We start from the raw sequence: 72,089 nt of genomic DNA on the forward strand, positions 1-72,089 counted from the left end.
AGTCTTGAATTAAGATCTGACAGAAGTGTTGCTGAAAGAAAATGGATCCCACCTATTGTTCAACAGGTATAATGGGGCTTCTTAAACAGCACATTTTGGGAATAACCCAACTCCTTAATTAACTCACTTTCTATGCCAAACCCAAGCTGTTCAGGCAGTTTTATACTTTTCCCATGTCTGGGAGGCAGACAGTGTTTAAAGACTACAGTAAAGCTACATGTTGATTTTTAATAATACCTGGCTCTTGAGGCCGATTGAGGGGGATTGCTGTCTGTCATTAGTCAGTTATCTTGTTTAAGCTTACTAGCCAGTTTGTTGTCAAAAAATATCTCTGTTTTGGAAGAAATCTGACACCTTTTTGCTCTATTTCTTTAACAGTTTAGTTTGCTTTTCCTCGGTTTCTGTGCAAAAGGAGGAACCAAGCTCCTGTTTGAAGTAACTAGTGCATACCTATGAAGTATTCATGAAAGGATTCAGGCTTTTTGTTTGTTCTTTAATTATTCCTAATTAAACATCAGAGGATCACTCAAGATAGCTGGAAGTTAAAATTGCTCAAGTTTGTCTCCTATGTAGCAGAAAAACAAAAGCACTTTCAAATGCTTGGTTTCTGTGGGTGAATGTAGGCTCTGGCTAATAGTCATGCATACATGCTGTGGTGGCAGCAGCCATCAGACTGGTCCTATGCCCCTGTGTTCTGCCCTGGTCCTTCCACATCTGTCTCTGCAGCCGGGCTCCACCTGAGATGGAGGGTGCTGCCACATGATGGGCATCTTTGTTCCAGGAGTGGGAAAAGGCAGGAGGTGAACAGCCTTTTTCTGCCTTCTCACCAGTGATGCTCCTCCATTCCCCTAGGGAAGTGCTGAAGGTTAACCAGGCAGACCCCAAGTGGAGGTAGTGTTAGCCCCTGCTGTGTCATGATGAATGTTCACCCCATCTCCATGGACTGTCTGGGGACAGGAGATTTAGCAGTTGGTACCTCTAATCCCCTAAAGCCCCACTGTCAACTCGTGATGTTATAGGTGAAATGTGAAGGACTTAAAGCTTCTGTTGTAGCCTGGGATGTATTGTAGCAGGAGTGTATTTCTCATGTTTGGTTTATGGCTTTAAGAGGGAATGGGTTGCCTGGATTTTGCCTATAGATGCATTATGCTTTGAATGGGAGCCATCCTTTTCCCAGATTTAAACCATGGTGCTGTGCTTGTGCTGTCATCATGTTACAGGCTAAAAAAGATAACCTTACCACCACTCTATTTCCGTGCCTTTTTATGGGTATATCCAGCATCTTTCAGATATATCTGAACCAGGGTTGAACCTTATCTATTCATGCTGAGCAGGTCTAGTGACACCCATAGTAACCTTGATGTTAAAGCTGGAGTGCTCTGTGACCTCCTAATGCTGCAATGTACTTGTCACTTGTTTAACAGATGGTCTGGGCAGCTATTTAGGCATTTAGAAGATCAGAAATAAGCCTTTCTCTGATTACTATTATATACTGTGACTGCTACTTTGCTTTCCACAGCAAGGGTGGGATAGAGGTTTGTATGTGATACTAAACAAAAAGAATACTCAAGAAATTAGCAAATTCAAGCTGAGACTGTTTTGAGATTACGATTTCAGTTTTATCAGAGTTGTGTGAGGGCTGACAGTGTCGCCTTTTGTGACTGTGTCCCATAATTGCATGTATTCCCTTGTAAGTCTCTTTGTGTGTGTCTCTGTACTCCTATTGACTCGTGACAAAAAGCTCCGAGGAGCACTGGCAGGTTTGTGTTGCAGCCTGAAACGGCTCTGTAATGAATCCCTGAGTGGGAATTTCCATCTCTGCTTCTGTCTCCTGCCATGGATTATCTGTATACGTGTGATTTATGGTTTAGATGAGCTAACGAAGCAGGAAGGTCCCAGCCCCTACGAAGGCCCTAGACACGCTGTACCCAAGCGCGGAGGGAATAGACTCCTCCATGCGGGAGCATGGTCAGCGCAGCACAAACTCCTTGCTGCCTGCAGAGAGACATTTGCTCACTGGACCGTCTTAAGCCACCAATTTGTCACATATGGAACATATTTGTGACCCTACCAAAGCAGTTAATAAGATTTTATTTTCATTTAAGCATGTTCACAAAGTGGAAGGCTCTATGACTCCCTTACATCAATATACAGCCTGAGCTTTTGTAAATTATAGGGGACATTGTAATAAGATGGCTTTCTGCCTTTAAGGTTTAGCAGAAAAATTCTGTAATGCCATTTTTTTTTTTCTATTAATTGCGAACAAGAATTGAATAAGCAAAGAAAGACCTTTATAGCTGTGGTTTCAGAGGCTGTTCAGCTTGAAACAAAGGGATTTCTTCACATTCAACCTCATTAGTCTGATTAGTGGGCTTGTAAAATGAAGCATGAAAATGAAACATGACATAGACATGAATTGATTGTACTGAAATCTACACAAACTGCTGCTTGGAAATGAGAGGATGACAGCCAACTTCTCTGAGCTGTTTAAAAAGTTAAGTTTTCAAAGTAGCTTATTTTAGAGCCTGTAAACTACATTTCTGTAGCTGCTAAGGGGAGACACTAAGAATCTAAAAAGTTCAAATGACTTGAGTGATTTTTGTTGTTGTTTTTAAACAGAGGAGAAAAATCTGAAAAGATAACAAATTAGCAGTAGAAAGAAATGTTGAACAGGAACACGTTATGATTGGGTAGAAATGAATGACAGTCTACTCGTTTCTATTTTAAAGATGGAGAGAACAGTCGGCATCATTTTCAAAAAGGCCTCTTTGTATCCTGCTGACTTCTGCCTTTAAATGCACTCTGTCCTGTTTCCTTGGTTATTGCAAAATACTTGTTTGGTTGGATCTTGACTGGAGATCCTGAAGGAGAGCAAGTTTACTCTTTCAGCATTAGTTCAGTTACAGGCACTACGTGGTGCGGGTGCAATGTAGTGTTCTATATCTAGCGTTAGCTGTACAGCTACAAGATACTACCTTTAAAATTCAATTTTTAATCCTAATTTTCTTAACGGAGTTTAGTCCCACAAGCCCTTATCTCTTTAGGTATGGATTTAGTTCTGTGATTTAGTTCTATGTACACCTTGTACTGTCAAAACTAGGCCTGTCCAACTGCAGTGTGTGCTGCACATAACTGCGCAACTGTCTGTGTCCTTTTTCTTCTGTAGCTCACTTAAAATAAAACCAAACAATGAGCAACTAAATAATTTGAATGTATGTTTCAGTGCTGCTGCAATACTACTTTCAAAGATGAGTCATGGTGGTACAGATAAGATCCCAGAACTCCTTTTGTAACTGTGTGGTCTGCATTTCCAATAAGAGCATCTGGAAAACAATTTCTAAATGCCATTGGATGTTGTGAAAAAGCAAGCTGGAGGTGTTCACTCAGGGGAAGAATTTGACATCTTGGTAGCGAGGAAAGGGAGGGTATGGCTGGGGGATGCAGCAAATTGAGGAAGTACCGATTGCTGTGAAATTCGCTGTTGCGAGTGAGCACCGCTGAGCACAAGTGTGCTTGGAGGACCCTGCAATGCTGCTTTTGGTCCTAGAAAACTGCTGCCATTATGGTTTGGCTCACTGGAAAGAGCAGGGTTGGACACCATCATAGCGGGTGCGCTATGCTGTTGCCCTTTAGGCAGAGAAGCTTGGGGGTGTAGTGTCAAAGTGGAAAGTATGGTTTTTGGAAAGCTTCCTGGGGCAATTTCCTGTTAAGCAGCTTTTGCTATGCATGATGTTGCTCCATTATGCACAGCCACAAAGTATTTCCATGAGCCATAGAAGTAATGCATTGCCAGGCTCACTTTTTTTTTGCTCCATATGTAAGTGAATGCACGTTATCTACGTTAAACCTAAGTAGATGGGTTTTGATTAAGTGACCTATGTTGGGGGCAGCATATGAAATGAACAGCTTGTTCAGCCACTGCACTTCTGGCCCACGACTAGAGGAACAGCAGTGTCTGCTGGATGCTCCCATGCTGGGCTCAGGAGCACCCAATGGAGAGCATGAATTCCTGCCATAGGCTGCAGAAGACCCTGTTTTTCAAGGACTTGGGAATGGTTGCCCCTCAGCAACTGGTTTGTAGTGTAGGCTTTGTAGACATTTGGGCTTTATTTCCTTGGTGTGAGTCAGGACATGATTTTGCCCATAAGAATCAAAATACTCTTCATTTAAGAAATTTCCATGGAAGGAAGGAACAATGAGGGGAAAAGGGAAGGGGTGGAGTGAGGATCACTTCTATTTTCTTGGAAATATCCGGGGGAATGTTTCAGGAGGAGACAGAGGGAGCATTTCCTGCTCTCTAGGGTGGCTCATTTGGGATTCAGTCTCAATGTACCCACCAGGGAAAACATTCTCTTGGTAGGTTTTGAAGAGGATGGCCTTTGAGAAGGTTTCAGGTCTATTGAGTATGCCCGGCATGGCGGTCTGACGTTCAGAGGCACCTGTTGTGGTTCCTGAGTGCTGGGCACAGGCACTTTTCACCCTCTTTATTATTTTCAGCACAGGTTTGTGGAATTTGTGCACTGAACAGGACAGAAAAAAATCCTGGATAAACAAAATAATATTTAGTTAAGTGTGTGTGTTTCTAATACAAAACCTCAGCACAAATAAACCCTGCCCAGCAGGGACTGTGTTGTAGGAAGAAAAGAATGAGTGCACTTGTTGACTTGAATGTTCCCTGTCTTTCCAATGAACTTAAATGAGTTCCAGGTATTTCATTGGTTCCTGGTTCCTCTGCTGGTTATCCAGACAAGTATTTCACTGACTTTCATTTTTTTCTAAAGATACTTTCTTCTTGGTTTTGCATGGGGAGAGGGAGAATGTGTAAAGGGGTACATTGGAGAAGTCACTTTAAAAATTAAAGCACAAGTTAAAGTGTTTATTTGGTATATTAAATATAATTGACGGTTACAAAGGCAGGGTTTTGTCCACTTTTCAGAGTGCTTGGGTGGCTTTGCAGAGACGGTGCTTACTGTGGATCCAGGGACGGCAGAAAGAGGGGTTGCTCGATAAGAGCAAACCCAGCACATAGTTGTTCAAGATGTTGCCTATCATTAAGCAGAATCTCTTCTACAGAAGAGGTTTTAAGGGGGGAGAGGGAGTTTGACCAAAAATTAAAGTATATGGTGTTGGTGTCTCCATTATCTTTGAGATTTCTGCAGTGATCAGATGGCCCTGAAAGAGATGGTACTGTGCACTCCAAGAACTGACTAAAGATTAAAGAAATTTGAAGTTGTGAACAGCAAGCTATGCTAAAAACTACAAACATCTCTAGTTGAGCAAGGCACAGGAAAACTCATCTTGATGTTTGCAGCTGAAGTTAAAATAGTGAACAACCTGTTTTCCCAGTAAACTTATATTGGTTTGCTTTCAGTGAACTCCAGTGTGTTTTCAGGGCTACAGTTAAGGACAGCACTATCCATGTTAGCAGTAAGGCGATAGACACAATTAGTATTGCCTGCTCTTCCAGGAAAAAAGCCAATAGATGCTATGCGATGTATCTAAAAATGGATGCTGACGACATCCATTTTATGCTTCACTTGATCCAGTGTAATACTGTTGTGGTGCCGCTGTGTGGAGGAGGGGCTGAATTAAAATGACATATATTTGTATTGATCGTAAGGCTCATCATATGAGGCAACTTTTTGTAGTTTGCCATTTAGAAGTTCATGCAACTTCTACTACATTATAATGCCAGGGAGCTGTGGGCTTCAGTCTGTGTTTTTACCAGTTGTGGGTTTTTTTGTATTTGTGCTTTCCTCTTCTGTCTCAGATTTGGCCTTTAACAACATCTTGAGAAAAAGAGAGCAAGACTTTCAAACTCCTGCTTTTTTTTCACTAGAAAATCTAAAGTAAAATTCAGCAGCATAAATAGGAAATGTAAATAGGAAAAAGGGTCCCTGTCAATGTCTTTAGAAAGAGCGTTATTCTGGAAAACTGCTCAAGTGACATTGTGATCACTTTACTGTCACTCTCTTTGGTGGACATACCAGTAGGTTTAAGTTGCCTGCGGGAGTGTTATTCTGACTTATGGGTTATAACTGGACAGAGAGATCCCTGTGGGTCACTCTCCTCCAGGGCACCCTGCAGTTCTCCAAGTTCTGAACAGCCAAGCTCTGGAGTGAGCGCATAAAAATTGCCCAGGGCTGAAAATACTGAGGGATAAGCTGGACTTGGAAATTGCACCTTAAGTGAACTTGGTGTCCATCAAGCCTGTAGCAGCCTTAACAAAGCGCCTTAACAAGTGTATGCCGTCATAGAAGGCGCATACACTTGTCAGTCATGATTTGCCCTTAGTGGCCTTCTATGTCGGGATTACAGTGTTGGTGGATAGGGGAGAAGCAAGTGACGTCATCTACCTGAACTTGTGCAAAGCATCTGATGCTGTCCCACATGACAAACTTGTCTCTAAATTGGAGAGAAATGCATTTGATGGATGGGCCACTAGGTAGATAAAGAATTGGCTGGATGGTCGCACTCAAAATGTTGCAGTCAATGGCTCTGTATCAGGGTAGAGAGCAGTGACACACATGGTGTTCCTCAAGGGTTGGTGTTAGGACCAGTACTGTTTAACATCTTTGTTGGTGACACAGACAGTGGGATTGAGCGCACCCTCAGCAAGTTTGTCAAGGACACCAAGGTGTGTGGTGCGGTTGATGCGCTGGAGGGAAGGGATGTGCCATCCAGAGGGACCTGGACAGGCTGGAGAGGTGAGACCGTGCAAACCTCATGAAGTTTAACAAGGCCAAGTTCAAGGTCCTGCACATGGGTCAGGGCAATCCCAAGCACAAACACAGGCTGGGAAAGGAGTAGATTGAGAGCAGCCCTGCGGAGAAGGGCTTGAGGGTGTTGGTTGACAAGAAGCTCAACGTGACCCTGCAATGTGCACTCAAAGCCCAGAAAGCCAACTGTATCCTGGGCTACACCAAGAGAAGTGTGGCCAGCAGGTCAAGGGAGGGGATTCTTCCCCTTTACTCTGCTCTTGTGAGACCCCACCTGCAGTGCTGTGTCCAGCTCTGGGGCCCCCAACATCAGAAGGATGTGAACCTGCTTGAGCGAGTCCAGAGGAGAATCATGAAGGTTATCGGGGGCTGGAGCACCTCCCTTATGAGGACAGGCTGAGAAAGTTGGGGTTGTTCAGCCTGGAGAAGAGAAGGCTTTGGGGAGACCTTATAGCAGCCTTCCAGTACTTTAAAGGGGCTACAGGAAAGATGGGGAGGGACTTTTTACAAGGGCATGTAGCAGTAGGACCAAGGGGTAATGGCTTTAAACTGAGGGTAGATTTAGGTTAGATGTAAGGAAGAAATTCTTTACTGTGAGGTTGGTGAGACACTGGAACAGGTTGCCCAGAGAGGCTGTGCCTGCCCCCTCCCTGGCAGTGTTCAAGGCCAGGTTGGACGGGGCTTTGAGCAACCTGGTCTAGTGGAAGGTGTCCCTGCCCATGGCAGGGGGGTTGGAACTAGATGATGTTTAGGGTCCCTTCCAACCCAAATCATTCTATGATTTTATGACTAGGAGCTAGGGGAAAAAGTGGAATTGGGGTTAGAGGAAAGACCAGGAATCAAAACTAAAGGTAGCTTCCTGCAGCCAAGATGCATGTTCAGCTGTTAAGAGACTAAAGGACTTTCCATGTTGTATGGATGAACAAGCTGTCAGGCTGCTGGTCCTGTGTTGCTGTGGTTTATCTAGGACCTTTGGTCCTTCTGGAACTACATGCTGGAGGGTGACACCAGTATGCCTTGAGGAGGCAACGCTTGAGGTGGGTTTCTTCTGCCACAAGAGTTTGCTGTCTGTTGGCCTTTGCTAGCGCTGTGGGGAGACAGCTTCAGTCACTAGAGCTGCTGACATAACACACTTTCTTGCAAAATCCAGCTAGTGCCAGTGCTTCAATGACCACCAGTTAGACCCTGAATCATTAGTTTAAAAATCATATAATTTTAAAAAGTATACCTGGAGGGGAGTTCACTCTTGTTTTCTGGTGCTGGTGGCTTTGAGGATCTGTCTTGCCAGATTTGTCTGTAATTCTAAGATCTAAACACAGGCTTTTAAAGTGGGGAGTTTAGGGAGTTGCCTATTTTTATTTTTTTAATGAAGCTAAGGGGAGTTGGGTTTTTTGAGATGTGACCCAAGTCTAAGAAGTCCTTTCTACCACTGTCAAAGGCAGTAGTAACTGGTGCCGGCTGGCTTGCAGGTAGTCTTTGCAAGCCAGGTTCATGCATGTGCTTCAGTTCCCTAATTGGACATCTCAAGCATGTTAGTAACTTAGAGGTGTGACTAAAGAGAATTAAGTAACTCCTTGATTACAGGAATTTAGGACTTCTTCAGGGAAAATGTTCCATGTGAGACGTACAGTGCATCACAAGCTGCCAAAGCTTGCAGGCTGGATTTCAGATGAAATGTCAGTGGTGTTACCAAACTGAGTAGCTAAGGCTTTTGTTTTTTCTTGTTTTTTCTTTTTTTTTTTTTTTTTTAATTTCAAACCATTTTTAATGTGAACACCCAAAAATGGGGTACATACCAGTTGCTACAGCCTTCCTATGGTGCTTTTGTAGCTTCAGTTGTCTAAGAAAAAGCAACAACAAGGAATTGGACTCCACACCTGCCTTCCCTGTCGGTGAGGGTGAGCTCACGTGCAGCCCCAGATAATGGAAAAGCCACTGTTGTGCTGTACTGGCTTGCGCTAAGGGAGCAGAACAGGGACAGGTGACAGATTCTGTTGTCCTAAGAAAATATTGTAAAGGATTGTCTTTTTTCTTAGAAATTGCTTCTTTCTCTCTTGAGAAGTCTATAATAAGAGTTGGAAAGAAGAAAATAAAATAATGCTGTTTATTTAAATGTAGGTGGATATTTCTAGTTTTCTGCTGTAGCTCTTGAAAGAAACATTTTAAAAAAAAAAATCTGGCATGTCTGTAAATAGCTTTATGAAGCTCCTCGGAGAAGTAGCAGATGAAACCTTCACTATCTAGAACTGGAGCAGCTGTGTGTTTAGAGCAAGTGTTTTCCTGTGCTCTGCCTACTGCTGTAAGCAAGCATGATGAATCACCTACAGTCCGAAGATCTCAGTATAACCTAGGAGCTGGTGCCTCAGCTGAGGTATTTAGACTTTTCTCCAAGTTATATGGGCTTTTTTGTAGTTTTATTAGTAATCACAATATATATACCAGGATGTTGAGACTTTCCTATAGTAGTTTGTTATTGCTATTTGTTCGATAAACAGTGTGAAACTTACATGCATGAAATCTATGGTCTAGGAGAAATGCTGGCTTGATCATTTAAAAAATATGACAGACTTGAAAATCAGCCAAGGACTGAGACCAGTACAAGTCATGAGAGCCTGGCAAAACTGCCCAATTTTTCAGTAGTACGTGGTGAGTGCTGAAGAACATAGTTGGGATGAGCACTATGTTGTTAGTGATACAAGATCTGATGCCAAGAAATGGTGCTTTTAGGCAGTGAAAGATGTAAATACATGTAAGATGTGAAAGATGTAAGTACACTTAATTTTAAGCACTGCTTCTGGCCTACTGGGGGGGGGGGGGGGAATCAAAGTTTTTAAAACACTGTAATAAATTCCTGTTCAGCAGGACAGAACTTTGTTACTGATGCAATCTACGTATTATGTTTCTGGCCAGGGCTTGGGTTTTTCAGGTATGTAAATGTCAGAGCTTAGCTGTCCAGGACATTCATTATACGCAAGGGAAAAACACTAAAACACTACTAGTATGTTCCTTAAACTACTTTAATAGGAGACTGTTGAATGCTGAAAGCTCTTCAGAAGGGGAGTGCTAACAATAAGCTGTGTTTGGACACCTGAAAAAATAATGCCTGGCAGCACTATTTTGTATTAGCAGTTACTGATTACAACCATTAAACGTTAGAAATTGATCTGAACAGGTTAATCTCTATTTAAGAGATGATTGGCTTTTTTTTAACCCTGAGTTGGATTAGGATCTGACATGCTGTTAGTCTTTGTCCAAGTGCCCTGAAGATCAATGGGTGGGTAACGGGGCGGGTACCACCGTTGGCTCTTCACTGCTGGGTGTTGTGTGGTTACTCTTAATTACAACAGGTTTAGAAGGAAGGAGTTACTTTCTACACCTGCAAAGGTGATGATAGCCCACTTAAGCAGGTTCTTCAGAGGGAGTGTCTGTGTGGACACTGCACATTTCAAAGGCAGTTATCAGAGGGGTTAAACTCCAACAGGTTCATTTAAGTACTTGTTTGGAAATGAATTTCTTAATGTGTCTGTCCTCCTACAGCGTGATCAATGTTATTACATAGGTAAAACTGGCAATTTCTGTATGGAAAAGGATTGGCACGTTTAAGAGCAGCATTGGGGTAAAGGACTGGATGGGTGAGGCAGAGGCTTGGCTCAGGGAAAGCCCATTTATTTATGGGCTTGTCAGGACTGCTAGAATATGATGGCTTATACTACTGCCACAAAAAAAAAAATAGGGAGCTGTGGAAATTCAGCCTCTATCATGTCATTTTTGTCAATTTAATTTTGTTTTCTCTCTCCTTTTTCTCTCTCTCTCTTTTTTTTTTTTTTTTAAAAAAAAAAGACTGGCATGACAAGAGGCACCCTCAGCTCCCCGGACATAAAGACACTTTTGAAATGGAAGCAACAGTCTGAACACCAGGACATGTTTCACAAGGGTGGTCTGCAGGGCATTAATTCTCCATTTGAGGAAAGCTGGGTAAACTCTACAAAGAGGTTGGTGGTAGAGACCTTTGGCAGGCTAATTCTGAGCTCTCAAATATGGATAACTTCTTTCTTTGTTCTTTCATTCTTCAAAGATCAATGCAAACCTTTATTTTCTATAAATAATTTAATAAATACTTTTGTTTTACAATGATACAACAAATAACAAATTCATAGCAAATGAGTCACAAAGAATTTAGGATCAGTATACTTTAATAAGGTATCAGTGTCAAAATACATTTCCTTATCAAGTTAAAGTTCCCATACAGTTATAATATTGTCAATAAGAATTCAGCAATATAGATTATAAAATAATTATAATAAAAAGTATGATTAATATTAAGACATGGAATATTTTTTCAGAGTGTTTTTAGTAAACTGTTAGGGTATAACATTTTTAATGCTGAAACTACACAAATAAGAAACAGAAGAGCAGTATTCAAGTGTCTTTAATCCTTGAAGCCTTTAAGTCCTTGCTACTGCAAATTTGTCAAATCTGGATTGCCAGTTGTCGTCAGATTTTGATGCTTACAATATATTTTTTTCACACAGTAATAACTTCACTGTAGTTGCAGATTATTTTTGGTAATAAACTCTTGAAAGATAGGACTATCATATTTTTTTACATTATGTACCAATAACAAAAGATCTTCAGCTTTTCTAAGTATGTGTGGTTAAGACTCACTTAACACAGGGAAATCTGAAGTGCTCTGTGAATCCAAGGCTCCCTCTCTGCAAGTGTCAGTGCATGGTATATAGCAATTTTATAAACCAGGCTTCAGCAGAATCAGAAGTCTCAAAAGATGATATCTTTGTTATCTTTTGTACATTGCCACAGTTGCATTTTCTTCAATGAAGCTGTGATGATGATTTATACCAGTGGAGGAAACAAGATTATATATCCCAACATATATCTAGGTCTGTATGTATTTTAAGGTCAGAACTGCTTACCTGCCTTTTATTACTTACTACACAATCCTTAATTCTTTTTGTCTACTTATAACTGAGTTAGCCTAATATAGTGGGAAATATAACTTTTAGTTTTAACAATTCAATTTTGCAATTATATTGCTAGCTAGCATATGAAATGAAAAAGGGTAACATTAGTCAGAGGTGTTAGTGCTGGATGCTGGTCAGATTCCTGAAGTATCAGCAACACCATAACAAATATTACTAGTTCTAGCAGAAACGGCTCTTAAAGTTGTTGTGTCCTAGATATAGCAAAAGTACCAAGAGATGATTAACTGACCCAGAGAGAAATTAAAAAAAAATATCTGTTTTGTGTAAAAAATAAAGGAAACTACAAAGAACAAAACAAGAAACCTCAACACAAGCAAAAACACAGGTCTAAATCCTCCACTGGGGTAAATCTGTAGGACTCCCTTGACAGTAGAGCTAAGCCAGGTTAAGGCAGCTGAGAACATGGCTTGCTTCTGAGGAAAAAAATCTTACAGCGTGCAACTTTCACAGATACCCACAAACACTGCAGTTCACCATTCACATTTCTTTCAACAAAGTCTGTAAAAATGAAAGGGGGGGGGAGGCAGAAGGCTGGGATTTTTCTTTACTATGCTTTTCCAAAAGTTATTAAAGTTACAATACAATAAATGCTGGAAAACAGAAAGACTTAAAGGATTTCAATTTGGCAGATTGACAAAAAACTGTGGTTGGAGATCTAATTTGTTTCATTCATCTTTGGCAATAAAAATAAATCTTTGCAGTACTGCAGCCAAAGTATCACATGATGAGGCATTTATACCACAGCTTTTTATTAGCATGAAATTTGAAGCAAATTTCAGTGTATAAATTATAGGTAATGAGATAAGGGGAGGGTAATCAAACTCTCTAAGCAACACTTTAATTGCAATACAGAAAATACAGTAGATGTATTTCTTTAGTAAGAATAATAAAGTGAGTAACTTCAAAAGGCCACTATTTGGTAACGTGGACAGGTTCAATATCTAAGTAAAATCCTGTAAAAGTGTACTGGTATTAGAAATTGTCTACTTGCAAAAATATATTTAAAAACTGAAGCTGTTTTGAACAGTATAGGCCACGGAATATTGCAGGATTGCTCAGGTTGCCTGGTCTAGTGCTCTGAGCAGTTCGCTGCCCTGCAGAAGTGTAGAACTGCCCAAAACAGGGACGTTCACCTCACAGTCATATCTCGTCAATTCTGGTAACAAGTAGGGTTCAAAGGAGGGCCCCAGCAGGCGACTGGTCATACCTGGAAGAAATTAGCGAAGTCAGTCATGGTGCTGAGACCAGAGAGTCAGAGGACTCTTCTCCTCTCCTCCCTCTTCTGTTTATACCAGTTACAATTTCATTTTGTGTTTACATCAACATGCCTCAAACCACCAGCAGTTACGGGTTTCAGAGCAAGCCTATGCATCACTCTCCCTTAACTGTTGTGTCACATGGACACATGCAGTTTTTCACCTCCACCCTCCACTTTAAATTGTTCTGAGAAAAATTATATTGGTGCAGATGAAGAAAGCTGTAGTAGACAACAGTTTCTAAATTGACACCCACTCCCCTTATATATTAAAGGGGACATATAGATGTATACACGTCCCCTTTTAATTACTTATTTTAACATTTAGAAGGCACATGTTAAGACTCTAACCTGCAAACCTCCCATATCAATGATGCAGTGAAGCTGTTTAGTACAATTTAATCAAATCCATCACAAGAGTATGGATGGAGGATGACTGGACCTCTAAGGTAAAAAGGTATTAAGTTTAATTGAAACGAAGAGCAAAAATATTTTTTCCTCATGTATTATAAATGTAAACATTAAAGTTTCACACTAAACAAGAGAACTAATTTTCTTCTTTCATGGAATTAGTACTGGAAGCAAATACCACATTTTCCACTTTGTGTATTTGGCAGCTCTTACCTGATGCTTTATAAGCTGGCTGGACAGTATAGGCCTGATGATGGGAACTGTAAAATGGGGGGGGAAAGGCTCCTGCTTTCAAATTCTCACCAGGACTGCCACAGGGGGATTGTTGCTGCTGCTGTTGATTCATTGGTTGGCTCAGACCTCTCGAGTTACAGACAAATTCATCTAATTTACATAGTAGGAAAAATAGTTTAATTAATCCAGTGTAATAATTATAATAGATAATACTAATTCAAAGCAAAGTTGCTCCTCAGCATGACAATCACATGGCATAGGCATCTTGTCACAAAGGAAGTCCACAAACAGCACTAGCTCTAGAAGTAGTATTGCACCCAAAATATGCTTGTATAAAGAAACACAATGTCGTAGAGAGAAGGTATCAGTTCTAGCTCTGAGATGTCTACACCCTGGACCAGCATGAGGTAAACGCATCCCCATTAAGCTGATCTCTGTTACCTCCAAAGCAAGAGTGTGAACATACATGAAACCAACTATCTGGTAGTTATCAAATGTACCTTAAATTGTTCAGCTCTTGGTGATACAACCTGATCTTTTCACTTCTAGCTTAGTGTAGTATTTACAGACCTTATTTACATTTCATATTAAAAGAGTCTGTTTCTATTTAACCTGTCTTAAAATTCTGTTTCAATATGTAACATTGCAAAACCTCTTTCTTTTGTCTTACCGTTAAGAACACTTGTGCTGAGAGACTTCTTTTCTGTCATCAAGGAACAGTTGTCCCCTTTGAGAAATTTCATTCTCTTCCACATTAGGTGAGATGGGTTAATGACAGATGGATCTCCCTAGAATGTAAAGAAAAGCAAAACAAATAATTACACTGCCCATGGTGAGTCCAAAGTTGTGAAGGGGATGCATTTCTTATGATTACCCCACTCGGCTGTCGCAACGCTTGTTCTTCATAGTCCAGTTGTCGCTTCAGTTTCAAACTGTTAGACAGAGCAAGTCTTGCTGGGTTTACATCTATGCCTCGTTGCCCAAAAGCATCCAGGGACCTGTAGAGAAAAGATCTCTGGATGAGTGAGCAGGGAGGCAAACAGAAACCATTTTGTTCTTTTATACAGATTCTTCTTTCATTTAAAAACATTTAAGGTGTCTTTGACACACGACAGTGGGCAGACCTCAAACGTCAAATGTTTCTATTTCCTTTTGTTAGTCATACCACAAGGTTTGGAAACTTCTGACTTTTGGGATCAAAGAGTAATGGAAGTCTAGCATAAACAGCCTCTAGGGATCTCCAGACAGACATAAAAATGTCATGAGATTTTTAAGGATAGGATGTTGAGAGCCACACCGGTCCCCTTCCTTTGCATACTAAACATGAACACACAGGTTACTGTCTGGGGACAAACCTCTCTTTCCAGATGCATATGCAGACACTGGTATTTCTGCGACCAAGAAAGCAAAATGCAGGAAAACTGCACAGCTTCATATTTTAAAATGACCATTGCTATTTTGTGCGCTTCCTGAATGTTTTAGCATGACCAACACTGAAGACCCAGGAGCTACAGAGAAACTTCTAGCTATGATAGGCAACTTCTAGGACTGTAGACTCTGATCTACATCTCATCACATACTGTTCACATGTGTAAGAAAGTGAACAAGGTGAGGAAGGGTTGTAGAAGAAAAGCCTGTAATTTTAAATCTTAGTTGTAGTATTTACATATGACAACAATAAATGTACTGTCATCTCTCCCTCTCCCCTATTTTCTGTTGTGCAAAAAATGTATGTGAGGTAAGAAAGTATGCATGGGTCCCAGCTTACTGCTGGGCCAGTAAGCCTTTTCAGTATTTTTCTGAAACTGCATAAAGTCAAGCAGGCTTTGCAAAATTACTGGGGTATAATTTTTACCTGACCATCAGGAAATCCATTCATGCATTCTTACAGGCAATGACAAATTAGCCCACTTCTGCTTCCACCAGACTGACTGCCACTGGGAGAGCACCACACTAATTTCCCCAGAGATGCAGTCTGATGCTTATCAAAACAACCATTCCAGCTGAACTGGGAAAAATAATTTTTCAAGATTATGACTCCCCTCATCCCCCAAAATATTTTTTTGAGTAAAATACATAGTTATACCTCAAAAACTCTTACCTTTTTTTATATATGGACATGTTTGGAGAATGTACTGGTGGCCCTGAGGGGGAACTTGATAGGGATCCTGAGTATTTATCCATGAGTCTCCATTTAGCAGGAACATATTCTAATGGGGGATCAGGTGGCCACTGGGTGTTTGGTCTTCCTCCCATTGAAGACAGGGGAGTACTGGCTTGGTCATGGTATGGTGGCAGCGATGACCTACTCACATTTTTGAAGAACACTGATGACAGGGACCCATGACCAGGGTTAATGTTTTTATTTGATAGCTGTGGGCAATATTTCTCTGGGAGGAACTGATTCTGTGAAGCAGAAGCGAGGGGTTGGAAGATGGTACTCATGCTACTTAGACTCTGCTGGGTATTTTGTGCACTTTCAGAGAGAGGATGTTCTTCCTGGCAGATTGGGCTGAGCTGGAAATCTTCTCCATCCATAGGAATGTAAGGAGCCAAGGTTTCAAGGTCCAGTTCATTGAAGTCAGTCTACATAAAGTAAGTTCATAAAGAAACTAGAAGTTAATCAGTGTTGTGGGAGTTAGTGTGATACGGAATACCAGTAGATGTGAAGCTAAAAAAAATCACTGTATGCCAAATTTACCTACATGAAACTGGCCAGCTCCTATTTAAGTATGTCTTATTTCTATGACTAGCACACATGTTCATTATATCATCATCAGCAAAGAAAGACAATAAACATAAGAAAAAAACCTCTCAGATAAGCAGTATTTGCTAAATCCACTTCCACACAGCCTGCAGTATCAGTGTGGTCTGAAGTAGATCTTGTGTTTTATTACACTTTGAATAACTTGTCTGCCAAGACTACAACATGTGGCATGTAGTTCAACTTCAGGCTTTTTCATGCTAAAATAGAAAACTCAGCTTTCTCATAATCCAGCTACATGAAAAAAATGTGTCAAAAAATGCAAAATGTTTTAAAAATGTAGTTGGAAGGATACTACTGCACTTTTTGGGTTTTTTTTTCCCCCTTTAGAGGACTAATCATATTTAAATTTTTTCTTTTGGAGTTTAATCAGAGCTGAACAGAGAGGGAAATCAGTGTTTGCCCACCAGTCAGCTCATGACAGGGACACTTTTCTAACACTCATTTTCCCCACCAAAGCTGTTGATGTGGTGGGACACACCTGACCAAGCAAATGCTGAATCTGGCAAATCTGGTTTGCACGTGTCAAATCCTGCACTGAGTTTGATCTTGATCCACATTTTCCTCCTACCTGTTCACTCTTTCTATTTCTTTCATTGCTGTTTCTATATCCAGACTTAGATGAAATTTCTTCAGGACATGGACTACAGCCTACAGACCCCAGTCTGAAAATTGCACTGGCAAACTGAGGCACCTCATTTGGACCCCAGTCACCCTAAACTTTCTGTAGGATTAATAGAAGGAAATGAGTGTAAGGTCTGAGCTGCCAGCCAGCAATTCCTGTTCCTTTCTCTTAACTATAAAGAAGTATAAGTTCTTAACAAAGGCATTTCAATTAAGTCTCTCAAGTGAGGTGGGTTCAATCAGGCCTACACCTTTTATTCACTAGCTCACTTGATGCAGTGTTATAATAGTGGAGGAATAAGAGAGTTAGTTATAAAGGGAATTCCCACACTTACACCCTGATTAGAATGCAGGAGATGGAGACTGTATGTTACTTTATGTGCAAGCAACTGTCACATCTCTCTGAAATATTCCAAGAAGTAAGACAAGAAGAATATATCCAAAATGACAGTTTTAATTTTGTAGTTAAAGGAGATATGTGCTATGAGGGGCATTCCTTTCTCATTTTGACATTTTCCAAGAATTAGTTTGTTTATATTTTGTTCTAGAAAGGATGTTTACTTGCTAGTCATCAGATCAGATTAAAAAAAAAAATTGCTGCTGCCTGTATTCCTTATCCAGTCTACAGAAGCTTCCAAATTCTGAAAGCTATCTGCTGATTTCTTTTTAGCAGTGCTGCCACAGTGACACCCTAAAGCACTTGCTTCAGAGAGTTAGAGATAGAAATTTGCACCCTAGCTTTTGAAAGCGTGTGTTTTTGTTAGTGTTGTGCATCAAAACTTTGGTGTATATGTGCAAACGCGGTCTGCATGTTCTATCACGGTATCTGCACCTACAGCATGCATCTGTACTACCTACTAGCAGTGGCTTTTGAAAGAGATACTAGATCCTTACCTGGGAGGTACACTGACTTTTTGATTCTGTGTCCATGGCAAAAAGTTTTTCAATCACCTCAATCTTAAAATCTTCATCCACAGAACTGTAATAATCTTCTGGGCTGCTTGGCTGCACAGAAATAAGAATTTGCTATAAGCAGCAAGACAACCATAGTATTGGCTTAGCATTGTGCCATTTATACTGTACTATTCAGTTCAATTCTTTCCTATGAAAAGCAAATGGTCAGACTGTATATATAGTGCCCTCAGAACCAAAACTGTCTGCTTCTATCATGTTTTTCTCCAACACAAGATTACTTGTCACTGCAAAACATAGGCACCCAATACAGGAACCTAAATGTCATCTTGGTTTAAATGTTTTTTTGTCATCTTTAGACCAGGAACATGAAATGTACACTATGACAGACTTTTTTCAAAAAGGGAGATGCTTAGCAATACCTCAAAGCCTTTCTTAGGGTTGGACATCCTCTATTAAAGGCCAGCTAAGAGTGGCTCTAGGTCTTGGGGACAACACCCTGAAAACATGTTCATTCTTTCAGCAGGGAACTCCATGGAGCTGCTCTCAAAAGCCTGAGTCTAAAGGCTATAGTTTCCAGTCAACGAACAGAAAGAGGATGGGGCTGGGGCAATGTTGCTAGCCACTGCGCTGTTTTACATTGGCTTCTTATTAAGGCTAAATCTATGAATGGTGGTAGCATCTTCTTCTAGTAGTTGTTTTATAGGTTATAGTAATTACTGAGGGACAGCTGGGAGAAAATTAGGAGTGCAATGTAAAGGCAGGCTATAGTTTCCATTTGACGTTTTTGCCACTGATGCTTAATATTGATGCTTATTGGGCCTTGTTAATAAACAATGATACAGGACTGCTAACATAAAAACATCATGCACATATATATTGATGGGGCTTACATACAAAACATAACATACATTTTTCTTAAAGCCTTTCTTACCGTAGAACAGCTACTGTTGCTGCTTGCACTTGGAGTGCTGCTGCCAGGTGCAATCTGAGGCATCGTAAAGGATGGTATTGTCAGTGTTTCGCCTTGGGCAGCGTGGCTTTTCATTTCTACTGGCCATGCTTTGTTTGGTGTCAAAACAGCACCGGTGAAGGCAGGGGCTTCCTCAAACTTCTGTGTCCCTGGATGGAGTTTTAACAATATTAATAAATGCTTTTAGCTTGTGCTGTGTTATGATATAATTGCAGCTATTCATTAAAAGTAAACACTGCTCCTAGTTGCCATGACAATAAGTTGGCACAGACTTTATGTTGTTTAGTCAGCAAGAAAGCCTGATTCTGCTCTCATTCACAGAAATTTTCCACTGGTGTGAGCACATGGGCTCTTACAGCCATTACTCCCAAATTGTACACACAGCAAACAGACCTTGTCTATTAAGTTTCTAAATGTAGGCTCACACATGGTTCTTTGTTGCACAAAAATTATTTATACAAACACTAACCAAAATCCAGGGAAATAATAGCATCGCCAGGTGTTGGTGCCAGCTGAGCAAGTTCCTCTGGTTCCTCCTTTAACTTAGTAAACAAGAAGTTGCTCTTCTCTGTCCCGGGGATGCTGCTCTCATAGGCAGTGCTCATTGTCAGCAGGTGAGGCTTGAAGAGCGATTCTGTTTGGTCCATGGAGAACACAACATCGTTCTTCTCAATTTCACTAACAAGAAAATAGGTTTTAGGCATTTTGCACTCTAAAAAAAAAAAGATGCAGGTAATGTAGGCAGTATAAACTCTCTAACTCTGGGGCCCGTACAAGCATTTTGGACTCTCTGGGTTGCACGCCAGGCTCTCGACAGGCGAGGCATGGTTCCAGCGTTGCTGAGCACCACCATCTCAGATGACGCAGAGAGTGTGGTCAGGACTTCTGTGGGAATGCTCAGGCCTTTGTTGCTCTGCTTTTTAAAGGGATGTAGTCGAGGCTATAATGACCCAGACTATCACTCAAATGAGTATTTCCTACTTTGGCCCCATCTCGGACCAAAAATACTTGAGTTTTGCCAAACAGCGGCAAAACTCCTGATTGGAGTTTTGAGGTGGTAAACAGCTTATCCTAGCAACATAAAGTACAATTACTACTTAATTTTATCTGTCTGTCACAGCATTAGAAAACCAAAACACATTAGCAGTTGTGTTACACAATAAAATCTTCAGTGCAGGCTTTATACTCTGTTGTATCAGCACGGCAGCCACTCTGCAGAAGAGAAAGGCTGTGGTGTATTTCAACAGCATGTATGGGAACGGGCATGTCACATTTTTCATTGATGTCTAACATTAATAAACAAGACTGAACAAACATGACTAAACTGATTTCAGAATAACAACACTGAATAAATAGACCCTTCAAAAGTTCCTCTGATTATTGCATTTCTTCCAGCACATGAATCCAGACGTGTTTTTTCTGTCCTGTACAACTTACCTCAGCACATAGTTGACACAGACGATACACTGAGGCTGTAGGTTGCGCGTATTGTAAATCACCGTTCCCTGAGTCTCCAGCCATACGTATCCACCGTGCTTGGCAAGCATACGGTACTGGCCCGTCACTACTTGACCTTTTGTACACACTGAGAAAAGAGGGCAGAGAGATATAAATAATGCAGCAGGACATGAACACACAATACGTAACATTTGTTTTAAATAAACCTGCTCCTGAGTTTTCATTACAAAAAAAACTGCACTAAGACATTTGTTAGCAAGGTTGTTTAACTTTGGGAAAATTCAGCCATTTTAAATATAAAAGTGGGTGTTCATTTGAAGTTTCCGCTCAAGACTGGAATTTTGAGTTCTGGCATTTGAGCTCTTAAGATGGTCTGTGGTCTGAATATTCAGATCAGAGTGTGGGATTTTAAAAATTTAATAGAAGATCCCATCTGCCCCCAAAATAATGCCTGCTGGCTACATGTTTTTTGAGAGTCCCTGTTCTAGAAGCGCCTCAGTTTGGGTTCCCAAGCTGATCTGTAGAAAAGTGAATTTATCTAGGAAACTATTTAATGGTTTCCTTATTTAGGTGATGGATAAGCCCAACAGTCAGATATACTCACAAAAAATTTAAAAAATCTTAAAGTATAAAAATAGTTATAGATTTAAACCGTAAGAGTTAGGGGCTTCAGACATCAACACCACAAATAAAAGTGAAAGTGGCACTAGAACAGCACTGGTGTTGGGAGGCTGAAGAATTAATAGCACTCTAAAAAGTATCAAAATTAAGGATGGTAATTGGGACTGGTTTGCCTAGAAGAAAAAGTAAAGCTGAACTATTAGATTTCTTTCTCTGCTTGAACTGTGTTGTTCCTCTGCAATTAGCAGCCTAGGAACCAAGACCCACGTGACAAATCAAATAATGTTTAACTCAAAATGTTTTTTTGGACTGGGCTGTGTTTCTCAAGCAATAAACTGACAATAGTACAACTTGGGTTTAAAACTTGCTCTAGATGTCTGAATGGTGAAATCTGCCCCTCCCCCCCAATATTTTGTAATATTTAAAGAGAATGAGTTTTTCAGTGTGGAGTTTTGGACTCTGGAGATGTAAAATAAGATGTAAATCCTCTCCTGAAAAGCAATGAATATTGCTTTGCAACTCACAGTTGTCAGTTGAGGAAAAATATTGTCGATAAACGGCAATAAAATTAGGGCTGGAGTATGCAAGCAGTACCCGTGTTAATAAGAGTTTTGTATTTGTAAGCAGACGTAGTTGCACTGAGTAACAAAAGTGGGAACTGGCTCAGCTAAACTTTTGACCATGTTGGCAATCTTTCCTTTTAAACAGATTTTACGCATGAAGACAGTATGCCATCAAACTAATGCCCTAAAAATAATGCAGTTTGACTCAGTAAGGCTGGAAACCTGATTCTGCAGTCTTTGTACAAAAAATTCCTTGTGATTGTGGCAAATAACAGACGCTATTTATTGTCAAGTCTCTGCTACACCTCTACCGTACAAATGTACAAATCCAGGCCTGTGAAATGCAACAACTGTTTTGCAGATAATTGTTGCGCTGTTTATCCTTCTATCTCTAAACTTTGTTTGTTTTCTTCCTAGGAGTATTTAATCATCCTTCATTTAGTTTATTTAGACAAAGTAGAACATTACTTTTATTGATTAAATACTTCTGGTGGAACAAAATCAAAAGGCTTTCATTTCAAAGTGTTTTAGTGACTGGACTGTTCTGCTCTGCTTGTGAAACATAATTACACTGCTTCCTAATCATCAGCTCATCAATAAGAGTCACAGTGTAGGCGCCTGTTACATTACAAAGAAGCTTTTTACTGCTTTAATCTTTTTTATTATTATTATTCAAAGCATGTCATGTTCTGATATAATAAAGTACAGCAGAAACCCTCCGTGGGGTAATCTCATAAATTACTAATACATTTGTAACTGCTTTGTTACTAACGCTACATTTAAGGTTCTGCCTTGAGAGTGAACTTCTCACTTCTCTTTTTTTTTAAAAGCATATATTACCTTTATCTTCACAGAACTAGTAATAGCTCAATGAAATAGGCTCCAATTATATTCCTTATCTTTGGATGGAGAAAGGGGGAAGGCCGGGATGAATTTTACTGAACACAAAATTTATTTTTTAATTGCTGAGAGACACTTCAGAAATACGATTCATTTGGAAGACCTGTTGAATTTCTGCAGATGGTGACATTCTGCTCCCCACTGAAGTCAACAGCAAAATCCCCATTGGCTTTAATGGCAACAAGACTCAACTGGAAGCTATTATAGATTATTAATTGCTGAATTGAAAAATACAGCTCTATAGTCAATCTTCTGTGTAGATTTATGTAACAAAACAGAGATTTTCATCTTGTGTGCATAACGTGAAAACCTGGGCAGGCTAAATACTGACAAATGCACTCTAATCTTTTATTTGATGGTGACTAATTAAGACTTTCATATTCTATGGGCAACTATACTTCCAGCCAAGGACACAAACACTATTATATTCAAGCGAATGTGAAGTTGCTATTTCACCTCAAGAAAAAAAAAAAAAAGACCCTGCAGTACAGTGAAACTGCAATAAGCATGATTTATCACTAAATTAGAAGGAAGGAAAGGGAGTGACTTCTGCTTCTATCCAAGAGACTCATTTGAGGTTTTTCTCCCTCTCTCTCTTCAAACTTCAGCCTCCTTCCTCTATTTTCTATGAATCTTTACAATACTAAATGGTTGGCACTGCCAGAATTGATGACTGTATTATTGCATAAATATAGACTTTATACCTAGCATATTTCTAATAAAAATTATTGTTTAATAAATAAAAGTGTACTGAACATGAATTTTGAGGTGGATATTTCCATGTATGAAAGACCATTGCCAGGAAGAACTAAGAAGTTCTGTATAGCTACCTGCTAGGAAGAACTAGTAAAGTTCTGTGTAAGCTGTATACCTGCTTGGTTACCCTGTGCATTAGGCAACATCTCAATGGCATACATTATAAAACCTAGGGATTTCCTATTCAGAGGGCTTATGTGTGTTTTCACAAGTCACAGCTTGCTGTCACTTTGCCTTTGTGGTGGTTCTCCAAGTTGGTAAGAAGCCTGACTGTCCCAGAAGACACAGGAAGCATTTATCTTAGAAAAACTAAAGAGGTCCTATTTGCTGGTGATGTAAACTCATGGTTCTGTTGTGGGCAACAGCATTTATCACAGCGTAGACTCTGGTCCTGTGGTTCCAACAGTAAAGATTGTCTTTGCTTATCCTGTGCCATCATAAACACTATGGAAGAGTTTCATCCTATATATTTATAACCTGTGCACTGTGTGCAGTGCCTTGAGCACTTTTGTTAGTATAACTCACTCCTCTAGACTTTCCCTTGCCTTAATTCTGCTTCTGAATCAGTCCTCATGCCCAACAGCAACAGTTCATAGGACGCAGACCTTTTCAGTAGGCACAAATGGCATCTAGACGTAAGCTCTGCACTACATGAGGGGAACTGAACTGCTAGAGTGAGGTGCAACCTCAATCAATGCCTGATCAAGATGGGTACTAGAAACTCTCTAGAAATTTTTACATGGACAAGTCCCAACACAGTGGTCTCATTTAATTAACTAGATAGGGACAACCAGCAAGGGTTTGCTCTCTTACTCCTGTTACCAAAGAGACTGCCAGCTCTCATTTCATTCCCTCCCCAGTGTCATCCAGTTCTTCAAAATGCAACACAACAATTCAAAAGCAACAGTGCAGCATACCCACTGATTGCTCAGGATGACTCGATAGCCCAGCATAGGGTACAGACATCCTATCTATGAATATCACTAATTCATATTCACTGTTACAAGCATGAACACATTACCTAAGAAAGAATTTTCACAAATACATTCCCAGACAACTCCGAGTACAGTGTGATTATTTTTTTTTTTTTTTTTTTTTTTTTTTTTTAAAAAGCAGCTCTGGAAACAGGATGATTCATACCAACACCGTTTTACAGCACACAACTTTGATCACTGCCAAACATTCTTTCAAGTAATATTTCAACTCAAAGCTGTCCTGAATCCTTGCCATTAGAGCTAACACATATTCCCCCTTTTCCCCTTAAGGTCAGACAGTTATTCTTTGCTGCTATTTTTCTCTGGGAAGTACAGAAACACTTTCTGTTTGGTGGTCAATTCCCTACACATATGACCTAAGTCACGGGCTTTCTTGTGAGGCACAAAGACCTTAATCATAGTAACTACAAGGTGGGGTGTTTTTAGCTTGTGGAATCCAATCTAGGAGCTTTGCTTTGTTTTTAATAAAAAGAGCAGCAGCAAACATTTTAGTGTTCATTGCTGAGAACTCTCCCATGCACTAGGTTCAGTTGTTGTCACAGCCAGAGGTGGGAAATGCCATTTGTACATCAGTGCACCATGGTGTCTCCAGCCATAGCATCAACTCTAAGGAAAAAGACTGAAGATTTAAATCAAATAATTTTAAGACACCATATGTGAGAGAGAGAAAGGATGCGTAACAGTGTGGCCTGTTGAAGAGGGGTAACAGATCTTGGATCTGATCTCTGCTCCCAGAATAATTCAGGTACTTTATACATTAAAACCAGCTAAAACTGGCGGTTCACATAGGCATAAGAACAACAAGAAGAAGCTGTTCCTAGCAGTATATATTATTTGTATAATGAATATCCCTTTTAGAAAGTCTCCCCGCACATCTGTTTTGGGTGGGGAAGATAGTTGTTATTTGGTAGCAGAAGACGTTCAAAAACACACTGCAATAAGCTCTTCCTATTGCCCTTTACAGCTGCTTTTCCTGCCGAGCTCAACAGCACACCAGGACAATACCACCAGAAAATACACTTCTTACCAGGTTAGTACAGCCTAACTCAGCTTTTTTTCAGCTGATCCTCATATTATCCCTTAGAGAGACAGCAATTCTCCTCTCTACCATCCCAGTTTTGTTTTAGCTATGGCAAAAATCAGACCCTCTGAAAGATCATCATCAGGTTTCAGCTAGACAAGCACGGTAACCTTTCTTGCAAAGCGTAAATACTGTTCTCAGAGAATATCTGCACACAAGGTGCATTTGCATTTTCAACTACTTATTTAGGTACCTGCAAGCTGTGCTGTACGTGCAAACTATGAAAAAAATAAGAATGTGACTTACAGTTCTGGTGACTCTTGGTCATACTCTCTGAGTCCAAGGCATGGTAGAATTCATATGCTGAACGGCCCAGCAGCTCCTCTGGATGGTATCCAATCAACTCTGTTATTCTTAGTTAAGAAAAAAAAAAAAAATTATTTTAAATTCAGGTCGCCTTAGCCTTATGCTTACACGTGCAGAGCAGCTATCAGCTCTAGATCGCAGGCTAACAGAATTAAAACCACGAGATGAGAAATTCTGAACTTTCAAATCCATTAGGAGCTGTAGAGGACTTATGATCACATTCTGAAATATTTCCATGTTCGGAATAAACTGCCCTTTACTACTACTGGAATAAAAATTCCTAGCCATTACATGTGTTGCAAATTTTCCTAGGCCTGTTGCACCGTATCTTTTATAGAAGGTCTCAATTGGAAACCTACCGCTGACAAAGTTCTCAAGCTGTCCACTACATGCAGAAATTTCCAACTACCATAATTAAAAATAAAATGCACATGAGGGGCTAGTGTTTGGCAGCATCAGGTTTAAAAGTATGTATGTGTACATTTTTAAAACATACATTAAAGGGTTAAATCACTACTTTGGGTATTGCATTCAATAAAATAAAAATGCAAGGTGAGAAATTAAAAGCAGTTAAAAGAAAAAAAATCAGTTCTTAGTGTTTCTCAATCATATGAGAACTTTAGCATATGGATTAGGTTACTTGGGTGACTAATCCACAAACCAAGTAGGATTTTACACAAAGAAAGCTATGATCTCAAAACCAAGACTTTTTTCAGAGCCTTTCTGAGTATTTGGGCAAGGCAGGATTTCTCACAAGTTCCTGAATAAATGAAAATAGGTCATCAAACTGTGCAGATGATTTTCTCTAATGAGAGGGTGGAAGAAAAGTGTTCTTTTTTCCTAAATTCAATTTGAAATACCATCACACAGAACTTTACAAGAAACATGCTTAGTAAAAAAATAATTCAAAAGCAAAGATACCATATCATCTGGGCAAACAAGGAAACATTACTGTTTTCTAAGTCGACAACACTCCTGGATGCCTTTTCCTAGTTTTTAAACTGCAATAACAACCTGGAATGTAGCAGAGAGCAAGCAGCAGCAGAAACGACTACCAACCACCGCTAAGCTGTCATAAACCTTGAAAACCCAGGAGGTTTGCAAGGAACGGTCACATCTTGCATCACATCACTGCCGTCAGCGGTAGTGCCCAGGTTTTATGCCTTGTAACTAACTCCCTCAGAATGGCTTTATTTGCCACCACCATATCTGATTAGTTGTGATGCTGCTCTTACGAGACACATCCTCAGGTTTGTACTCCCTGGAAGGACAGACAGCCTTTGCCCAGCCCTCCAGACACAAGCATGTCTTTACAAGACAGACATGTAAATACTGAAAAACAAACAGAGCAAGAGCATGGTATTCATCTTTTGGATCCCCCTCCAGCACAGAAGACACATAAGATGGAGCTATTTTGTGTATGGTTTGAATGCCAAGGCATTGAGTCAGCTTTTCCCTCGCCTCCACAGAACTATAGCTCATACCCCTGGGACACCTTGGTTTTTGTCACTCTGAAAACTAATCTCTGTCCTGATTTCCATGGAATGAACCTGGGTTTATAATGGTTTAGTTGAGTAAAGATGGTTTATGTTTGTATGTAAAAAACAGTATTATTTATGCTTACAGTTGGACTGACAAAGGGGAAATTTTTGAATCAGGTTTCAGAAAGAGTTGCTTTTTTGACACTCTTCACTGACAAGCTTCTGAGCTTTTAAACTGCACCCCAGCCAAATCTGTAACTTTTCTCTGAAACCACAATTGCTTTTTCTTTTTTAATAAAAGCAGAAGTTCTCAAAATGAGTTGGCTCTCAAGAGCTGAACCATCAGGAGAAAACAATGAATAGAGAAGGAGCCCTAATAAAAGTAAACCTCCCAAAATACAGTTGCTGCTGCCTTTACACAGTGGTGTACACAGTGGGACACATTGGTGTAAGTGGCCAGAGGCTTTTGCCAGGACCAGTGTAAATAGACTGTCTTTAAAAACAGAAACTATGGCCTTTGGTTATATAATGGCATAGTATCATAAAACCATCCTGGTTAGTCTGGAGCTAATCACAAGGGGAAGGCTTTTAAAATTCAGGAAGTTGAGGATTTACTCTTAATCCAGTTACTGGGAGCTGAGAGCCAAGTGGGGGGTTGAGCAAGGAGAAGGAAAAGGAAATAAAGATAATTGAAAGAAAAGAAGCATCATGTACCCAGCAGCACCAATGCAAATCCAAAACCACATTACAGCCTTCGTGGGTGTCAACAGTGGAACAGAGATTGCAAGAAAAAAATATGCACCACAGTAGGCTGAGGGACCCGTAACTTTTACCATATAGAAATTGCAATTTCTATACCAAATTTTCTATTCCAGTCCTATAATTCCCCTCTCAAATTGCTCCTCACTGTTCATAATGAGTGCCCTCACTATAAAATTACTTTTCTTGTCATTCCATGGCACACAATGACTTGTGTGATCCTGCTGCGACAATGTCAAATTTAACTAGACCTAAAGTAGTCTTTCATGAAAGTTAGCAAGTAGTGGGTTGATATCTTTACTACAACCAACTAAAAAGTATACAGAAAGATAGAAATAAGATATCAAAGAATTACCCACAAACCCCATAACATTGGCCAAATTCTACACCCACGCCTGGCAACAGTGAAATACCAATCAAGAGTAATTTTTAAAAAGTTACTTTAAATACTTTAAAAAAAAGGCTAAACAGCCCATTCTGTGCCCTTCTTACCTGATCTGTAAATCTGTTAACCACTATTCAGACTCATTACATTTCTCTTTAAACACTCCTGGGAGTGAAAAGATTTTTTTTTTTTTTTTTAAATTACAGAATGTTTCTTTCTCCCATCCCAGACAACCCTAAAAATGGCTGACAATGTTTGCTAGCTACATTTTAAAATACCACTAGTTTATAACAAACAACCCCTCTCCAAGAATTGTTAGCAGTATTGGTTTTGGGTGCATGAACTGGCAGATCACACCCTCCTTTATTCCTCCTCTGGTGCTGCTGACTCTGAAAAGCTTAAAAAAATCTTGTGGCCCTGCAGACAGAGCAGGGCTGGAAGTCACATTTGTAATTCCATGCCATGTTACGCACCAGGACCGAGGTAGGCAGCTACCCCCATCTCCATCACACCCATCCTGTGACTTCTCCCAAGACCTTCATGGAAGAAGACTGGCTGCAGCCGAGAGCCTGAACAGCACCTGGCAAGAAGGCAGAGAGTGCTTCAGCAAAGGCCTCTGCACTGACCTCACCTGAGCACCACTTTGAGGCTCACCAGTGAGGTGCACCCTCCAAACTCCACATGCTTTCCACAGGAGCCTCTTAGTAATACAAAATGCTAAGTACACAGAGGACTAAGTGCAAAGGAAAAAGCATCCTATAGAGGTATGAGGTGGAGGGGTACGTAACTAAGAGAGTAACAGAAATGTATATGCCCTGTGGGACCAAAGGGTCATTTACAAAACTGAGTCCAGAACACAAGACTTCTACTTTTGCTTAGACACTAGACAGAAAATTGCTCTTTGTGCAAGCTGTGGAATGACAAAATTGGAAAACAAACCGTATGGTGGTTTTGGATGGCATTTCTGCCATGGTAGGCTTTGTGTTTCCTTTGCAAAAGCAAAATTGATGCTAATTAGAAGGATAATAAGAATTTTTGTTGAAGAAGACAGGTAGGCTGAGAGGCTGGTTATTCTCCCGTTAACCACTCCTTTCTGAAAACACAAATACCTTTGGGGGAATCTTAATTTTCTGAGCTGTCACCATCATGCACTGAGGTCAAAATCTCAGAAAACATGGTAAAGTGGTAGGCAGTAGCCCGCTGCAGTAGCTGATCTGTCCCAACTACCACTCCTTATATGCTTTTTGAGCACTACTTCAGTTTCTCTTATTCTACTCATTTCTTGGGATGTGGAGTAAAGGCAGAGTTTTGTCCTTAGGTACACAATGGAGAAACAAGCAATCTGAATACTATTTCTAGATTTGTACAACTTTGCTGTACTTTATCTCTCTGAGACATGGCAAAGCAAACAAAACTCACTGCTTCAAAGGCTACCTCTCCTACGAGATGAGCTATTTCAAGTGTTTTGGTTTTTCTTAAAATTGTGCTTTTCTGTCTCTTTATAGCAGCACAAAGCTTTTTATTGTATACCATTTCTTGAGTTAAAATAGAATCGTAAGAACCATCAGTACTGAGAAGTCAGGCTCTTTGTGAAAGACTGCTGCAATGTTTACTGCTCATAAAAAAATAGCTGGGTATATATTCGTCAGCAGTGTGTGGACTGTGTGTGTGAGGGCGTGGATCTCTTAACAAAGTCTTTCTGTATTCAAACTGTTACCAAGTTATTGAAGTTAAATTGGTCTTAACGGGAACAAACAAAGTTATACTTAAAGCAGAAGGAGTTAAAAAAACAGAGGGGGAAAAGAAAAAGCACTCAACACAGCCACTATACCTGGGGTAAAGCACCCTGCAAGACTGCTAGAGCATGTGGCAGGGCAGCATGGCAGTCCTGCCAAGTACCCACGTTTTCTCTCAAAAATATTCATGGTGGCATTTTTGCATAAAATGCAACATCCTGGCACCCCTGCCCACTTCTCAGAGGCATTTCTGGCATGGTCAGTTTTATCTGCCCTGCTAGGCAAAAAAAACTAGATGAGTACATAAAAAACTTCACCAGGGCTCTTCTCTCTCCTACTCATTTGGTCTATGTAAATCAAAGTTTCGTTATTAACAAAAGAAGTTGGTTGTGTTTGTTTCTTAAATATGACATATACCAAAAGCCAGTTTTGCCAAATGCAGATCTTTGGCTTCAGATTTCATCACTTCACTGTTGTCTCCATACTGCATTTTGCCCCTGAGCAGAGATGGAGGAACAGGAGGTCCTTTCAAATGCTTATTTGCATTCTCACCTAATTTAAAAATATTCCCCAAATATAGGTCAATTGGCAAACGGACTTAAATCCTCATATAAGGTTCGGTGCCTACTTATTTCTGTTTCACAGGGACATAACTGGAAACACAGCACAACTCAGTTTCCTCTCAGTTGGGCACAGCCTGGATCCCACATGTACACTCGTATTAGGAGAAACCTAACTGGGACCAACACTATTGGCACTGCACCTCCCTGCACCACACTATTCTGAATCACCATACGACCTCCATCACTCCTTTTTCTTCTTCAACTCTTCCATTAAAATGTTCCAATCAAGAAGAAGCAAAAAAAGAGTATAACTAATCGAGTCTCTTATTACCAGGAATATACAATTACCCAAAGCAAGCTGTACCCTCAAAATAATGGAGAACATAAATGTTTCGGCATGCTGGTGCCAGGGAACTTGGTTTGTGACACAGCCTCCGGAGTTGCCACCTGCACATCTTGCCCCATGCAGAACAGATCTGTTTCCTTATCCTTCTCTCCCCACAGGCATGCTACCTACAGCAATTAAGAGCAGAAAGTGCTTCCCTCTCCCTTCCCCAGCACGTCATCAGAGAGGTCACAGGGCTGAAGGTGAAAAGCCAACACCACTTACAATGCTTCATGTTACCCTCTGCTTTCAAAACCTTGGTCCCCTCCAAAACACAGCTTACGGTTTATAAACCGTAAAGGCTGAGACTGCATGTGCTGGGGCACCTGAAGTAGTTTTGGGGGTTTCTATCAAATTCAGATACAATTTTCACTTCTATTTTGTGGATTTTTCCACCATAGAACCATGCTACCACTATTTCTATCTACCCATCGCCCCCGTGGCCCCACGTAAGAAGGTACGCTGAGCATCAGCTATGCCACCAAGGTAACAAAATTGCCTTCATACAAGACTTGCCTTTTTTTTCTGACTAAAACACCCTTACTGGCAATCTTCCCCAACACAGAAGCATTGTGCAGCTGAACTAAATCCTCACTTGGATTACTGAATTATACCACTGATCAGCATTTCTGTATTACAGTTAAAATAATCCTTCCTATAAACCACTTAGCCAAGATTAAGTGGAACAAGGGAACATTTTTAAATCACACTCCAGGAATGGCTGAATAAGGCATTTAACAAAACAACCTATTTTTATTATTTATATCTCACAAACCTTTCTTAACAGGCTCATCACCTTGCAAAAGCTATTTTAAGAATACGAACATATGCCAGCTAACCACTGGCAAGTCATAAGCCCACATATATAAATTATTTTTGGAAGGCAAAATTTACGGGCTAGCATCTCCCACATTTTAAATGAGGGATGGCCAGTCTTGCCTGCTTCATACTGCATCTGTCCTGTACCCTCCTGAGGAAAAGCCAAAAGAATCAAGGCACTTCATGTCAGACAACTAATTTTTGCTACAAAGTGTTGAAAGGTAGCCAGCCTTTATTTTGCGTGTTGTAAACTCAGAGACTGTGCCGTTTCCTAAGGAGATGACAGATGTGATCCTCATTTTCCACAAACATAAATTTCAGCTTCATGTACAAAGGCACTCTTTTGTACCCACTTAAGCTTCATGCTCAAGGTGGATGCTCCCATTAGTAAGGCCAGCATGGCTGCCATTCATTAAGGTACTTCCTCAGAAATCCTAGAGGTTTTTTAACTGAATGCTTCAAACATAAAAAACTTAATGCTCCCTGGAAGCAGACCTGTCCACATCAAATGAAATGCAGAGGGTATACTCAGATTGCTGCAGAAGCATGCTAGAGGAGGCATGCTGTCCTCAAGGATATCAACCCTGAACTGGGAAGAAACAGACTCTTATGGAGAAATGAGCTCTGTCAACCCTGCTGCGTCACTGCGGAAAGGCCAGTGTAGGTTGAAAAGGGTTTAGGCATCTGACTGGCACATGCTGCTTTTTCTCCTCTGCTCCTCAGCCTGGATTTACATTCCTGGCATAAGCTGCTCCTTCAATGCAATTTGTCTAGCAGCACTGAATTTGATAAGAACAGCTGAGTGTTTTGCATTTTTATGCGTCTAGAGATGTGTCGCCTGCTGGAGAGAAATCAACATCCCTCCGGGAGGGAAGCAAGAGCCAGGAGAATCTGCTGGGAAGAACCTGAAAGGTTTGTGAGGTCTCTTCCTTCTCTGGCCTGGCTGGCTTTTTACAGCTTTATCATAATCTCAATAAAATGTGAATGAAACATCCAACCAAAACTAAATAGTAAAAGACGTGCTGTTTTGTTGCCTGATTTTAAAGAAAAATCTCTGAAATTCCCTACAAGTTAAATCCTCCAGAGGAAGCTGTTGCATTTTACTGCCATGTGTAAAGTTTTCCCTGTAAATCAACTCCCGGTATTTAAGGCAGGGCATAATATGTCATTCTTTTTAAAATAAGCATGTGTATCTTTAATGGGATAGTATCAGTCCCTCTAATTCTCATTTATAATTGCTTATGCATTAAGTCTGGCAGAGACATGTGAATGCTGCAATACAGCAAAATCCTGTTACTCTCCCCTAGCCTGCCACTGACTGGCCCCAGTAATTCAGAGGTACATTGCTTTTAACAATGAGTCACTACCATATTGTTGCTCCCACCCACCCCCCGCAGAATAATTCTATTGATATCTCAATATTTGTCATCCTGAAAGTAGTAACAAGAAAAAAAAAAAAAGTAGTAGTCTGTTTTGTTGCAGTTACATCAGAGGACATTTCTAGTTACAGCACACTTGCTGCTAAATTTTCATAGAGGTCAGGAGAAGGTCAGTCACAAGTTTCACACTTGTAATCTTGCTTTCATCCACAGCTGCTAACATTGCTAGTTTATACAGCTGATTTATCACATTGTTTAAAATAATAATCGTGCTTAGTGCAAGTTTAAAAAAACCTTTAATGGATGAAAAAAATAACCACAATCTCAATCCTGTGAGTTTTTGCATAAAATGTGAGCATACGTATAATCCCACTGATAACCCTACAGACCTCAGCAGTTGCTAGCATCTCTGAATTTCAGGAGACTAGTTTCATTAGACAGAAAACTTCATATTAAATTCAGGGATGACCTCATAAACTTAAAAAGCCCCAGAACAAACACCAAACCCACAGTAGTATAGACAGGACTTTCTAAGGAAGAGGGGAACAGAAAGACACTTCATGGGAAGGGATCTCTGGCTCCATTACACACAGGGAAGATATGTAGACAGGGAGAAGAGGTAGATGGTATGAAGTGCCATGGAAATCCCAGGGGAAGTCAGGTAGGTGGAGACTAAGGTGATCTCTATTTTTTCCACACAAGAGGGAAGTGTGAGGAGTGGAGGATACAGCCCCTTGCTTGACCCAAGATCTTCCCCTACCCTTCATTTCACCACTAACAGGAGCAGATAGATAACCAGCAAAAGTTGTTTGCTTTTCATTGAGCAAGAGGCTGCAACCCTATTTCAGAACTGCAGATGCTCTGGATGCCTTAGCAATGCTTAGTTAATCTAATGCATGAAGTACTTTCCAGCTAACCGATAACAGCATCCTGGGCCAAACCAGTCGTATAACAGCCCTTGACTAAGGTCCGTAAGGCATGTAATTTGAGACATTCCCTAAAAAACGAGAACAGAAATCCCATATACTCTTCAGTTTGTTAAAGCCCAAGAAGTTAATGCTTATGGCTCTATGTTGCCCCATCTTCTGCCAGTGAACTTGAATTTCTCACTCAGCAGGAGTAGTAAATACAGCAGGAGTACCATTTTGCCTATTTGTACTTCTTGTCCATGCTGTACCATTTTGTACTTCTTGTCCTTGCTTACCAGATCCACAGAGGAGGACATTTGGAAAGACTGCTTGTTTTTTTCAAGACAGAAACACCCACAGAAAGGAAAAAATCAGTGGAGTTTACCTGTCATCACAGTAGGTAAATTTCATATCCATGCTATGGCGACTGAGGAAGGTCTTGCTGTCCAGGGGGATATCGATGTTCGAAGGATGCTGAATAGGCTCACACATTATTATAAGGCAGGTGAGAAGAGGCTCTTTATACCCACACAGAGTGTGAGGAGGGCAAGTGTTATACACTTTAACTTGTCCAGTGCAGTGCAAAACCTGAAATAATGATTTTTGAATGAGAAACAAACTTAGAATGTACTTTCTCTACATGCCAAAGTGTCTTTTTACATCAAGAACACTTATTACAGCTAAAATATGGTACCTTCCACGTGGCAGACTTAAGGTTAACAGTTCTGCCTCTGTTGGTAACGGTGCATTTCATCCTCATGAAGAAGTCACGCTCAGTTGACATCTCTTTGCTTTTCTTTCCAAAGCCTGGACCTGTATAAGGAAAATGGCAAATGAGTTTTCTCAGTTTTCCTTCTTGATTTCTTCTATTTATAAGCATGAAGGATTCAACAGAAATAACAGACTAATTCTCAAGTAATTTATCTGCAGAGATCATCAAAGATGCACAGACCATTGAAAAGCAGTTTGTAGACCTGAGACCTAAAACTTTAAGTGGAACTTAAATGGGACTTTAAGCATTTAAAGCTATGTTTTAGCTTGCAGCACATAAATCTTTGCAAAGTGTCACAAGTGAAAACATTATGCCTGCCTTAACTTGATGAAAGCAAAACAGTAAACAAACAGTTCTTAAGTGCTATCATATATTAGCAATATTTGGCAAAACAAATCTGCAAAGTATTGAAGAACAGTTAATGATTATTCTAGGAATGAAAATTCCCTTTACCATAACTAACAGATCTCTACTGTCAGCCAATTACTTCATTTGGTTATTTAAAAAGCAAACAGTGATTCTTTGTTATTACCATTTTTCAGACTCAGATTCTCTCGAATTTCTTCATGGTCACATGGATGAGTGAAGTCAAAAACGCTGTGTCCAGTTAATTCCACCTGTGCAGAAGTAACAATATATTTAGCCAAATGAAAGCAACTGATAGTATTTATCTGGTTTTAAGTACTGCCTATTCAGATAAAACTGGTCACTAGAACCAAGTGCATCAACAGGATGATCACAGATACAAATCCTGTGACCCTCTCTTTGTTTATCCTATGCATTAACTTTTAATTTTTCTCCCCAGAACAATTCTCTATACTTGGATTTGCACAGTGCAGTTAACAGAAAATACCAATCACTGGTTATTTTCAGCCTACAAAGAGAAAATCCCCCAATCCACAAGGCAGAAAAGGGGGGACCCAAAAGAGCAGCTCTATCCCCTCTGTACCACAGTCTAAGGCACAAGTTGAATAAACACCCATTTTCCTCTCCACAGTAATATCTAGGAAAGCAAGTTTACAGTCACCAAAGACACTACAATCTTGATAGAAAGGGAGAGGGGAAAAAAACCCCACTGTTGTCTGGTGTGCAGAGTACCTGCCTGAGAAATAAGACATTTTATTTCCAGGTTTTTTTGCAGTGACACACAGCTGGTTTTCTGCATTTAGGCATAGGACTCGCTTCTAGGAATTGGATTACAAAGACAGGAGGAGTGTTAGAGAACAAGTTACCTGGGTAAGACCCATGTATTTGTTGACATTCTCTGACAAAAAGATCATGTCTCCATCCTGTGTCACCACGGCAATAAATCCCTCCAAAGCTTTCAGGTACAAGTTGTCCATCTGCTGGTCTGCCTCTAGTTCATTCTCATTGTCAGCACATACTAAGAAAAGAAGAAAAAAAGCACCTAAAGGCTTCAGCAACCTAGCCAGCCTTTTTCAACACAAGCACATCTAGTTACAAGGCAACAAAATATTTTTCTGCTGTTAGAATTTCCTTTCCATAAACCCCTTCTGGTGGGGCCTTCCTTTAGAAGAAAGCTGTCTGCACAGTGTACAAAAAGGATGTCCTTATCACTAGAAAGATATTTTTCTAAACCTTTTGGCAAATACAACAGACCCTCTATTTACCTTTAGCGTGTTTCTGCAAGATGTGTTTTCCGTACATAACACCTACATACCCAGACACTGAAGCTCATCTTCTTTGTGCACATTCTTTTGGCCACATGCAACCTTTATATTCCTCATAGGCACAAAGTATAGGGCAAATCTTACAGAAGGCAAGTATATTTGTGCATTCCTAACAGATGTCTAACAAAAGACATTTTCATCACCTCAGGTTTTCTAAGAAATTAAAATACTTTTCCTATGAAGTGTGCCTAAATAGATCACTCCACTCAGTATGGAGAGATCTGTTAACACTACCTTTAGTAGAAAAAGTAGAAAAAACATTATTTGAAGCCCTTTCAGGACTCATAAACCTCAGTATTCCTGGGAAGAACGCAGATCCATCCCACTGATACCTCTCTTTTCATCTGCAGACATCAGAATCCCTTAAGTGCCACTCCACCAAACGCTGACCAGCTTTGTCACCCACCTAAACTCCTCCTGTCCCACATGGAGGAGAGCCTCAGACCCCGCTTATGTCCCTTATGTTTATTTACCTATGCAGATTGTTGAGCCCAGTGCAACTTATCATTTTTGGAGAAGACATGTCACTGTTGTGCTGATGTGGCAGAACATTTATTAAAGTTTTTTTTGGTTATTCCTTTTCCTGATGCTTTTTGGCTGTGCTGTAGAGACAACTGATGGCCCTGAGATGCTCTCCTTGTGTGTGCTCCACATTGCTCACCTCCTGTGATGAGAAGCAGTAAGTAGGCAAAGCCACAGGTAGGGAATGAGGAAGAGGAGACATGACTCCTCCTAATGCCAGTCACCCAAGTGTTCACTCAGCACTCTTGCTTTCCTTTCTACACTTCTAAGCATGTCTCAGCTTCATGAATAAGAAGCCTAGAGGAGATGATTTGTAGACGACCAGTATTAAAAAATTTCTGTGTAGGAGCTGGTCCAATTAATTTCTTGACATGTTTTATGTGAAACTTCTGGGATTATTTTTTTACAAAACTATTTACAGATATCGCATCTGGTCTGTGTACCTCAGACATGCTGTGGTGAGCTTATCTTCATAGTTTTGTCAGTTGGCCTACACATTTGTGATCAGTCACTGCAAATATGTGTAGTGGTAAGGCTCTGAATTCAGGGGTGAAAAGCAAGCAACGAACAAAAAAAAAATCCCTTATTGTCTCAGAATAAAGAATAACCAACTCAACCACACACTGCTGAAGATGCAAGGCCACTGGTAAGCCCCATCTAGGTGAAAGGTGCTCTATGGCGCAAGGCAGCGACGATGATGCGAGAGGAGCTGCAGCGATGCTGCTCTCTGTGCCACTCCTTGGTGGCACAAGAGAGCTCCAGGCTAGGCCCACCACTGATATCGCTGGCCAGAGGCTCCAGCTGCAATTGCATCAGCCTTATTCGCAAGAACAGTGGGACTCTTAAATGAGTTTCTTGGAGAAATTGCTCTTCTTTATTGGTTGCAATTTCAGCTTACAGTTTTTGTTCTCTAGTACACACACTGCTAGCACTTGAGAAAAGTATTTCACAGCACATTCATAATTTCCTTTCATGTTTCTCGTTGAAATACTCATGTTGAAAGAAGTCTAGAAGTGGGAATGGAGTATTGCTTTGTAAAATATTATAGAAGTGGTTTGAGTTTAGTACTTTTTTGGATAGGGAAGAGGCTGAGCCAAACTAATGCAGTTTTTACTTTGAAGTATTAATGAGTTATGATTAAAGCATGAGTTCAATCTATATACCTCCTGCAACTGCATCTGCTAGTGCCTAAGGATGGACAGAGGCGTAGGCATTTGCAATGCAGAGCCCATGGAGCCGCTGTTTCTAACCGATGAGTGGTGACAAAAAATGATGCTGCACCCTCCTTCTGCTCCTCAACATCCCTCCCTGGCAGCAGCCCATTACCCATCCTGCAAAGAAGGGAACAAACGGACTCAGCCCCAGAACCACTGGGAGCACTTGGTTTATCACCCTTTGCTTCTCAACACAATCATTTGGTAGCAGGGAAGAAAAGACACTCTGTGGAGATGGCCAGCACAGGCTAGGGATTTATCATTTCATGTCCCTACACTGCAATTCTAAGTACACATGCAGGGGCCAGTTCCTCCTCAGTACAAAGCAACTGACTTCAGGAAATTACATCAGGGCTAGCGTTTAAAATACAGAAAATACACAACAATACATTTGAATAGTATGCACTTTGACCATAATGACATTTAGGGAAGGGAAAAAAAAAAAGAAAAAGAAAAGGGGTAAGTGACCATCTGCTCCCAAGCTTGTTTCTGGTGTGTAAAGAATGTCAAGGGTCTTTTTTTACTTTTCCGGAAGCAAACAAATGGTTTATTCAGCAGGGATCATGGCTATAGCCCAAGACAATCAGCCAAGTGTGGATTCAGAGAAAAAAAAAGACTTTTCAGCTCTAACTCCAGACCCTCCTTTCCATTTTTTTCCTCAGTTCATTAAGTTTGCATTAACAAAACATGACCATTCAAAGGCAAGAAGGCTATTCAAAGCATTTGTATTCTTAAATGCCTCCAACAGTGAAAGACAAACATTTTACTTGTATTATCAGATGATGAAGTTTGCTTTTCCATGTATATAAATTATATTACTTACACAAACACACACAGAGGACATAGGATCACTCACATCAGGGCTGCAGGTTCAAGCCTTTAATGTCCTAGCTGAGCACAGCAGTTACAGTCAGCTTTAAAGAACTCAGTTACAGGGTTTTGTGGGATCAGAGTTCACTTTTTTTTATTATTACTTTGTCCAGCTGGAAGCATCTTAATGTGGAGTGGGAGGAAGGAGTGAAGAGGGTTTGTGTCGTTGTGCACCTCCTCTCAGATAACCCAAAACCACTACACCAAGGTGTTTTGCAGACACTCTCCAGCTTCCCTGGTAACACAGTAAACCCCTCCTTAGCAGCCCTGGCCATAGCAGGCAAGGGGAGCTGGCAGATACTGCTTTCTTGTAGTGCTTCATAGGGCATGATCAGGTTTCAAAGTTGGAGCAGCTGTATTGAAACTGTAGGCACTATCAGGCACATAAAGGTAGGTGACAAGTGCCTCCAGGGGCCACTGTGCTCCTGCTGCCTGTCTATTCCTTGCCTGTCCCCCATGAGCATCCTCGCAGTGTACCCAGGGAAGCCCAGGCACTGGGGGATGCACCAAAGGTGCTCAAGTCTTCTGCTGCATCCAGGTTCTTTGCGGTGGTTGCGAACACAGTCCCAGGAGGTGTCATCTGTGCTAAAACCCTGAAGCATTAGGTCCCTGAAGATCCTTACTCTGCAGCAAAGAAATACGCTGGGCATCACTGTGGCGGCCCTAGTATGCCCTGTATCAGGTAACTTAGTACAATGATAGCAATATGAATAATAAATAACAGTCCCTCATATGGTTGCAGTCACAGCATTATAGCTTGCTTTCTCCTGTGAAAATCACTAGCTACTAATACACAGAGGATATACACACATTAGGAGACTGAAGCAATTCAGCTATTGCCAACTAGCAAAAAATTCAGTTTGCTTTAGAAAGAATCTATTTTGCAAAAGAAAGACAAATAAAGACATGGACGCTGCAAGCTGCTCCCAGAATTCCCTATTCTCTTTCGCTTTGCTTTAAATTTTCTTCACTAATATACCTCAGGGCTGGACTGAAGCATAAGAAAATTCACCTTCAAATGGAAAATATTGGAGAAATCTGTGACTAAATGGAAGTGAGAGGTTAGGATGAGGAGGTAGGGGCACAACTTCAGCCTTTGGTTTCTGGTAGATCTGAGGTCACTTTATCCAGGTAGCAACACCCAATGTGGACTTGCCAGAATTTTCCAGGTCTTAATGATAAGCAACCGTGGACTCAGTTTACCCTGATTTTTAGGGGTTGTCAGCATTGCTTTTCAAAATAGCTGCTAACTAAATTTTGAAATAAGGATGCGTTTCTTGGGGTTTTTTTCCTACAACTTTTTCCATTGCCCCTCTACTACTGGCAGTATCTCACTTCAGGCACCATGACAGTATAGCAGGGAGACTGGACTGCAAATATGTCAGTTTAACTATAAATTAATAGTACATTCAGTGGAACGAAGTGCTGTAATATTATTGTTCATATCATAGTTACATTTATGGATCCTGGCCAAGATGGTGCTCATGTTGCACTGGGAAGCCTATAAAGGAGGGAGAATCCCTGTCTAGGTGAGACCAGTAGGTGTTGAAACATGTCAGAGAGCCTCAGGAAAGTGCAGTGGCCTCCCTGGGGCAACTGTCATATCTACAGCAGAACCAGGAACAGAGCAACTATGTCCCATGTCCCAGTCTGATGGGTCATCTGCTGTTCATATTGCCCCAAGGCAGTATTTCTTAAGTCTGCATCAAATTTTGATACAGTATTTTTCAGTCCATGTCTCAGTCTGTATTAAATTTTGGTATTTTTTTAATCAGCTCTACTTTCAAAAATTTTCTAACCACCAAAGTAGAATTTATTCATCAACAAGAAACTTTGAACTGTAATGGCAAATGCTTACTGCAGTGTTTATGATAACCTTTTATGCTAAAAATAGCTCTTGTAAACAAGCTTTGATTAATTCCCACTGTCAGGATGTGCACTGTTCCCAAGTTTAAGAACACTTTCCGTAGATGCTTGCTCATTTCCTTCAGTCCAACCTCTTGGAACGACTCTGAAGGCTCAAAAATCAGGCTCTTCTTACAAGAAATAACTGCTCAGGTATAAACAACCTCCTAGCAAATAGCCTATACTCCTCTCAACACCTTTGATCCGACTCAAAGGGACCTTTTTGGTCAGTTCAGAGGTAGAGAGTGATAAAAAGGGTTTCTGCTGGAGCGCACACCATCACCACCACCACCACCACCAAATTTTCATGACTTTGTCTCTCATCCTGGATCCTATAAATACCAGAAAGTTGCTTGGATGTTGTCTATAATAGATACCACGCTATAGCTGCCACTCCAGAGGAGGGTTGTAAAAACTGCCTGATGCTAGTAGGCAAAAGTTAGGAAACATCTAACAGCAGCTCTATCCTGCATCAGAGAGCGCAGCTTTGAGACAGACTTGTCTCTTCCTTGTTTCTTGTTTTGCATTAAAGGAAAGCGACTGATTTTTTGTTTCCCTTTTTCTTTTTTTCTGTCTTGATAGGGCAGTACATCCTGTTCAAGGGGATATTTTCAGTGTGTTCAATAAAAGCTTTCAATGTAGATACATCAGGCAAAAACTACTCTTAAACTTCAAGCTGCAGGAAGGGCTCTTATCTCCAAGCACACAAGCAACTTTGATAAAGAAAACACTTATGTTAGTGCTGTTTTGATTGTAGAGTTTGTATCTAGGCAAATCATTCAGACGCTCCTCCTAAAAAGCTGCTTTGAGTCCTGCAGCCATCAGTGTTGAACAGCAGGACACAGCACCCCATCAGACCAGGCTTCCTGAGCCCTGTGGGACCTTCTGGCACATCTTCCCAGAAAAGGGACATCACTTCAAGCAGCTGAAGCACTCAGCACCCCGCTCCGCTCTCATTCCTAGCAGCACGGTTGGCACAAAACTATTTTTCCAATTTAATAAAAGCAAACAAGTAGGCATGCTATTTTTAAAGCCCTGTTTTATGCCACAATGGTCTGAGATTAGGTGCAGCTTGTCCAGACATTCAAAAACAATGCCCACATCACTTGTCCCTATGGTTTGTCCTCTCCCTTAAAAGCCTAGAGAAAAGCTATTTTTTCCCTTCTGCTCCCTGCTGGCTTTCCGGCTCTGTTGTCTCCCTCCCTTGAAACAACTTCACACTGGCTTCCTTGTGGCCTCTCTTCTCCCAAACAACTTCCCGTCTGCTTCCCTGTCCCCTCCCCAATTCTGCTGCTGTCTGCCTGCACAGGAGCAACTCCCATCCAGTTTCCTTTGCTGGATCTCCGCACAGAAAAGACACCCGGGTGACCACACATTTGGGACGGGATTAAAGAAAGCTAATAAAATTGTGTTTGCCTGATTAGCCTGACTAACAAGTCTGTAGTCCTGGCACACAGAAACTCACTGGTACCAAGGAGTTCTGGTTCCTGTAATGCCTTTAGCATCAGAGTGGTCCAAATAAACACTTAAAATTATTTGCACCTCATGCTACACCCTATACAGCCTTCCTAAAGTGGATTCTCTTCCTCATATTCAGACAAAAAGAGACAGAGGCAGCCTTAGCAACTCTCATGATGTCAGCTGTTATCCAAGACAGCCATTCTTTAGCAAAAGACAGTTATTTCTCTTTTGTCATCTATTAACCCCCCAGAAAGCATTAGGCTAATTTACTACCTATACTAGAGAATAATAGGGGACAAAAACTGCTATCAGTTTTTCTGACTATACTAAAGGACATAAGATTCCAAATCCCAAAGCTCCACTACTGCTAAGCATCAAACTGTCTATTTTCCTCAGCAACTTTATGGGAGTAAAACATTGACTTGAAATGAACAAAGATCAGTTCTAAATTTATCCCAAACATTTGAATGTGATGATGGCAAAATGTCTTATGCCAACAGAATTAAGACATCTTGAAAAATATTTAAGATGATCATATTCAAATGATATTTCTACTTAGCATTCCAATTATACCATGTACTGTTCTGTGCACAACATGGAAACAGTATTATAATGCTATTGTTTCAGTTTGCTTCCTGTGATACTAATCTCAATCAGGCCGTCAGACGAACAGCCTGCATTTCTAAATGTTAAAGGCTTCCTCTCCAACATTCCCACACAGAATTGCCTACTGTGAAAATCAAAGGGAAATGTGTTACTAAGTAAAGCAGCAACTTTTATAAAGCAAAACTTGGTATTTTTTACCCTTTTGAACTCTGAGATATACAACCAGCTATTTCCTATTATGATAGGATACAAGGGCCAAGCTCAGGCCCTGCAGCGCCTGCAGGAGACGTGCACCCTGCAATCCAGAAGTTGGGATTTTTCGGAGGCACATAGTAGGAGAGCTCTCAATGAGGGCTCAGATTCGTGGGCTCTGCCATTCACCTGCTGGAAGAATGCAGGCATAGTCTTCCCTAGGTCTTGGCTTCCTGACAGATAAATAATCATTATGCAGACACAGCTAGTAAAACAGCCTGAGTTACACAAGTGAAAAGTCCTATTCCAAGTCATGGAATAATAGAAAGGGGCATGAGACACTCAATGCCAGTGGACTGAGGCTGGCAAGTTGCCTACAGCCATCTCTGAAATCCCATCTGGAGCATCATCTTGCACAAAGCAGAGGATGCAGTCCTGGGAAGGGCCTTGCTCTCTCCACTCCCAGAAAAACTGCCATGAAATGAAGAGGTGTGTTTGCCTTGGAGAATCGTGCCCACAAGCAGTAGTGTAAAATAAAATCTGGTGTACCAGTAGTTTTTGATAGAATAAACAATAAATAACAAAAATGCTAATCAAGCAGTATTTTTTTCTTTACTACCTTCAGAAGCATTTTTCAAGCTGCACTGCAAGCTTATTTTAGTGACATTGTCTATATATAAATGCAGTAAATATTATTTTAATGTCCTAATTAATGACAGAACAAATACTCCCACTTAACTCCAGTTTACACTAAGTGTCTAGCCCAAATAATCAAAACTATTTCCGTGAAGATAACATAAAGCAAAGAGGGGGTCTGTGGGCTGGGGCAGGCATTTACTTCAGTTTGCTGCAGTTCTCCACCTCCCCATTTCCTGGTTCACCCGTGAGAGGCCATACCATAACACCCATGCTCCCTGTCAGTCGAATCAGGCTCCTCAAATACAATGCAGAATCAATGGCCAAACTGGGCTGCTAAACATGCATGTGAAACGGAGGCAGCTTTGCTTGGGGCTCAGAAAGGATCTAGAGCACAAGCGAGAACAGAGCGTGGACAGGCATCACCCAAGCCCTGTGTTGATTATGCTCCGTGCTCTCGTCAAAATGTGAGGAACAGCAAACCTCTTCACCTGTGAGCCAGAAGCGGTATCGAAAACCTATTGCTCTGAATTAAATCAGACGGCCTTCCAGTGAAAGACAGTATCCTTATAAAGACTGATACTATTCAGAGGCTTACCCATCAAAGGGCGTACAAAGGAACAGATGAGAAAACAGCACCCATCAAACATTACCTATATTAAGCAGCTATTGTGCAGCAATGGTGTTAATCGGTCCTGAAAGGTGGTATTTTATCAACAAAGCTCACCTTCCAGAAACACCTATATTCAATTTTACAGCGCTGTCTCCTGAGAGCAAGAAACAGTTCTCAAACTGATATTTACTTTGGCCAGAGCAGTCCTCTACATGTGAATCTCAGGGTCTCAGCAAGTTTAAACTATCGGGCAGTTGCATAAGGAAGAAATAGTACTCTGAAGTCATTATCCTGCTAATGATAATGAAAGTTCTCTCTCTGATACCACTTTATTCCAGTGCCTGATAAATTTTATCTTTCAAATATTCAGGGCTTAAATTTTCAGCCTTGTTGTTTAGCTTGGCTAATTTAAATGTTAGATACACCCAGAAGAACATAAGCAGCAGATGAGGCCTTTGCAAGCAAACTAGTTTCCTGGATTGAGTTCTTTCATTTCAGTGTATTCTCATGGTCAGAAAATAATAGCCAGCTCTTCCCGAAAATCAGTCCCTTTAAAGTAGCTTAAATTCAGTTCCTTAGAACAGAAGCACTAAAGATTCTAAAATCCTTATCTACATCTTCAGTGTCTAAAGACGCAGCAATGGACAAATCTGCATTTGACTAAACACACAAATTTTAATGAGAGGGCTTACTCCAAGTCAATATTTAGACTGGGGAGGTGCATCAGATTTAAGGTTAAACAAATAACTAACACAGAGAAAGCCTGGAATATTAGATCACATCTTGTTGCTACTGTAACATTTCACTTCCAGATTCCTTTCTAGCTGCTGGGTCCTGGTAGTACTTCAAGAGAATGTAAATCAGATACATGAATCACATTATTTTTCAAACACTGTCACAGAAAAATCATATATGTATGCATATGTATGAATATTATATGCATACATTGAGTTGTCATCACTATCAAATTATATGAGCCTAAGCCTTAAACACTACAGAAGCAATAAAACAAGCAGTTATCTGTAGATTTTCCCCTCACCAATAAATTATTTGAGAAAGTTCACTTTAAATTTAGCAGCTTTCAGGTGAGCAAATGGCTTTTCTTATGATGACAGCATCACACTATTTCATGTCAAGTTTCACAGACACACTATTATTTATATACCTGTAACAGCCCTTCAGAAGTTTGCTTTTCCTACACTGTGACAGCCTCTAGTTCATGTCACATAAATATTTGAAAAGCTGAAGCTGAGATTTTATGAGAAAGTTATTAACAAATCGGCTTGGTGTATGGCATGTTTAAGAGCATTCACCTATTTAAACAACTTCTTCAAGTATTAATTACAGGACGAAATCAGAGATGATTTCCAAACACTGTTCAGCAAATAAACTTTTTTTTCCCCACAGAAGTAAATGTCAGAATCAGATTCTGTAAGATAAGATGAAAATACCCACATTTTATACAATAGCCTTAGCAGAAAGAAAAAAAATAGAAAAATTACAGAGCACCCAGAAACAAAATTGAATTTCTCATATCTTTCAGACTAACGAACAACAAACCAACAGCATACTCTTCCACAAAATGAGGTACTTCCTAATAACATTTATTAAAGTAATTGTTATGGTATGACTCAATTTTTCTAAAGAGAGGAAGTGCAATCGTGACCTTATGGGGGGTTTTGCCAGTACTGAAGGAAAAGATGAAATTTTGGGTTTACCTTTCACAAACAATGCAGGCATTGTTTTGTTAACATATTCTTGACACTTATAGGTCACCATGTGAATGTTCCCCAGAAACGTCAGTTGTTTTCACTGATCTCACAGGCTACTCAAACCACAGATTTTCATTGAAGTGATTGTTCACGTATAGGTGCAAAATAAGCATATTATTAATTTTATCAGTTTTCACAGGCTATGAAAATGATGCTGGTTCACATTTCCTACTAGTCCAACATGAGCAAGATTTTGATTACACAGAATCCATTCATTTTGAGTATTCAAAAGTTGTTTGCTTTAGCTGTCTTAGTCTACTTTGTCATAAATGAGCTACCAACTACTCATTACCAGCATATAGCACAATCAGTCCTTTCAAATGAAGTATTGGACCTTCAGAACTTCCCAGCTGCCTTTTGAATGCACTGGCACAAACATGGTGGCCACACCAAATTCAAAATTTACTTGTTTCAGCATGGAAGCTTGAGATGTAGGTTTGAATTCTGATTAAATGCTTAAAAGTTTAAAACTAGCTTAATAAACCACATTCAATTATTTTGAGAGGATTTTTTTAGAGAAGCAAAACTGATCAGTTATTTTGGTAATGAAGATATTATATGACTAACATCACTCAGATTTTCCTATCCCACTTAAAATATACATATTTCTGATGACAAAACCCTACCAACCTATCTTTAAATCTAGTTGTATTCTCACAACACAAGCAGTTGTGTGTCCCGTTCTCACATTATCACCCGGTACTCAGATAATAATAAGCACAATCTTACCAAGCTGCCATCAACTAGCATTGACAACTTCTTTCAGCCATATCTTACCAGAAGAGAGAAGCTTGTGAGTGCGTAGAAAACTGATTGCCAGGCGCATTATGGATGCCTTGTCCAGGTGTGAACTGATGTTGTGAGGCAGGGGTAGCTCATGTGCCAGTTCATAGAAAACTTCAGTCTCTTTGCTTCTTCTGCACCTTGCTGCATCTCTTGATTTTTCCTTCCTCCGTTCAGAACTGCTCCTGGTAGGTAAAGGAGAAAAAGGAAAAAGCATTTCTTCATATGCAGTTTATGACCCGAGAGAGGCATTTACAGGAGTAAATATTCTCAGTAGTGAATCCATTCTGTCAACTGGTTTAAATCAACTGACCAGACTTTAATATATATTTGTTTCTTTTAAAATGGAATTAGGAGAGGACTGGAACATCTGGAAAGGGCTCTAATCTTACACAAGTCAGCCTTTGGACACCCTGAATCCCCACTGAGTGCAATAGGATCAAGATCTGCCTTGGGCAAGTATATATAGCAAAATAGCTAACTATTATTCCTGGGATTCAGTAAGTATTAAAAATAAACATTTTGTTTGTCCAGTCTAAATTAATTTACTTGAAAAATACTTTGGAATAAGGTGACAATCCATTTTAAAGCTGGAGCAATTAGAGTGCATGTGGCTGTGTCTTAGAGTTTCAATGGCTGTACCCCACATTAAAATAAAAGTGGTAACAGGGTATCAAACTGTGCATGTATATACACCTGTCTCAGCTCTTAGTCCAACACTACTCTGGAAAACCACCTTTCCTTGACCATGAAGGACACAAAATGGGAAAGAAAATACTGTTGCTTGCAAGAAACCCCTCCTTTGTAGAAGCTATTCTAATCAAATCACCATCTCTCCATTGTCTATGAAAATAGATTCCTTCTTGAGTAAAGTAACATGAGCCAGCCTCCTTGAAATTCCGTAGAGAACAGAAGAGCAGAAAATAATGAAGAGAAAGGCATTTTATGAAACAAGTATGCAAAATTAAGCCAACAAGGTACATAAATCTAAATTTAACATGCAAGAAACACACAGGCTATATGTATAATGGCTCTGGAACAGAACAGTTTAAGAGGGAACTTCACTGACTCCAAGGTTCTTTTATAAAGCACAGTTCTTATTTCAGAACATGAAGAACCTGAATCCATTCAAAGCCATCAGCTATTTCAACCCCATGCAACTCTGCTGATACTACAAGTTTCCTTCACTTGCATGAGTTGAGGTTTCACCTTAGTCACATCACACAGAATATATTTCTTTTCAGGCAGATGCCTGTAATACTTTACCAGTGCAAACAGCACAGCTTGGATGAGCACAGAACAGGGTGTAGAGATCAGCCCCACTGTTTTTGCTGTTGTGGCTACATAATCATTTCTAGAATCACCAGTGGCAGCTCTTCATTTGCAAGGCTGCCTAAAAATGAAGCATCCTATAACCTGCTTTTTCCAATGTCAGTATAAAATAATGAGCCAACATACTAAAAATGGATCAACCAAAACCCAACAAACAATCAAAACAGGGTATTTCAATAAATATACCCTCTTGTGTGAAAATGATGATGAAAACAAATATTAATTGCATCACTTAATCCTAGAAACTGTTCCAATCATAGCTGGTCTCATGAAAACTGCATAAAATAGAAAAAGAGTATTAATACATTGTAACATATTCTAAAGATGACCAATTCTAGAAAAGCTTGATTGCCTGCAAAAGCTTCTAGCATAGAAACTACTTTGTAAATTAGGAAGAAGTAAAAATAGCCAGGGTGCATGTGAAATACTGAGTAAAGTTACAGTAAGGTGTTTGCTCGGGCCCAGGCAAGGCTAGGCATTCAACATCACCAAAAGCAGACAAGTGCTCACAACACATCATTAGGGTGCTCATGCTACAAAAAACATGTGAAGCTGGGCATACACTGAGGTGCTCACCAGTGAGTGTGGTAACAGGGCAAGGGGCCTCATAAATGCTTACAGTATCTTCTCAAGATCCACCATCAGCCCTCAGCAAACCTCTTTCACAATTACTTTGCCTGAGGCAAATATTTTCTAACATGGCGTCTATTACAGGAGGTATGCACGGGATGAGACCTACACATGTTTCAGTACATAATGATAGGATACAACTTTGATAATGACTTTAGGGGCATCACTGGAGCAAATCTGTCCGAATTTGAATCTAAAGGATCAGATATTCAGAAGGTGACACTAACTCCTTACTTTTATCCTTGCCAAGTCAGTCATACTACCCATATAAAAAGAAGTTCCTTTCTACAGCTGTACAAAAAGGTACAACAAAATGTCCTGTGTCCTCCCAGGGCAGGTGCTGGGAATGGGAAAGCCACGTGAACTGCTTATACCTATGCTCCTTTCAGAGGTACATCTTGCTCTCTAAAGAAAAACGTGTCTACACTGTGCCTATAAAGATGCCAGACTGGGAACAAATCTAAATTTTTAATTCTACCAACAAAATGACAGAGTAGAAATAAAACAAAACCAAACAGAACAAAAACTATGTGGCAATATTTGCGAGAACTTCCAACTGCAGCTTGGAAAATTTAACTTGAACCATAAACATTCAAGCTCTGCTCTAAATCTAGAGCTCACAGTTTTCACATTAGAACCAACTTGGGCAAAACCAACCCCTCCTCGTTTAAATACGAAACTTTGGGAACCAAGGCCAAGGCCGTGTTGCAATTCATGCAGTAAAAACGGGTTGTATAAGACAGGGTCTCTCATGACGCCACTCCAGCCACAAAGAAAAATATTTAGTTTTGTTAACCTCTGTAAATACAATTTTGAAGTGTGGCTAATGAAACAAGCTGGTTTCATTAACCATGGGTTGCTCAAGGTTTCTAATAACTAATGCTATGAGCAGAGAACGATTTTTTTATTTTCCACTGTGCTGCAGATGCTTTCCCTCGACACTGCTTCTGACTGTCATTATTCTTGGTTTCTCTGCAGAGAAACATCATCACACACTGCTCACATCAGAAAACAAGGGGAGGAATCAGCCTGCCTTGCTGCTTTCAAAAGACTTCCTTGCTCCCCCATTATCATTTTAAATAAACGTTTTGCTTGTTAAGCATTTCCCCCTGTAGCTTCCTGCACCTCAATTTTCCTCCTGTTCTTGCCTCACTCAGCACAGCCTCACGTTGCGTTGTTACTGTAGCCAGCCCAGCACAAGCACACCCAGGCCCAGAACATCCCCGTGCCACTTGTCATCGCATGCAGGAGAGACATCTACGCTTTCTTGCTGTTCCTCCCAGGGACATCCATGTTGAAGACAGTCATTCTGTGCTTACTTGGCCAGCTTGCAAAAGCGTCGAGTGACAGAATTCTGCAAAAAGCAGTATTTTCACAGTTTTTGTCTGCAGATGGCAGGCCATTAAATCTCTCTGCAGTTACCCCCCATTTTATGCCCGGGATTAGCATTTTGCCCATGGCGAGTCTGGGCTACCCACAGCTAGAAGGTGAAAATGTAACCACTCCACAACCTGCCTGTTTGAAGGCGAGGAAGAAAGGCTGACACAAATACTCTTCTCATTAGGGCAATAGAGAAAAGGACCAGGCTCTAGCTAATTTATGAATCATTCCCTCCCAGCACATAAACCACCCACTTGTGTGGCAAAAAAAAGAGCACACGTGTGCGTCACTGCTTGGAGAAAGTGACGCAAGCATAAGCAGAAACCTCACTCGCACAAACCTGTGTTAGATTTTTTAAAATGCAGAGGGGAGAGAGAGGAGAAAGCCACCCCAAATCAAGCCATCCACCTGTACACCTGTGCGAGGCCTGGAGGTACTGCAGGAGAAGCCTCCTGGGAGCTCCCTGACACGTGTTCCTTCAGGACTCCCAGGATCCAGTGGGATAAGACCCCACTAGTGCAGCCACATAAGCACCCTCACATTGTAATCGGAGCATGAGCATGACCGTTCTCGATAAAACTACAAAAAAGCAATGGAAAAGCTCAAATCTCCATTGGAAATGGGGAGACCAAGCTGAGGAACAGACCTGGGGACTACATTCAGGACTTGGCTATGCAGAGGGTGGTTGGGAGGCTCAAGGAGAAGGAAAAGGAAGGCGTCGCTTCCCAGCAAGGACTCTCTCAGGGCTGCTGGATGATGTTCCAGGGCCACAGTGAATGAAATATTTAAGGTGGTGCATGCAGTTCCCCACCACAGAACACAAGTGTGGCACTGTACCCCCCCAGGACGGTTGTTTACACAATTTCCCACTCCCTCCTGGCATGTTTAGTTTGTGCTCTGAAAATAGAATTTACAGGCCAACACATGTGAGCAAAGGTGACAAGCAATTAGCAAGTATTTGCCCACTCAGGTGAAGCTCCTGAATTTTCAGGAGCAAAAGCTCTCCATGCTTCTCCCCATAACCCAAATAACAAACCAGTCCCAAGGGATCCCCCATGCAGGGGAACAAAGGAGACAATCCCACCTGCCGGAAGCATCCAAAGGGGTGTAGGAGCGCCCTGCACAGATCCCGGGAGCCAGATTCTTATCCTCTTGTGTTGCAAGGGGCTGTCAGAGATGAACATCTTCACCGAAATTAGCGGGAATGCCTGCAGACCACGGTCTTGCATGCCCGGGGTGAAGATCATAATCTGGCTTTCTGAAGCCTCTCTCACTGCAGGACTGGAAACTCCAGGCACAGCAACTTATTGGCAAAACCTGACACCCCACATAGCTGGTCTGGCTTAAATAACCTTGCAAAACTATTGTGTCAGCTTCGGGATTGTCTTCCCAGCGCTCACTGCTGTGACGGCTCTGAACTTCAGCAGCCAGGAGAAATGCTGGGGCAGCCAGCCTGGGCCAGGGCTGCTCTGCTGCCACTTGCCCTGCCCAAGCACTCGCAGAAGGTGCCTGTGACCCAGACACAGTGGGGATCAGCCCACACACAGACCACCACCCTCCACGGGAGCTTACGCACAGGCGTACGGTGTCACTCGCTGGGCTCAAGTAGGGTTAGGCACCCACAGAACCCTCCTCAGCTCAGCAGACAGGGACTGACCTGAGATTTTGCTTCCATTTCCACTGACTGTGACTGTACTTGCTCTCTGCAGTCCCAGTCCTACCAGTACTTCACCAGTGATCTGTGCCCACCACCTCTACCCATACATCTCCCTGGTCCTTCCCACATGCAGTTACCTCCTCAAAGCCCGTGGTACCCACTCAGCTGACGACGGTGCTGGGTGGTCTGCTTCAGCAATCCTCCCTTCTGTCAAGGACATCAGTGGGCTCCTTTAAGCCAATGGAGGGGACTTGCAAAGATACCAATCTTCTGCTTCAGGGTTTTGATGCTCTCAGCAAGTCCATAGGGGTTGAAACTTTGGTTGTGCACACACACACTTGCTTGTTTAAGACTAGGCAGCACACTAATGGCACTGAACTACACTCCCACCTTGTCAGCTCCAGATTACAGAAGCTTTTAGAGAAATTGTAATCCTCACCTCGCATAAAAATACCTTACATGAAACCTGGTACATTTACTCATACATACATACTGCGCGACATACTCTTAGAATGCTTTGTTCAGACTGACTCGCTTGAGTTTACTTCATGATTTTGGTGACCCTTGGACTTTGCTTCAAACTGCCATGTATGCAAGCTAGTAAAACAACAAGCATATTACTTTATATCCAATGGCAGGTTATTAAATGTTTCTAGCTCCAGCACTTTAAAGGTCAAGAATCCACAGTTAATTAAGCTGTCACATGAAATTTCTGTAGTAAATGCTCATTTCAAATGGTTTAGAGTTAAAGCTTCAAATACTAACTTGCAGAACAAAATTACATTCTAAGGATGCAAAGATAAGAAAATATTTTACAGTACAGATAAATGAAAAAAGATCAGATGCTTATTATTAAAAAGATTTTTCAATTCAAATCTGTAAAAACTCAATAAAAATATTTTAACAGGCAGGACTATCTTAGATCATAACAAAGATTTATTTCACACTAGTAAATCCATCTTTTTTCTGCGTGTTTGTATTTTGCTTTACCTTCTGCCCAGCAAATCCCTAATTGATTTGAACCAGGATAGTATCTAAAAAAGAGTTTTGCTGACTGTGAGGCACTCCACAGCTATCTCTGAACCACACCACTTGACAGCCCCAGCGATGTGCTTGCACAGACAACCAAGCAGCCAGCAGTCATGCTCACTTAGATTTAAAATTCCTTTGAAAAGTATTTGTAACCATTCTACCTGACAAGCAGTTTATTCTGGATGGCATGCTGTGCTTTTGAAAACCCCCTCAGTTAAAGTAATAAAAATTACATTAGTAAATAAAAAGTGCTACAAACAGCAATTTTCTCACTCACCAGGAAGTCGGGCCAAACTATGAAAGCTGTGAATGAAACCCATACACAGTGCCATACAGAACTCTCCTTATACCTCTTTCCAGTTAAAATAATTATCTCTAAAGTCTGAGAAGACACCAGGTGTCCATGTTCAGCACACCAGCAAGAGCAATAGGAAAGGGAAGGACACAGAATTATTCTTGGATAGAGAGAAAAAAAATGGCTTGAAAATACGTGGTGTGCTCATGATGGGGAAGTGCTAAAGCAGTGCTACTGCACATTTGGATATGGTACCCAGTACACAGACAAAACAAACACAAACGATGCCAAAATGGGGAATTCATTAATAGAGGAAATGAGAGTTCGAAGGTAACAAGAAAAGCTACTAGCAGAAAGGGCTATTACAAAAATAAGGAAATGAAATACCTTCCACCCTTCCTTTAAAGCTGCCCTTACAGTAACTCACCACCGACTCTTTGGTTTGATTGGGGGATTTCTTGTGTTTCTGTACATACCCACCAAATAACAAATCACTGCTAGTTCCGTAAAACTTGGCACCTACTGCCATATCAATACGTGATGCAATTCTTTCCTCCAAGTTTAAAACCAAAGGCTAGATGAGAGTCAGGAAAATCCGAAATAGGAGTGTCTCAGGGACAGACGAGGGAAGAGTTCCTGTTAAGAGCAAGGAACTAATTTCCATTTTCATTAGGCCTTTTCAAAGGATGCTTGGCACAATGATACGGGACTAGGCTAGTACAACTAGAGTATCAAGAGAAGAGGCTTAAATGAATACCAAACTTTTAGTGTATCTGAGCATATTTATGATAGTCACTAAGTCCATGTCACCCTAGGACCACCACAGCTGAGGGTAACGCAGCTAGGAATATATTTTCTTGAATGGGGAACACATCTGCTCTTTAGACAGGATAAATTCCATATGAAATTTAAAACCACATGTAAGACTGTAACGTCTCCAAGTCTGAAGCTCTGAGTACCTTTAGTCTTAATAATTAAGTGGATTTGTGGTTTTTTAATTTATTTTCATGAACATTCCTGGCAAAATTTATTTTCATGAACATTTCTGAAAAAAAGGTGGTGCTGACACAAAAAGAATTACACCTAAAATGCTTATAGCACTAGCATATTTTTTATACCACTAACTGCGTTTAATGCAGCTACTGAAAGAAAAACTCTTGGCACCTGCAATTTAAAGTATCATTGTGAATACTGAAGTTGCCACAGCAATTCAATGGTACTTTGGAAATGCGATGTTGAAAACCTTACTGAGGCTATAGGAGCACTCGTATTTTTTTTTTTTAAAGCGTTTAGGTTCACAATATGTCACCAGAGTCTGATAAATTTAATCACAGTAAGCAAAACAATGTCTATGGGATTTATGTTCTACCATTTTTTCTCTAGTTTTATGAGCATCTCGAACCAGAAGGATAACTATAAGGATTTCAGCAGCCATTTATCTGGTCCTGGATTATTTTATGATGCTGAGTGCAGCCCGTCCTGCAGTCGCCACACCAGCACGAGCCTGGTACCTTGGAGGACATGCCAAACATGTTGCTCCTGGAGCAAGGCATGAGAGGCCCATGGTGTGCAGGCTGCTGTTTGATCAGCAGTTAGAGCAGACAGAGGCATTGCCTTTTTGCCTTTTCAACCCATTCCCTGCATCAGGGCTAAATAGCAGAGAGATTTTTCTTGTGACCTTAATTTTCAGGCAGAGCAGCCTTCTCCAAGTCACTATGTGCTCAGCAAGCCCCAGTGCCGGTCACAGAAAGGGTCAAGACAGCTCTAGATCACCCTTGTAAAGCTGCTGCAGCCCATGCTTAAAACAGATCAGTGAAATACCTTCTCCATCTTCTCAAATAATAAGGAAATTTGGAGAGGAACAAGCAGCCCAGCATATGGTCAAATCTTGAGCAGTGGAGCACAAAGTCATCTAAACTCAGTCTTCCTTCCCCAGACTGCTTTTGCACTGCTCTGCTCCATCAAGATACAGGATCATGGATTCCTTCCCTGTGGCAATCAACTCTTTGATACCAGCCAAGATACAGCAAGCTTCAGAGATAACCTGCAGACTAAAACTGCTTGCCACTAAACCCACTAAACAATACAACAAAAAGGACCATTTCAACTTTGGCCAAAACTGAACTTGCTTTCAAATCAGCAAATCTGTGGGGGGATGATAAACGTGCCACTCTGCTTTTCCCTAGTTTCCACTTGCATGTTCAAGAGTCCCTGCAGCACAGCTAGAGCTGGAATTGCACTGCAGCAGCAGGAATAAGGTTATGACAATGCACAACCCGAGATCTCTATAAATGATTTGTGTTTGAGAGATTACAGATCATTATCTTGTGGCATTACTTGTAGTAATCAGTCAATTTTGACAGCTAATCTAGACGTCCATAGACATTGTTGCTCAGAAGCTCAACAGGTATTGCTAAGATCTGTTTTCAGATAACTCAACTATTTACCTGCTCTAAAAAACACATACCAAAGGATGTGCTTTATCTCTTCACCAGCGGGTTAAAGCTAAAGGTGAACAAAGTGCAATTTGCAGGCTGGGGCAGGGGGGGGGTTGGGAAGGGGCAGAAGTTAAACTCAAAGCCAGCCTCATTTTTCAGATGGGGCACTGACCACATCCCAGCCCATACCAAACTACAACCAGCATTATTTATCAAGATGGTGCAACTGGAGGTAAACGAGGACAATTTTTCAATTAAGCTTTATTTCAAGCCTAAGGGACAAACATGGCATCATATGACTTTACTATCAGGAGTATGTGTATCTTCACAGCCTCAATATGTGAGGCTTTAGCCTCAAACTCACTCAACTGTAAACAGTTGAGAGACTCACGATGAACACTGTTGACAAATCCAAGTTTTATGACTAATGCTGTGTTATGCTTTGGGTAATATCCACCGATGCTTGCAGGTGAAAACCCTGGTGCTTCGGCAGGCTTGGACCAATATTCCATGACATTTTATCTCGTCACAGTGGCACACTTGCTGACAGGTTCACACAAGAGGCCCTTGTGGGTAGGAACAATGAGTGAGGCACACACAGCACAGGAAAATGGGTGGTGACCACCAAGGGCTGGAAAAAAGCCTCTTTCAAAGGAAGGTCTTTGAAAACATTCATTACACCCCACCCAGCTATTTTCATGACAATATTTCAGTACATAAAAACAACACAGGGAAAATAAACAGCCTACCCTTCAATATGTCATCGTTCTCCAATCCCTGAAAAAAGATCAGCAAGCCATAAAGATTTAGAAATCTTCACCAAATGGAGCCACGTCATAGGTCTGCAAGCATCCACCTAAACCTCCCCCATCACCCTTTTTCTCTCGTGCATCTCCAGGCTCTCTAGGTAAGCTGACTCAATTAGACATTTTTTTCCAGAGTAAAGGAATCAAAATTTAAAACAGTATTGACTGGTAAATAAATGATAGTGAGTATTTATAGAGATTATAAAGTAAATGTACTGCCACAATTAAAAAAGCTGCTACATAAGTGAACAGCCTTTCACAATGCATTTCAGCTGTTTTTGTTTTTATTTGCTAATTCTGTCAATCAAAACAGTAGCTAGAACTAATAAAATATTTAAGATAAAACAGCTGCAAGACAGAGAAGAAGCAATAAATCCAATCCATAATGAAATGGGTCACTGAAATCAGCACATAAAAGACTGGAGGCCAGTCTTTGAAGGTATGGAGGCTGTGCTCTCACACAGGCTTGTCTCCATTGCAGTCAGCAGTTTCCAATAGCGCAAAGATCAAGCAGATGAACCCCTCAGCCTTGGGAACACAAACAGAGCTCCTCCTTCTCCTAAGGCTTTGGGCTGCTCTTTGGGATGCCCTCTACAGCACCGTTACTCCCAAGGTCAATATATAAAGACAGCAGAGCATCTACAAAGGAAACTTGGCTGCTTCATGTCACTTCGTTTCAAGCACAGAGTCTCCATGTTGGATGCTCTAAAGACAGCAGTGGTGGCACACACCAGTTTGAAATGAAGATGTTTTCATCTCCTTAACAGAAGGCTCAAAGAAGATCATTAAATTTACTTTGTGCTGTTGCCTGTTAATAAGCTGTACCTTGTCCTTCCAAAGGGTCAAATCTTCTAATGATAAAATTAAGAAAACAGCTCTTGCAGTAAAATCTTTATGAAATTATGCCAACTCTTCTTTACTTTTTGGACCTTAATAATTTTAATGTGCTCTCAGTTATGATGGAAGTGAATGGTTTCTTCCCTCTATCTCTTGGTGACTTGTAGTCTTCACAGTAAGAAGATGGATGTCCACACAGACAGATTAAACAGCCATTTCTTTGGCAAGCAGGGAATAATAATTCTTGAGAATAACAATACATAGAGTCTAAATTTTGATCATTCCATGTAACAGAGTTTCCTCTACTTCCTGCAAGAACGATCAAGTACAGATCCTGAGAGCCAGGCTACGTTTTTTGCTCTCCAGGGTGTGAGTTTTGTCTACAAACATCCTGGGAGACAGCTCATTCTTAGTTCCTGCTTTCTTTTCAGCAGGCTGTTATTTTATACAGTAGCTCTTTAATTGTCCTCATCTTAATTAACTTGTACACTGTAATAGTGATAACTTTGCATGCTGTGATATTGATCTCTCGTTAGTATTCAAGTCTGTCACTAGTTTAAGTTGATATAAATTGAAAATTAGTAGCTTGAGCTGGGGTAAATTGTATTCTCCTTTTACTATGAAGGAAAATCAAAGGGTCAGGCAACTTAAGCTGCCTGTTCGGAAAACCAGCAGTCAGTTCCAGAAAAGTTAGGCAACTCCTCTAAAATTACAGCTAAAATCAGAGGCTGGAATGATGTAACTCAGGGGCAATCAGTGCCTTCTCTGTCTACCCCCCAACACACACCTTCAGCTCCTGGCAAAACTCTGAGGAGCCTTCTCATGGCTGACCTGCCTCTCACCACCCACTGCTGTGGCAGAAGCCAGAGGGACATTGAAACTCCAGTACTCAAGGAGGAAACAATGGTGGCTTCTCCACACTCAACTGCAGTATTTCAAATATTTTAAAAATTAAGGCTTGGTTCTGCAGGGAAATGGTCGCTAGCTCTTCTGACGCATTGCCCTGAACAATTACTCGCTAAACACAAACTTTCAAAGGGAACTGATAGAAGGGCAGTCTGTGTTGTAATACAAAGTAAATAGCTGGATGCAGTCTTTCTCTTTTGGTGTTTCTTGCTATATCACTTCCTTTCCTACTACTACCTACTAATTCCTTAAACTTCTATGTATCTACAATTAAAGGATGGTTTATACAAAAATAAAAGATGATGACAAATGAGAAGCAGCAACTCTAGGAAGCATTCAGTGTGTATACAAAAGGAAATTCACGTGACCACATTTCTTTGTATTTTCTGGGTTTTATTTCAGAAATATAAATTAACATATCAGTATCTCGCCATTATTCCTGTTGGAACTTTTGCTCTCCTTAAAAGTTATGCAAAGAAGGCACATATGCATATATGGGGACTGATTCTCGCCTCCATCATGGTCCCCAAGTGGGCAGGAGATAGGAGCCTGTAATAAATTCTGTTTATGACAAAGGTAGGTAAAACTCAGTTCTTCCAGAAAAGAAGTTAGACTTTTTTGTTTCATTTGATACAATTTATAATTGTCAGCTTATTTAACAAGAAACACATTACAACAAGGCAGGTCTTGGACATCTATCAAAACTTTGCATCTGTCAGGGTGTGGTACCTCAATATTTCACTATTTTGATTCTAACTGTATAGTAGCCAAATTTCTGACACGAAGGCCTAAGATATGCACCCTGCAATGTATGCAGCTGTATCAGTACACACATAAGGAGTCACAAGAGTTACACAAAACAGATGGTACTTCCCAAGGCAGGGGCAAGGGTGCTCTCATCCATTTGAAGCCAAGAGTTGCAATAACTACCAACACTGTTTTGTAAACATACTTTGTACCTCCTTACAGAGGTTCTTGGAAAATGCAAGTTTTATTCTTCCTGTCCTTTCAAAAATTAAATAACTTAATCAACTGAACTGCACAACTGTTCCTAAAATGACTGCTTTCTCAGGATAAGCAGACAGACAGAAAGACAGACAGACAGAAAGACAGACAGACAGAAAGACAGACAGACAGAAAGACAGACAGACAGAAAGACAGACAGAAAGACAGACAGACAGACAGAAAGACAGACAGAAAGACAGACAGAAAGACAGACAGAAAGACAGACAGACAGAAAGACAGACAGAAAGACAGACAGAAAGACAGACAGAAAGACAGACAGAAAGACAGACAGAAAGACAGACAGAAAGACAGACAGAAAGACAGACAGAAAGACAGACAGAAAGACAGACAGAAAGACAGACAGAAAGACAGACAGAAAGACAGACAGAAAGACAGACAGAAAGACAGACAGAAAGACAGACAGAAAGACAGAAAAGAAGCTGCATTCACTGCCAAAACTGATGATCTTGTTATTAGAAAACACAAAACAGGATGGTCAGAGGCCAAAGATGAGGTACTCTGAGAAACAATTGTACCAGGACCCTACTCCAAATGCTAGCGCAGAAGAGGGATGAGGCAGGCACCGGGAGCACCATGTACCCCTGTTGATACAAGCTGAATCCGTAAGGTAACATTGCTTCTTGCAGTAAACTATTCTTTCGAATTGTATTTGTATGCCAGTATAGTTAGCTACATTTGTACAAAACCTCCCGCTATGGCCAAGAGTAGTTACAAAGATTTTAATCCCTTCATAAACAGAAGAAGAAAAAACCAAGCCAGTCCTTTCATACAGAATACAGAACATGAAGAAATATTTAACTCTTTTACTGGAACAGCCATATGCTACCATGAAATACATTTAAGAGTAAGAAACGTTTAGAAGGCAATGTGTATGGAAAACAACAGTAATAAGAGCAAGGAACAGCACACGTAATGGAGTCAATCCAAACTGTACAAATATGATTTAACTTGTTTTAACATAGTTTTTAGTCAATGGTACATTTATAAAATAACAAGCCTTAGATAGATATCCTTTATGTACATCCTATTCATGTTATTCCCAATTAAAAACAAAAATAAATTCACAGTTGTACATAACAATAACCAATATGAATTTTTCCTCTCCCTCCTCCCTATTCTTATTATAGTTTCCTCATATAGGTAATGCACTTCCACCAATTTCTGTTGACCCACCCACTAGTCTTTCAAAGAAACTTGAAAACATTGGGAAAAATCTCTAAGGACTCTAAAAGAACAACAGTCATTAAGCAGAACAAACCCACAGGGGTGAATGAACATTTCAACCACAGTTTCTCCACCTAGAGGGGTCCAGTATCTCAAATCATTGACTAAGAATCAAACAGGCAATTTTCATGAATGATACTAAATAAAGCTTTATTATCTACCAATAAATGTTTACCACAGCTGAGAAGAGGTTGTTTAGCTTTAACCAGCAAAAACTGCATAAAAGCTTTCTGAAAGTACAGTGAATAAAACTGACTCTCAGTGTCAGAAGAAACAGGGAAGTGATCTGCTATATTTTCAATTAAGCTTCGAATCAGAGTGGAGGTAGGGCACAGGCCTGTGCCTCTGCAGATGCAGGGATTTTATTTGCTATGATTATAACATGTTTTATAAAAATCCTGAATGAAGACATGTTTCCCTGAAGCTCTGTCTTACTAACAGCTCTGGCAGAAGGATGAATGACAGCGTCACACCTTGTCTGCCCAGAAAGGAAGAATGCCAACAACTTGTCTAACCTGTAGAGATCAGAGGTTGCAGGATTTGTTTGAATTAATACAATTTGAATCTGAGCATTTCATTAAAAAAACAATCCAGTCAATTTAGGCAACTTTCAGGGATGGAGAATCAAATCATGGTAACATTTAGTAGGTTACTCCATTGGTCAGTCACCTTCACTATCAAAATATTTGCCAAGATTTTATTTTCCCTCCATAAGAATCAGTTTCTTACTGCCTATTTTTACAAGTCTGAAGTTATTTTGGGTGCATAGGCATGACAACCAATATCGCTTGACTTCCAGTCTCTGTTTTATATTCTGAAAAATCTCCTCACCAGCATATCACTGATATGTTCTGTGCAGAAACAAGGTGCAAATTCAAAACAAACACTTAACATGAGAAAACTTTAGGCTAGCAGGAAAGAATGCAGAATTACAAACTGGAGTCTGGCCAGAGGGGAGAGTAAAGACAGAGAAACGAGCAAGATAAGCTGTGAGGTTTGGGAAGAAAAAACCCACACACAAACACACACACCCCTGCCCCAGTTCCCAGAAAATACAGTGTTTGTGTCTACTCTGGTGAATGTTATTTCTCCTTCTGCCTTATGTATGTACCAGCCACAGCAAGTTGTTACTTAAGTGCTTTTAGAATTACACTGTTCACTACTACTCACCATCACACAACTTGGCCAGGCATAAACACTTCTACAGAGTTGCTCTGGACAGCAAAAATCAAAGGGTGGCTCCAGGCAGTGGCCGCAAAGCCTGCTGCTGTGTGACCTCTCTTGTCTTTACATGGGAAGCATGCCATGGAGCATACCCTCCGATCTAGGGTTGACTCTAAACAGCTTTGCAAAGCCAGTCTCAAAGAATGTCTTTCCCATGATTTCGGGAGCTGCAGCTATTTAAATTATCATCTTGAAATGTTAAGCTCCTCACTTCCTCATTTTAGTATTAAAACAAAACTGCAACAAAATCGCTGGGAAAAACATCTTTGACATGGGAAGTGGGGTGTCCCATGCCTGACCCATCAGACTCGAACTCAGAGCAGGGATCCAGTACTGACATTCATCCCCACACACAAAGAGGGAACCCAAGCACATGAAGAACAGCCAAAACCATCCGAAACTCCACCCAAACAATGATACTTGCAGTACAAGGGAAGAGGACACAGTGGGGACACAAAGGAGTCCAAGATGAAGGACTCGACCGCAACACTACAAAGACAAAGTCTCCCCTATTCAAGTCCTCCTCTGGGGGGTTACATCACACCTCTCTCTGGGACCAATTCTCACCTCACCACATGAACTCAAATGAAGTTATCCTGACTTGCATGCATGGGAGATCAGAACACAGCTCTTCAAAATAAGTTTTATGTTTTCTTGTCTTGTGTCAATGCCAATAAACAGGAACTACTTTGATCTTAGACTCTCCTGAGACGTGTCACGCTCCTTATACCAGACCAGCTACTGGTAGGCAGTGACTGTTAGGCAAGGGAAGGAACATCCAAATTTCTCCATCAGTTCTGTTACTTGGCTACCAAAAGAGAAGGATAAAGATTTAAAAGATAAAGTAGGTAGAAACAACAGTTTTGTGGTAAGTTTAAATAAAACAAGGGGTCTACATGGAAAAAGTAACTCTTTCTACAACTCTATTACAAGAAACAATGAAAGTCTCACATAATTCCATAGGCCAGTAAAGAATTAATTTCTAGCTAGTCTATGGTATAGAATTTCCAACACACCTCTATTTCATTCCAGAAAAATTAACAAAATTATTGAGGAGCATTTGAAATAGAAAGGAAAGCAAGAAGTGCCACTAACAGAGTTTCATTAAATGATGTTCTCTACCACGCAGAGACCTGAAGCATGGAGAGAACTGGAAACCAGATTTTTATCAAACCATCTCTGGAGGAAGTAGATAACACAATTCAGAAAATGGGAAAAAGATTTGGGAGCGCCGTCAGCAGATTTAGGGAGAGGAAAGGGAAAGCAGACAACCAAAAAATTCCCATGGGCGTAGAAAGACTTCAAGAATATGGAAAATATTTCCAAGTGCAGACCTAGAATTACATAAAGAGAGAAGTGAAGAACTTTTCACCCCAAGTGTCTTGCTTAACACAAGGTAAAAGGTGCAAGTATGACTGAAATACAGGAACATCTGGACTCTGTTAAAATCCCAGTTACGCAAACACTGGTCATCTTAATTAACCAAGCTTTGAGAACAGTCAGATGGACAAAGATTAATTCTGTTTAACTCCATGAATAACACTTCTAAGAATAAAAGGGCCCAGCCCATCCATTAGCTTCATCAGCCTGATGTATCAGGACTTAGTAGATCAGAAATGGTCTTAAAGAGGAATCGCTTCTCATCCCCACAAAGGTACTATAAAGAAGATTTTACTACATAGAAACTTTCTAGAAAGGATAAAAATATATCTTCTATTAAGTGGTAACTTCATCTAAATATACGTGACTTCAACTGTGGAGATACAACTCAGCCCTCAAAAAAATCTAGAATAAACCTTACATCAGGATCTATTTTCTGTTCACTCAAATATTTTCCCCATGCTGCTGCCCAACCAACTTGCACCATCCTCATCCATGCAAAGATTCTGTGACTGCCCAGTGAGCCCCATGCCAGCACCTGCACATTAAAGAACACTCCAGTCCTTCTCACAAAGGTCCATGCTCTCCTACTGACAACAACTCTCCCTTGAAGCAGAGATAATTTCATTTACTGAAAAGCCTTTTGCACTATCTTTTCCAATTTTGGCCTGAATAAAATTTTCATGGCTATCTAAACAAACATCTCAGGTTTTACATGCTTTATCTCTGGTCTGACCACTCACCTAAGCTATTTTAAATGGCTAATTTTCTAGCATCCTTCTGATGCTTGACATCACAGGGCAAGAGGTGTTGAGCACTTGCAACCTCCTCCCTGAAGATGGATGGAAAGCTCAAAAAAGAGCTTAGTCTAAGACCAGCCATTCTCAGGATTTAATTCTGCAGTAATGTGCATCTCCATAGGCATTTTACACTGTTTTCAGCAGAGACACCACTTTCCTAAAGCTCTCAATGTTTCATGCTGCTGTTCTCAGTAGTTTTGTGGTCTACCCCTCTATTTCACTCTGTCTTCAGGGAATAGGGACCATTTTCTGCAGCAAAACTGTTTTGTCCAACATCCATTCATACCTACAAGATCACAAATATGTATGTAAATATGACAAACAGCAGAGCTACCCCTATTTCTACTTGTACATTGGCATTCACACTCTGGCTTTTTTTCAAAAAAAGCATCAGTTTTGCTACTCCATTTTGTTCTCTGATGTTTTTGTTAACCAATACATAAATATGGTGCCAACGCATTACACCGCTTTGCTATCCAGCTATGGTGATACAGCTTTGATGTTACTCAAAGTTTTACTTGACTGAAGTTGTATTTAACACACCATGAACAGAATCAGCTTGTGCATCACATCCTGCCTGTTAAAAGCCAGAGCACAGCTGCTACTCTATGCCAGCAAGCAGACCCTTGCCACCATGCTTTCAGGTTATTGCCATAAATTTGGGTTTATATCCGTAAACTAAAATTTAGGTTTTCTTAGAATATGGCATTATTATTATTATTCCATTATATTGATATCTAATTATTATGCCACTAAATGCATCTTTGAAGGCAACTTTCACCTATTTGGAACAGTACTGCAAAAGAAGAACTTAAATTATCTATTTTTAATACCACACTTTCAAGCTGCAGAGGGAATAAAGCTTGACACATGGAATGGACATAATACAGAAGCAAAGCTCAAGGTATTATAACATTATAAGCTTATAACAACAGCATTTAGCCACAAACTTTAGAACAATACAGACCAGTACCACCTAAAAGATTAACACAAACATTTTTGTCCGATAAAAGTACTTTAGAAAGTTCATACATGTGATATTTTTTCCTATGTTAGACATGAAAAAATAAAGACATTCATGCACAATAAAATATTAAAACAATAGTAGCTTTGCACATTGTATAATCCTGTGCCTATAAGAAATTGTCTGACCAGCAGCAATAACACTGTGTGCTCTAGCTAATACTCTGCAGAGCCACACAGATGAAAGGAGTTTCCAGAGCTTTCAAGGTGCCCTTGCCTTATTTTTTGGGGAAAGGAGAGGGAGTTCATGTGCCTTCCCAGACTGCCTGGACCAACAAGGCCTGGGCTTCCCAAGGATCCCAGCCATTACAGCTACACAGCAAAACAGCACTTGGCAGCAATAGCTGGAGGAGTAGTGCTGGAGAAAGGGCAGGTTTTTTGAAGGATGGTCAGAGGCAAACGAATGTGAGAGGGTAACTGTCCTTGACATTTGCAAGCTGGCAAGCACTGTACAGCAGCATTCAGGCTGCAAACATAGAATACTTTTAGGTACTGCAGCTAGAGTTTAGCAGTTGTTCCCTATTTAGTCATTCACAACTGAATGTCTTTAAATACTTTTACAAACTACAGATGTACCAATGAGCATGCCCAGCTCTTACAAGAAATAAATCATCCTTCAAGTACTCCACGGCTAATGTTTTACCCTGGACGCTGGCTTCTTATCATAAAAGTAATCTGAATTCCAAACATTTAAAAAATGACAACTCAACTTCAAGAGAGATAAGGCTCGTTTAAAAGGAAATTACAAGATTTAAATGTTTGTGCATGTGTGTGTACACATTTATATATGCACACACAAGAATCATCACTCACACACACACAAACACAAAGGCCTCAGAAGTCTGTATATTTGCCTTCTCCTTTCTAATTTTTTGTCAGAAACTAGGACATGACTTCAAACTTCTCTTAAGAGTTACAAAATTAAATTTAAAAAAAATTAAAAAATAAAAGAAAAAGACACAGACATACAGAAAGACAGACAGAAAGGAAAGTATGAGTCTTGCCTAAACACAACTCCAAGAACTAAGGCTTCCACAGTAAATATCATATCACTCATGATGTTTACAAGAGTTACCAGCACCAGAATGAGATAAATAATTTTCTCAGTTTTTGTCATTAGCAGATACATTCCTCAAGTTGGGATGGATAAAATTGTAGTGATAACCACACTTCAAACTGTGGACATGCTTTGACTTGGAAATACTGTAGTACAGAAAAAGAAAAAAAAAATTAGTTATCCCTCACAAAGTCACCCCTGCCAGGATTTAGCATGCCCATAATTTTATTGCTCTAAGCCTCTATGGAAAAGGCCCTTACTAGCATGGGAAGGGGTAGAAGACAATAAAAACCAGGGGACAGAAGTAGGTTACAAGCTCTAGCAAACATTATCCATTTAAACTGCTAATGGCAAGCTCTGATGTTATATTTTTATCATTGCTTTTTTGCAAATTACTTTTATTAGTGATAATTTAGCTTTTATTTCATTATCGGGCACAGCAGACAAAAGGAAAACAGATTTGTTTTACAGCAGCTCCAGCACTTGCTCTGTCCATTAACACTGGCAGACGAAGGTAAATTAAAGCTCTTAGACCACATTTTCAGCATACATGGTACTGAAAACTCTGTATCTAACCAATATGTGTTTCTAAAGGAGAACAGAGTGCACGCTAATGCTCCTATTCTCTCCACAGAGTTAATGGAAGTTTTTGTATTTTGCTGTTTCGTATTTTTTCCCCATTCAGTTCTATTTGCCTCCAAAAACATCTCAGGGCAATTGGGGAGAATCAATATTTTAAACAAGGAAATTACTACATTTCAGTCAGCTGAAGAGTGAAAATGGCACTTTCCTTCCTTCCTTCCTTCCTTCCTTCCTTCCTTCCTTCCTTCCTTCCTTCCTTCCTTCCTTCCTTCCAGTTTTGTTAAGACCACAAAACCACAAAGAAGTTGTGTTTGATTAAAATATTAAATATGCATAAAGAACCCTTGGAGGATGTTATGTTGTTCCGATGCTCCTCTTCATCCTGTTTTTAGGCATGTTTTCAGCCATTCTACTTTCCTCAGCAGAGGTAAACAGACTGCTTTATAACTTTCATCTTGAATAAACTTATTTATAGAAGCTAATGTAACTACACAGCTGTTCTGGACAAACGGTGGCCTATCCATTTAAGCAATAGTATAATGGCTTTGATTACAATTTTGCAAGAAAAACTACGAAATATTATTGACTGCTCTAAAAACGCAACTAACAGTTATTAGTAACAGCCATTAGTCATTAGTAATAACCATTCTCCTAAGTAATAAAGTCACTGCTGTTCTTGCATGAAATATCCTTTCACCTTTACTTAACAAAAAAGCCATATTAGCAAACCAGAATTCTAAAGTCTGAACTGACAGCCAGGTGTTCTAGCTTGCTTCGAAAACCGCCTGTGCTATCATGAAGAAAAAAAAGATTCTTTAATTCTAGATATTTGGGATAGTTTTGCTTTGTGATATACAGACCACATAAAAGGGTTCTTCCTCAAAGGCAACAAATAATGTCATTACTGGTTGTTCAGCCTGAAATTGCCACCACAACCCAAGTATAAACATTTATTAACATATAATGCAAAATTAAAAGCTAGTGAGAAAGTATTTCAAAGAAGGAATATTCTACTTTGTAAAAGCAAAATTAAAGAGTTCTGTGCCATAATGTCTTTAATGACTGTTCAGTTTTGTGACAAATTACCCACCGATACCATCAAATGCCATTTCATTTTCTAGTAAAACCTTTATTTTTCTTAGAATAAGGTTTTTTTAAAGCCTGAGATAAATTTAGTTTCATTTTTATGTCCCTTCAGCAATCATTACATGACCAATTACAAACAAATTTTATTGCTGGGGCAGGTCACATTGATGAAAATAGATTAATATTAAAGCACATGGAAATTTGGAAGAGCAAGAAAATACTTCCTGGACTAACCACCAAGGCATTTTCAAAGAACAAACATAAATATAATTTAATCATTTCCTTACAAGCAGGCTTGGCTACAAGGCTCCCAAAGTAATGATAAAAATGAAGTCACAGAGAATGTATTTTAAGAGGACCTTTACTGAGAGGGGAGAGGAGGAAGAACATGGTAGTTGAATATTTTTATCCAGCTTTCCACAGATGGGTCTAAATCAAGCTCTTACGATTCTTCCCTGTCATAACTCACTACAGAGGTCAAAGGTTGAAGCTTTCCCAGAGGTTCACTGTGCATAACAAACACTAAAAATTCCTCAAATTTAGTTTATATATAACAGCAAAAGTGCTGTGGCCATTTACATCCCATACAGTCCCATTAGTATTGAACAGGGCATAAGCAGGGTAGGCAAAAGCACAAAATTTCCACATGTTCAATTAGTTCCTTTACCTATGCTTGCAAAAGTTAATGCTTCTTACACTCTTTAAAATATGCTGCGAAAGGATGACAAAAGAAATCCTTTACTGTGAACATATAGACATAATTTTTTTCTAATTTATTAAAATTATTAGTGATCTACTATTAAGCATTACAAAGGGACTTGGGGGTGGTCACTTTTTTGTTTTGTTTTGAGCAGAGGTCCAGTGATTAATCTGAGTAATTTGAGATTGTGAGCCCTGCAAGCTGGACTGCAGAAGAAAGTTCAATACCCTACGGCTAACGTAAGGGAATCCTGGGGATGTACAGTCAGTGGGAGCTTGGCCACTCTGCCAAAGCTGAAGCCTTTTGCTTTTATGCTAAGCATCTGACCTGTATGCTATTCCATATCTGTAATTTATCTTTAAACAACAGCAAGGATGTTGATAGGAGAGGGAGGGCTGTTGAATGAGTGCGCTGAATGAGTGTCTAGGAAATCATCATTGCTACTGCAGTTAGGACTTGTTCTTCTAAAACTGCCTCTGATCAACTGATCAAATTTAAAAAACAAAACAAAACAAAACAAAACCCAACAACCTTTCCTGGAACTTTTGGAAATACTTCAAAAAAAGAAGAGTCAGTATACTGGAGATTGTTCTAGAAGGAGCTACAAGCACGATCAAAAAGGCAAAGAAAAACTATTGAATTTCACAAGACATTGTCATCATCAGCAAACTCAGTTTAAGGAGATTTTTCTGCCCCAAGCTGTTCATCCAGCAATGGGGAAGAACAAAGGGACATTAATGATGCAGTTGCACGTACTGCACAGCCCAACCAGGATCAGGGAAGAGTCGAAGGGCCTGAGGATGCAAGTGTCTTGCTCCACCAGCTGCCCCGTCTCCACCCACCCATCCACCCCCCACGACATTTGCTGTGGGCACACAGGTGCTGCAGAAGCCACCGTCAAACACTTGAAGGTTAAAGTCTTCACAACCCAATGTGAAAGAGAATTTAGCTTCAGCTGGTTTAGTGAATATAATTGGTACCCATAAACCTATCCTTTTCCATACTCAGGTGATCTTGACATTACCATGCCCTACAAATATCTACAACTTGTTTGGCACATAATGATGCTTTAAAAACAAGAACAGCATTGTAATTATGGTTTTGCTTTGTATATAAGTAGTAGTAACCACAAAATATATTTAAGGCTATTTGCTGTATATGCAGTTCTATCTAGCACATAAACATTCCTCTCCTAAAGAGAGCCTATTTCCTCACAACAGCTACCCTGGTGTCCCCCCCCAATTTTTGGAGCAGACATCACCATCTCCTCTCCTCATCACTCCCTGCTTACACCAGCATTCTGTCAGTGCCTCACTCCTTCTCCTGCAAGGTCTTACATATCTCCCCCACAGACTTTTACACTTTCCAAGTAACAACAGACAAATAGAAGTCTCGGCATCAGCATATGCTAAATGCCCTCAGTTCCTCAGCAAAGTCACCCTACAGGAAGCAAATGCAAATTACCGTCTTCCATACATAAGGCACAGTCCCAGGGACCTTGCTATTAAATCATTAACCTTCACCTTTCATTTTACCTATGTTTCCAGTATTCAAATGTTCCTTGAAATAGACTGTGTTACTATTTCCTCATGCTGCAATTTGTTATCAAGTATTTCGCTCCATTGATTGAACAGTGACAAATGAGAGCGCCAATTTTTAACCAACAAGAAAGCAGTTCAATAATTACAGCAAAAATTAACAACAGGGTCCCCATAATCCTTGCAAAAATTGGTTTGTTCATGATTCCTATTCAGTCCTTAAAGCAAGACTTTCAAGAGCCCTGAATGCTGTTTTCTCTGCCTTCCAAGGCTGTAACTCTGCACCCTACCGAGGCTCCAGTTTAATCAGGAGATGATGCTAGCCATGGCTAGTATCTTATCTCTGTAGTCCCCCCAGTGTTAGGCCAAGGCTAGAGTTGTGCTAAGGGTATGCAAAATGTGCCTTGCTGTGGAAAAAAAAGACATGTCATTTGGAGAAAAGGCAGAATAACTGGTATGGAATAATTATGGGTGCTAGTAGCAAATGTTAATGTTCCTGCAAAACAAGCAAAGCAGAAGCAACAAAAATACTTATTTCATAAGAGCCCTTATTAACCCTCAGACTAAAAGGTGATTCATACACATATTAATGATAGATGTGATAGATATATAGTGATGAGGATGTCTGCTCAAGAAACATGTATGGTCACTGAAATCAGCAGGAGGGGGTTTTGCTCACAATTTGGATAGAGTGAAGGCAAAGATGGTTTGGCCCTTCTTTAACCCTTTCTACTCTCTTGGGGTACACCCTTGTCTACAGAGGAACACACAAGAATAGCCCTGGTGGGCCAGGTAAGAGGTTGATGTGGCCCAGCATCTTCCCATCAGCCTATTTTGATCAGCAGACACCTAGAGGAGGACACAGAAAGCAGAGCGATGCTTCTCCAGAAACATCCATAGACATTCACCTGAGCACCATCGTCAAGAAAGTCAGTTCAGTCAAACCTCTAATGGCTACAGATGCTCTTGATGACTGGTCTAGCATATACCCAAGCCTCAGCAAAACCTTGTGAAACTACACGCCATGGTAGGCCAGCATGACACTCAGAGCTGAAACTGCTCATCAGCTTTCTTCACAGCTCATGGTCCTGTCCTGCCGGCCCTCCCATGTAGCAGGTAACGTACAGCAGCGTCCTCAGGAGAAATTCATGCTGGTGACCAGGGCTCCGCAGAAAGGGCAGAGCCCTCTTGTCCCTTCCCAGCCCTCAGGCAGCATTGCTGCTGCATATGCCACGTCCACCCAAAAGACCTCACCAAGGCTGCAGGACCACTAGCACCAGCAAGAGAAAATTGTACCTCTCAACCTCTGTTAGTGTTCCCATTGCATTAAGCTTTTCTTTACCTTTGTTTCAAAAATGTTTCTGTCTTCATTTATTAAAGGAAACAAATCAATTTTTTTTTCTGTTTTGTGAAATTGAAGCAAGGTGTCATCGTTCTTTCTGGGACTTTTTGGTTGACATTTCAAAAAGGTGCATTTTTGTAATTTTTATTCCATACCCACCCACCTCCATCACTCCCTAACATTTTTTAAAAATGCAAACAAAAACCAATGCACCATAAGCAACAGTAATATTTACAATTCACTTCTGCTTGATCTGGCAGGTCTGACAACCAGAGAGCTTTTCAGATCCCTATTTTTTGTAGTATGGCTAAAACTACACTTCCTCACCATAGCATATGTTGGGTTTTAATGTTAATTTTACAGTCCTGTCATTTCACTTTTTCAAACTGCATCCATTTAGGCTTTTTAAGCATACTTAAACATACAAATGTACTAATTGCCGTTATTAGATCTATCCTCTAAGAGCCTAAGTATACTGAATTACTACTTCAGCCAGTAGGAAAAGCTGTTCCAAAACTCTCAAGGTCTTCTGTACTCAGCAAGACCAGATTTATAGTATACAATAGAATTGTTATTACACACCTACAGCATTCCCTCATGTGCACAGCTCCCTAATTACAGCATGAGACGTGGCGCGTTTTGCGGTGACATCACAAGTTTGGCTTTCCCTGCTGACAGACTACAGCCTCTGGGGAAGTGCCATTAAAAAAAATCAAAACGGTAAGAAGAAATTAAATAAAACAGATATCAGCAACTCCTTCTCAACTGCA

General features: G+C 40.4%; 1 protein-coding gene across 1 annotated transcript; it reads right to left on the reverse strand.

The window, feature by feature from the left end:
* Positions 1-10,813: 10,813 nt before the first annotated feature.
* EPAS1 (endothelial PAS domain protein 1) lies at positions 10,814-52,243 on the reverse strand. Its single transcript, XM_074897079.1, has 16 exons — positions 52,185-52,243; positions 47,019-47,209; positions 35,992-36,143; positions 35,292-35,376; positions 34,682-34,800; positions 34,373-34,575; positions 25,513-25,619; positions 20,330-20,477; positions 19,362-19,570; positions 18,854-19,041; positions 17,902-18,012; positions 15,721-16,205; positions 14,494-14,617; positions 14,290-14,407; positions 13,599-13,769; positions 10,814-12,926 (listed from the first exon to the last, which is right to left on the reverse strand). Exons 1-16 carry the CDS (start codon positions 52,241-52,243, stop codon positions 12,775-12,777), a joined length of 2,622 nt encoding a protein of 873 aa, XP_074753180.1. The 3' UTR covers positions 10,814-12,774.
* Between the last annotated feature and the right edge of the window lie 19,846 nt (positions 52,244-72,089).

This window comes from Athene noctua, chromosome 1 (genome assembly GCF_965140245.1).
Source record: "Athene noctua chromosome 1, bAthNoc1.hap1.1, whole genome shotgun sequence".
In the NCBI taxonomy this organism is placed as follows: domain Eukaryota; kingdom Metazoa; phylum Chordata; class Aves; order Strigiformes; family Strigidae; genus Athene; species Athene noctua.

Coding starts and splice junctions, on each gene's coding strand:
- EPAS1 (XM_074897079.1), bottom strand. CDS start 52,243: ATGTCCTTGACAGAAGGGAGGATTGCTGAAGCAGACCACCCAGCACCG. Junction 25,620..34,372: donor TTTACCTACTGTGATGACAG/GTAAACTCCACT, acceptor TTCTTAACTAAG/AATAACAGAGTTGATTGGAT. Junction 12,927..13,598: donor GCCAGCTTATAAAGCATCAG/GTAAGAGCTGCC, acceptor AATTTCTTCCAG/GTATGACCAGTCGCCTGCTG.